We start from the raw sequence: 72,089 nt of genomic DNA, 5'->3' as shown, positions 1-72,089 counted from the left end.
CTTTTGATAGAAAATCCCTATGAAGCCATCTGGCCCTGGCGCACGATCCGAGGGCAGTTCCTTAACAACGTTCCATATCTCGTCCTCAGTAAACATCGCCTCAAGCTTCTGTAGGTCCACTTGATCCATGCCAAGGTAATCTAGATCCAGGGTAAACTCCCAACTCTGTTGCTTGCCCAGTAAGTTCCTATAAACCTTTGTAAAGATTTCCTCCTTGCGACTCTGCTTCGTAATGATCTCATCCCCGTGTTTGATATGCGCAATGTAGTTTTTGGTTCGCCTCCTGTTGGCCACCGCCTGGAACAGCCTTGTGTTAGCATCCCCCTCGCCAATCCATCGAATCCTGGATCGCTGCCTAGATATGGTTCGCTCCAAGGAAGCAAGGCCCAGGACGGCCAACTTCAAAGAACGACGCAGCTAGAGCTCTTCGCAAGATAGGGGCCTATCCTCTTGAGCTTGCTCGAGCCGCAGAATCACCCAATTAGCAATCGCCAGCTTGAGCTTTATGTTGCCAATCTTCCTCTGCCCCCACGCTTGCAATGCCACGACCGTGTTTTTAAACAAGGCGTCCAGTCATTTGAAGGGATCAGTAATGTTGTCATCGCATACCCAAGCTTCCTTTACCGCTGTCAGGACCCCGACTCGATGTTACATCGATCTAGCTTGTAACACCCCATATCACTTTGCGGCCTCACGCACGGCATCCCCACGGGTGTCGCCTTACCTTTGCCCGGGGCCGTTTACGCCTTTTGGCTCACGTATATGATAGTGTCGCTAGCATCCATATGATAAAGAGCCCGGGCTGACATGACTAGTCGTAAACCCAAAGTGGCACAGTGCTTACAGGGACAGGCATCCATGACCCAGCAACGAACGTGTCGGTCATCAGCAAGTGGGTCCGGGCTGTAGCACTGGGCTAGCAGGACTCTGGTAAACCGGGCTGTAGCGGGCTAACAGGACTCCGGTACTCAATGCGTGACATTTCCCCGAAGGGACAGACACAGGAACGAAGAAGGACACATGCCGGCCAGCCTAAGTGTTCCAGAGCAGTAGCAAGCTACCATGGCTCAGTGGTAACACTAGGAGACATTTCCCGGTAAGAGAGGCTACTAAGGATAAACAACTAGGTAGTCAGATCCCACACATACCAAGCATTTCAATCATACACACAATATGCTCGATATGTGCAAACACAACAAGGCATCACAACATGACTCTATGACACAAGTACTTTATTTAAGGCTCAGAGAGCCATACATAACATACACAAAGGTACGGGTCACACGACCCAGCATTCAAGTCATACAGTCATACAAACCAGCAGCGGAAGTAACTTGTCTGAGTACAGACAACTAGTAAAATAAAAGAGGCTTGGAAAGCCTAGCTATACTACGTGGTCCTTCACAAGCTCAGGATCACCACCTGGGCCTTAGCCTACTCATTGATGTCAACGTCTACGTAGAACCCATCAGAAGGGGTTGCAGCGTCTTCTGTAAAAATGTAAATTATAGCAACATGAGTACAAAGGTACTCAGCAAGACTTACATCAGATCCTACATACATGCATATTATCAAGAAGGGTTGGTGGAGTTATTGCAGCAAGCCAGCTTTGACTCTTGGCTAGGCTAACCTACGAGACTCCAACTTGAAATGGTTTTGCGCACACGAGTCCACTACTCTCCACTTCAATACACTACCGAGGATCCACCTCCGTCTTCCTACGGAAGAGCCATCCTCGGCACTCACACTTATCTTGAGGCTTTTAGTAGTTTCCATTTACTTGTCTATGAACTGTATAGGCAACCAAGTAGTCCTTTACCGCGGACGCGGCTATTCGAATAGATCATGATAACCCTGCAGGGGTGTACTTCTTCATACATGTTTCCACCACTTAGCGTCTGCACACGACATGTGCTCGGCAGACTTCAAGCGAAAGCCGACGTGGGTGTAGACCACGACCTACCTAAACACTTAAGCCTCTAGTCCAGGTTTATCGCCTATCCAGGTTCCATCCGCAGGGAGTCCGGCCGAGGTTTCCCATACGGCCCCGAACGATGTGAACAGGGTTCCCGAGATACCTAACGGGTATTCGGTACACCCGGCCACGTACCTACCGCATCACAGCCCACCCCTACGGTCAGCGCTGTCCACGGCCTCCAGTAGGCTACAAACACCAGAAACTACTTGCAACTCCTGGACAGAGAGCTAGGGTGAATAAGAAGTCGAGCGGGGTCATATTTCAGGGCCCAATGCATGGTAGTAGCTGTATCTTAAATCACACATACAGATCTCAGTGCTTAAGGTCGGCTTCAATGAAACAACCCACCATGTACTCCTACATGGCCTCTCATCGATACCTTTACCAAATCGTGTTCACCACACCACTCTCATTACCGACATAATCATTTCACTCTAGCCATCACCCAGATGAACCAGACCTGACACGACTCTAAGCATAGCAGGCATAGCAAGGTAGGAACAACACATACATATGGCTCAATCAACTCCTACACATGCTAGTGGGTTTCATCTAGTTACTGTGGCAATGACAGGTCATGCAGAGGAAATGGGTTCAACTACCGTAGCACACAGCAGTTTGAAACGCGTTGTCTTAATGCAGTAAAAGAGAGCAGGAGCGAGAACATGGGATTGTATCGATATGATCAAATGGTTGGTTGCTTGCCTGATGGTTCGATGCACTGATACGGTTCTTCGTTAGGGTAATCACGGTACTCCTCGGGGGCAGAACCTGCCGCAAAGAACACCGATACACAACCATCACCAAACAATGTGCAACAATATGATGCATGCATGAAACATAGCAATATGAGTGTGTTGGGCTAATGCAACTAAGACCAGAAGGGTTTGAACCAATTTGAATCAAAGATTCAAATTTCAAACTCAAACATGGCCTTTAAAGTGTTTTTCCTTGTTCTGCATTAAACATCAGGTTAACTTGTTTAATCATGCATGAAAATAGTACAGATGGATAGATTGGATTTTTCTGATCATTTTTCATATATAATTTGTCTGATTTGGAGTTACAGAATAAAAGTTATGAATTTTTGAAGTTTAAACTATATTCTGGAATTTCCTATATTAGATTAATTCCAGAAAATCAATTATTGCGTCAGCCTGACGTCAGTGTGACGTCAGCAGGTCAACGGAACACGTCCGGGTCAAACCTGACAGTGGGTCCCGCGTGTCAGTGTGATTAGATTAATTAAAGTTTAATTAAAACTAAACCTGTTTAATTAACAGGGCTGGGCCCCACCTGTCATTGACTCAGGGGAGTCAACCAGGGCCCACCCGTGGTCAAACCCGGGTCGGCTGCACCGGCGTTTAGCCGCCGGCGAGCCCGACGCGGCGGCGGAAGTGGTTTTGGCCGTTTCGGCCACCAAATGGGTCGCGGAGACCACCGGAGTGGAGCTGAGGACGAGCCGCAGCTCTTGGTGGAGTCCGTTGGGGTCGGGGTGGCCGGAGTTGGCGCCGGCGACGACTTTGGCGGCCACCGGGGTTCGGCCGAAGACGAACTTGACGCTAGAGGGGTCGGTGAGGCTCGGGGAGTGGCTAGCTAGGTGCTAAGTGACACGGTGAGCATGATGGACACCGTGGAGTGGCCAGAGGATGACCGGGAGCACGTCGGCGACGAGCTCCACGGCGGTGGGTGCGGTTGAGCTCCGGGAGGTCGCTACACAGCTCGGGAGCAAGAAAGGAGGGGGGGAAGATGGCTAAGCTCACAGTGAGTGCGACGAAGCCCTTGGTGTGGCCGGAGATGGACCGGAGCGACGACGGCGTTGAAGGGGATCTCCGGCGACGGCGGTTCGGGCGAGGTCGTTGCGGTGGACTCGGGCGTTGCGAGCGCTCGGGGCTCGGCTTGCTCGATGGAGTGGACAGCGGCGGAGCTCCTGGACACGATGAGAGGACGCACGGGTGGCGGGGAGCACGGCTACGACGAAGGCACGGCGATGGTGGCGTCGGCCATGGCGGGGGAGCGCGAGGGGGAGGAGCTGGAGAGGAGAGGGGGTGTCTGGGGGGTTCGGGGGAGCGAGGGAGGCCGGTCCACGACGTCACCGGGCGAGGGGAGCGGCGAGGCGGCGAGCAGGTGCGTGGCGCGCGCTGCGGTCGCCGTCGGGCACCTGCCTGCCTGCCTGGCCGGCAAGCAGCTCGCTGGAGCGGCGCTGGGCTGGGCCGGCAGGTGGGCCGGGTGCTGGGCGCCAGGTAAGTTTTTTCCATTTCTTTCTGTTTTCTGTTTTTTTAATACTTCTGCAACTTTGTTGAATTAAATAAAATACTTAGGCTACTCCTAAAATCACCAAACTACTCCTGGTCCATAGTTGGATTATTTCCAACATGAAACATTTTAGTTTGGAGATATTTGAGCATTTAAATATTTTATATAATTTTAAATGCCCAAATTCAAATATTTATGATTTAATTCAAAAACCCTAAGATGGCCTAGGAAAATGTGCACCACTTTTGGCAGAGGTTCTGAACCAAGACAAAAATGATGGGCATTTTAGAAGGGCATTTCAGGTTCATTGAAAAAGTTTTTAGTAAACCCTAGTTGGTTTCAGAGGGGACTGGGGGTTCTGTCATCCCCATTTCAGGTTTCTGGTGAAAGAATAAACATGATGCAACACTCTAATGCATGACTAGCTAGGGTGTGACAACTCACCCCCACTCAAAAGAATCTCGTCCCGAGATTTGGGTTCCTCCGGGAAGAAGGCGGGATACTCGAGTCGAAGACGATCCTCCCTTTCCCAAGTTGCTTCATCCTCAGAATGGTGCGACCATTGAACTTTGAGAAACTTGATATTATGACGTCGAGTGGTACGCTCGGCCTGATCGAGGATACGAATGGGGTACTCTCGATATGTAAGATTATCTTGGAGATCAAGCGTTTCGTAGTCCACTCCACGGATAGGATCCGAGAAGCAACGCCTGAGTTGAGAAACGTGGAAGACATCGTGGACTCTGGAGAGGTGCGGAGGTAGTTCCAACTGGTAGGCAACTTCTCCTCGTTTAGCGAGAATGCGAAAAGGTCCAATGTAACGAGGAGCCAATTTGCCTTTGATACCGAAACGATGGGTTCCCTTCAGAGGGTTAACCCGAAGGTAAGCCTTCTCGTCAACCTCGAAAGTCATAGCCTTATGTTTTCGGTCATATTGACTCTTTTGACGAGATTGGGCTGTTTTCAACTTTTCACGAACGATGCGAACTTGCTCTTCTGCTTCATGAATCATATCCGGGCCAAAGAATTGTCTTTCCCCGGTCTCTGACCAGTTAAGGGGTGTTCGACACCGTCGTCCATAGAGAACTTCAAAAGGGGCTTTACCCAAGCTAGATTGATAGCTGTTGTTGTAAGCGAATTCGGCAAATGGAAGGCACTTCTCCCAATCCATTCCGAATGAGATAACAGAGGCTCGAAGCATGTCTTCTAGGAATCTGGTTGACGCGTTCTACTTGACCACTCGATTGAGGGTGAAAAGCGGTGCTAAAGGAAAGGCGGGTTCCCATAGCGTTTTGGAAACTTTCCCAAAATCGAGAGGTGAAAAGACTTCCTCGATCCGAGTTAATTTCCAAAGGAACACCATGGAGAGACACTATTCGGGAGATGTATAAGTCTGCCAGCTGACTAGCGGTTATACTCTCACGAACAGGTAAGAAATGGGCCACTTTGGAAAGACGATCGACAACGACGAAAGATAGCATTATTCCCTCTCTTGGTCCTGGGAAAACCGGTAATGAAATCCATACCAATTTTATCCCATTTCCATTCAGGAATAGCTAAGGGGTTGAAGGGTGCCAGCAGGCCGTTGATGCTCTGCTTTTACACGACGACAGACGTCGCAATTAGCAATATACTGAGCAATTTCTCTCTTCATCCTAGTCCACCAGAACCTCTGGCGTAGGTCCTGATACATCTTGGTACTACCCGGATGAATGGTGAGAGGAGATTCATGAGCCTCCTTAAGGATCAACTGCCGTAGATGCTGGTTCTTGGGAACCACTAAACGGTTCTCAAAGTACACAACACCATGATCATTTGTGGAGAAACAACTAGCACCTCCGCTAGCAATGTTCTCCTTGATCTTAGCTATTCCCTTATCTCGCTTCTGGGCAGCGATGATTTGATCCGTAAGAGTAGGTTTCGCCACCAAGGTGGAAAGAAATCCTTGAGGAACAATGTGAAGGTTAAGCTTCCGAAATTCCTCATGGAGAAGCGGTTGACTTTGTTGTAACATCAGGTTGTTACAATAAGATTTACGACTTAGCGCATCAGCCATGACGTTGGCTTTCCCTGGGGTGTAAGTTATTCCTAAGTCGAAATCTGTGATCAACTCGACCCAACGTCTTTGCCTGAGATTCAAATCCGGTTGGGTGAAGATGTACTTCAGACTTTGGTGATCAGTGAATATTTCGCAACGATTACCGAGGAGGTAATGTCGCCAGGTTTTAAGTGCATAGACTACAGCTGCAAGCTCTAGATCATGAGTAGGATAATTCTCCTCATGTGGGTGCAATTGCCGTGAGGCGTAAGCAATTACATGTCGATCTTGCATGAGAATACAGCCTAGTCCTTGTCGCGAGGCGTCGCAGTAGATAACAAAGTCCTTAGAGAAGTCTGGCGGTACCAGAACGGGAGCAGAAGTCAGGCGTCTTTTCAGTTCCTGAAAGCTGTGCTCACATTGTGGAGTCCATTCGAACTTTTTATCTTTCTTGAGGAGTTCGGTTAGAGGTTTAGCAACTTTGGAGAAGTTTTCGACAAAGCGACGGCAATAGCTCGCTAAGCCAAGAAAACTCCGAACTTGCTTGACCGATTCAGGTGGAGTCCAATTAAGGACGGCTTGAACTCGCTCAGGGTTAACAGCAATACCTTTACCAGATATTACATGACCCAGATAGGTCACTTCTGACAACCAAAATTCACATTTGGAAAACTTGGCATAAAGGCGGTGCTCTCGAAGTTTCTTCAACACTAGCCTTAGATGTTCGGCATGTTCTTCCTCGTTCTTGGAGTAGATGAGTATATCATCTAGGTAAACCACGACGAATTTATCCAAATACTCCATGAAGATTGAGTTCATTAACCGAGAAAAGGTGGCTGGAGCGTTGGTTAAACCGAAGGACATGACGGTGTACTCGTATTGGCCATAACGAGTAACAAAGGCCGTTTTAGGAATGTCCCCGTTTCTGATTTTGATTTGATGGTAGCCCAACCTCAAATCCATCTTGGAGAAGACTGAGGATCCAGCGAGCTGATCATACAGGTCGTTGATCCTGGGAGCGGATATTTGTTCTTGATTGTGACCAAATTGACAGGTCGATAATCTACAACCATCCGGTCCGTACCATCCTTCTTCTTGACGAAGAGGACGGGGCAAGCCCACGGAGATGAACTAGGTCGGATGAAACCCTTTTTCAAGGACTCATCGAGTTGTTTCTTAAGCTCGGCTAGTTCTAGTGGTGCCATCTTATAGGGTCTTCTAGCAATCGGAACGGTTCCTGGAATGAGGTCTATTACGAACTCAACATCCCTGTCAGGTGGAACACCTGGCAATTCCTCTGGGAAGACATCCGGGAAGTCACGGACTACCGGAACGTCCTCAAGGTCTGGCAAAGGGCTGGCGTTAAGAGAATATAATTGTCGCTCGGCTAATCGGGTCAAGACATTGACTATCTTCCCCGAAGGATGAGTGAGTTGAACAGTCCTAGAGAAGCAATCAATTTTGGCATGATGAGCTGACATCCAGTCCATACCCAAAATGATATTAATATCTGAAAATTTGAGAGCTATCAAAGATGCAAGGAAAACAAGTCTGTCGACTTGGATTTCATTTCCATAACTTACCCTGGAGGTCTGCCATCTAGAACCGGGAGTAGAAATTTCCATAGTGGATGGCATGTTACAGAATGCGGTGTTATGCAAACGAGCATAGTTCTCGGATATAAATGAATGAGAGGCTCCTGTATCGAAAAGAACAGATGCCGGGTGGCAATTAACAAGGAGCGTACCGAGAACGACGTTGGGATCCTCTTGAGCTTCTTCGGCAGAGATACAGTTGACATGGCCACGTGTAGCGGTGGCCGGCTTGGCGTGGAACACTTTCCCTGTCGGCTTGCCACGGCCAACAGCTTTAGCAGATTGGTTGGGGTTGGTCTGGGGACACTCACGCATATAGTGGCCAGATTCCCCACACTTGAAACAAGTCACGGAACTGGTACGTGGAGGAGCATTGTTGGTTGGACCCCCATAGGGCTTGGCTGGTGCAGACTGTTGAACAGGGCGAGGCGCCTGGAAAGATGGCCTCGGTGTGAACCTGGGTGGCAGGGCGGTGTTGGGCACCCACACGCGGCGCTTCTGAGGACCAGCACCGGATGAGGAACCCATGTCACGGCCATGCTTGCGTGTTGCATCATAATCAGTCTGACCAGTTTCAGCACTGATGGCCTTGTTAACAAGTTTCTGAAAAGATGTGCACTCATGCAGACGGAGGTCGCGGCGAAGCTCAGGACTAAGCCCCTTACGGAACCTTGCTTGCTTCTTGGCATCAGTAGAAACTTCCTCAGTTGCATATCGTGCGAGGTTACCGAACTCCCTGCTGTAAGCATCCACAGAGAGTCGGCCCTGAGTGAAACTGCAAAATTCCTCACGTTTACGGTCCATGAGACCCTCCGGAATGTGATGTTCACGGAAAGCCTCGCTGAATTCAGCCCAAGTAGTGACATGGCCCGCTGGGCGCATAGCTCCATAATTCTCCCACCATAGACTGGCGGGGCCTTCAAGATGATATGCAGCAAAGGTGACCTTGTCAGCCTCCGCTACCAGCGCGGAACGCAGTTTGTGAGAAATACTGCGAAGCCAGTCATCAGCGTCGAGAGGCTCGACGGAGTGGTGGAACGTGGGTGGATGTAACTTGATGAAATCACTGAGTGACACCACGTTAGTCCTCTGATGGTGTGCCGTGTTCTGTTCAATACGCTCCAACAAACGGTTGGTCTCCCGCTTGTTTCTTTCGGCTTCCATCATAACCTCGGCTAGGGAAGGAGGATGAGGCAGATTTGCATTCCTGACTTCACTGCCTTCGGCCTGCTCTTGAGGAGCAGGGTTAGTGCGCGTGTTGACCATCCTAGGTAAACAAGACAATGATTTAGTCAGGATGATAAAATTCCGACATAGGATACAGAATGTAAGGAATAACTCGGAATGCAAGATGATCATCCGTATGACATGGTAGATACAGAAACTGCTTCTTTATTCCATCGTCATACACACCATACAGGGTTTAGTACAAGACCAAACAAGGTACTATTACGGTGAAAAGAGGATTACATCTCATCGGAGGCATTCCAAGCTCCTATACATTATTTTTCTACACCTCCGGAAGGCGATACAAACTAGGTCATATCCCACGAGTCACGCAGGACGATAGACGACACAGCTAACACGAACTAGTGATACTACCACTAACTCAGACCGATCCGTAGTAGTCCTCGTAGAAGTCACCTCCATAGCCTGGAAGCTCAACATGATCATCCGGAAACAGACGATCTCGCGGAGCTTGTGGACCATAGGGACTAGGATGAGGTCTTGGACCAACAGACGGTGGCCTGCGGGGACCGCGAGGTGGGGTGATGCCTCCTACATCACGCCAACCCATCACGTCTGGCAGAGCAGATCTCACAGGATAGAGATCGCGCATATCCGAATATCCAGCTTGCACCGCCGGTGCAAACCGAGTCAATGTGGCCCAATGGTCAGCACGGGTATTGAAGAGCTCTAACCTCAAGGCCCGATTTTCACGGTCCTTATCCTCGAGCATCTCAGCAGTAGTGCGAGTCCGTGAATCCTCCTGAGTGGGGTCAGCATAGATAGCCTGGAGATACCCTTGTGCTCCCGGAAGTGATCCTGGCATATACCGGAAATCAGAGTCCCGAAATAGGCCAGACCTGACTCGCATGATGGTCATCATAGAGTAGGCGGCGTCCTGCACAGCCATCTCAATAGTAACCCCGAGTCCATAGGAGCAGTGAAGGGGCTCGGTGGACCCAGGATAAGATGGAAATATCCTGACAGTGCAGAGATACTGGCTTTGATTAAAGTCTCGGAATTGCTCTTCGACCGTGTACTCAGGATACCAACGGTATCCAGCCTCAGTCATTACCCTGACCAACATGGCGGTATGGCCGGGTACATCTAGGCATCGAGTCAGGCGAACCACTTGATTGAGGTCGCGAGTGGCCATCTGAAAACACAATCATAATGCAAAGGCATTAGAATTTCTAGCAAAATTTCGGCAGCATAACAGCTGTAAATGCTCAAGAAGGATTTTGAGACATTTGACAAAGGATTTCATACACACTCAACATCATCATATCAAAGTTCTGAGTCCATCCTAACAACATAATGTGGTAGTAGAACTGAACTAGGCTTGTATCCATCAAACCTATAAGGTACTACTGATTAGTAACACGTGATCCTGATAGAGAGAATAGATCCTAATTCCTTAACCCCCGGTGGAAGAATAGACTGACTCAGATCAGAATGTCATAAGATAAAGGAGTAAAAAGAGCCTTACGTTCCAACCCACAAACAATTCCCCTACATATAACTAAAGAATTTCTAGACTCAACATCGACCAGTTTGGCTTGGAGAACCTACAGGCAGTCCGGCTCTGATGCCAACGCTGTCAGGACCCCGACTCGATGTCACATCGATCTAGCTTGTAACACCTCATATCACTTTGCGGCCTCACGCACGGTATCCCCACGGGTGTCGCCTTACCTTTGCCCGGGACCGTTTGCGCCTTTTGGCTCACGTATATGATAGTGTCGCTAGCATCCATATGATAAAGAGCCCGGGCTGACATGACTAGTCGTAAACCCAAAGTGGCACAGGCTTACAGGGACAGGCATCCATGACCCAGCAACGAACGTGTCGGTCATCAGCAAGTGGGTCCGGGCTGTAGCACTGGGCTAGCAGGACTCCGGTAAACCGGGCTGTAGCGGGCTAACAGGACTCCGGTACTCAATGCGTGACATTTCCCCGAAGGGACAGACACAGGAACGAAGAAGGACACATGCCGGCCAGCCTAAGTGTTCCAGAGCAGTAGCAAGCTACCATGGCTCAGTGGTAACACTAGGAGACATTTCCCGGTAAGAGAGGCTACTAAGGATAAACAACTAGATAGTCAGATCCCACACATACCAAGCATTTCAATCATACACACAATATGCTCGATATGTGCAAATACAACAAGGCATCACAACATGACTCTATGACACAAGTACTTTATTTAAGGCTCAGAGAGCCATACATAACATACACAAAGGTACGGGTCACACGACCCAGCATTCAAGTCATACAGTCATACAAACCAGCAGCGGAAGTAACTTGTCTGAGTACAGACAACTAGTAAAATAAAAGAGGCTTGGAAAGCCTAGCTATACTACGTGGTCCTTCACAAGCTCAGGATCACCACCTGGGCCTTAGCCTACTCATTGATGTCAACGTCTACGTAGAACCCATCAGAAGGGGTTGCAGCGTCTTCTGTAAAAATGTAAATTATAGCAACATGAGTACAAAGGTACTCAGCAAGACTTACATCAGATCCTACATACATGCATATTATCAAGAAGGGTTGGTGGAGTTATTGCAGCAAGCCAGCTTTGACTCTTGGCTAGGCTAACCTACGAGACTCCAACTTGAAATGGTTTTGCGCACACGAGTCCACTACTCACCACTTCAATACACTACCGAGGATCCACCTCCGTCTTCCTACGGAAGAGCCATCCTCGGCACTCACACTTATCTTGAGGCTTTTAGTAGTTTCCATTTACTTGTCTATGAACTGTATAGGCAACCAAGTAGTCCTTTACCGCGGACGCGGCTATTCGAATAGATCATGATAACCCTGCAGGGGTGTACTTCTTCATACATGTTTCCACCACTTAGCGTCTGCACACGACATGTGCTCGGCAGACTTCAAGCGAAAGCCGACGTGGGTGTAGACCACGACCTACCTAAACACTTAAGCCTCTAGTCCAGGTTTATCGCCTATCCAGGTTCCATCCGCAGGGAGTCCGGCCGAGGTTTCCCATACGGCCCCGAACGATGTGAACAGGGTTCCCGAGATACCTAACGGGTATTCGGTACACCCGGCCACGTACCTACCGCATCACAGCCCACCCCTACGGTCAGCGCTGTCCACGGCCTCCAGTAGGCTACAAACACCAGAAACTACTTGCAACTCCTGGACAGAGAGCTAGGGTGAATAAGAAGTCGAGCGGGGTCATATTTCAGGGCCCAATGCATGGTAGTAGCTGTATCTTAAATCACACATACAGATCTCAGTGCTTAAGGTCGGCTTCAATGAAACAACCCACCATGTACTCCTACATGGCCTCTCATCGATACCTTTACCAAATCGTGTTCACCACACCACTCTCATTACCGACATAATCATTTCACTCTAGCCATCACCCAGATGAACCAGACCTGACACGACTCTAAGCATAGCAGGCATAGCAAGGTAGGAACAACACATACATATGGCTCAATCAACTCCTACACATGCTAGTGGGTTTCATCTAGTTACTGTGGCAATGACAGGTCATGCAGAGGAAATGGGTTCAACTACCGTAGCACACAGCAGTTTGAAACGCGTTGTCTTAATGCAGTAAAAGAGAGCAGGAGCGAGAACATGGGATTGTATCGATATGATCAAATGGTTGGTTGCTTGCCTGATGGTTCGATGCACTGATACGGTTCTTCGTTAGGGTAATCACGGTACTCCTCGGGGGCAGAACCTGCCGCAAAGAACACCGATACACAACCATCACCAAACAATGTGCAACAATATGATGCATGCATGAAACATAGCAATATGAGTGTGTTGGGCTAATGCAACTAAGACCAGAAGGGTTTGAACCAATTTGAATCAAAGATTCAAATTTCAAACTCAAACATGGCCTTTAAAGTGTTTTTCCTTGTTCTGCATTAAACATCAGGTTAACTTGTTTAATCATGCATGAAAATAGTACAGATGGATAGATTGGATTTTTCTGATCATTTTTCATATATAATTTGTCTGATTTGGAGTTACAGAATAAAAGTTATGAATTTTTGAAGTTTAAACTATATTCTGGAATTTCCTATATTAGATTAATTCCAGAAAATCAATTATTGCGTCAGCCTGACGTCAGTGTGACGTCAGCAGGTCAACGGAACACGTCCGGGTCAAACCTGACAGTGGGTCCCGCGTGTCAGTGTGATTAGATTAATTAAAGTTTAATTAAAACTAAACCTGTTTAATTAACAGGGCTGGGCCCCACCTGTCATTGACTCAGGGGAGTCAACCAGGGCCCACCCGTGGTCAAACCCGGGTCGGCTGCACCGGCGTTTAGCCGCCGGCGAGCCCGACGCGGCGGCGGAAGTGGTTTTGGCCGTTTCGGCCACCAAATGGGTCGCGGAGACCACCGGAGTGGAGCTGAGGACGAGCCGCAGCTCTTGGTGGAGTCCGTTGGGGTCGGGGTGGCCGGAGTTGGCGCCGGCGACGACTTTGGCGGCCACCGGGGTTCGGCCGAAGACGAACTTGACGCTAGAGGGGTCGGTGAGGCTCGGGGAGTGGCTAGCTAGGTGCTAAGTGACACGGTGAGCATGATGGACACCGTGGAGTGGTCGGAGGGTGACCGGGAGCACGTCGGCGACGAGCTCCACGGCGGTGGGTGCGGTTGAGCTCCGGGAGGTCGCTACACAGCTCGGGAGCAAGAAAAGGAGGGGGGGAAGATGGCTAAGCTCACAGTGAGTGCGACGAAGCCCTTGGTGTGGCCGGAGATGGACCGGAGCGACGACGGCGTTGAAGGGGATCTCCGGCGACGGCGGTTCGGGCGAGGTCGTTGCGGTGGACTCGGGCGTTGCGAGCGCTCGGGGCTCGGCTTGCTCGATGGAGTGGACAGCGGCGGAGCTCCTGGACACGATGAGAGGACGCACGGGTGGCGGGGAGCACGGCTACGACGAAGGCACGGCGATGGTGGCGTCGGCCATGGCGGGGGAGCGCGAGGGGGAGGAGCTGGAGAGGAGAGGGGGTGTCTGGGGGGTTCGGGGGAGCGAGGGAGGCCGATCCACGACGTCACCGGGCGAGGGGAGCGGCGAGGCGGCGAGCAGGTGCGTGGCGCGCGCTGTGGTCGCCGTCGGGCACCTGCCTGCCTGCCTGGCCGGCAAGCAGCTCGCTGGAGCGGCGCTGGGCTGGGCCGGCAGGTGGGCCGGGTGCTGGGCGCCAGGTAAGTTTTTTCCATTTCTTTCTGTTTTCTGTTTTTTTAATACTTCTGCAACTTTTTTGAATTAAATAAAATACTTAGGCTACTCCTAAAATCACCAAACTACTCCTGGTCCATAGTTGGATTATTTCCAACATGAAACATTTTAGTTTGGAGATATTTGAGCATTTAAATATTTTATATAATTTTAGATGCCCAAATTCAAATATTTATGATTTAATTCAAAAGCCCTAAGATGGCCTAGGAAAATGTGCACCACTTTTGGCAGAGGTTCTGAACCAAGACAAAAATGATGGGCATTTTAGAAGGGCATTTCAGGTTCATTGAAAAAGTTTTTAGTAAACCCTAGTTGGTTTCAGAGGGGACTGGGGGTTCTGTCATCCCCATTTCAGGTTTCTGGTGAAAGAATAAACATGATGCAACACTCTAATGCATGACTAGCTAGGGTGTGACAACCGCATCCTCAAAACCCTCCAGTTTGGTCCAGAACAGCTCAATTCTAAATCTTCGCTTGGGGCTGCAGATAGCATTAGCTGAAAGCATCAATGGAGCATGATCAGATATGTTGGTCCCTACGCCTTGCAGGAAGCAATCTGGGTTCGCTAGATCCTAGTCAACCGATACAAGAACATGGTCAATCTTGGTAAGGGTCGGGCAATCTCTATCATTCATCCAAGTGAAATGTCTCCCATGCATATATGGCTCCTTCAATTCCATATCATCCACAAACGATCTGAAGCTATTGAGCATCCTCCGGTTAATTTTGGTATTGTTCTTCTCCAACGCCGTAAGGATCATGTTGAAGTCTCCCAGCAACATCCAAGGTCCATTACACCCTTCCCAGCGGTCACGCGAATCATGCAAGAAGCCAATTTCTGCTCATCTTCTTGAGGACCATAAACAACAGTTATCCACCATTTGAAACCATCCTTGTTGTGAACAAGGCCAGTTAGAGAATGAGCATCTGTGAGGATGTTATCCACCTCGAGCACCGTGGAGTCCCATGCCAACACAATACCTCCACACGTGTTAATCACCAGGAGGTAAGCAAAACCATCAAAAGATGGTCCAATACATTGCATGATCATATATTGGTCTATTACATCCAATTTAGTCTCCTGCAAACACACCATGTTACACTTCACCGATGATATAAACTCTCTAACCGCCTTCCTCTTCGCCGGGTTGTTAAGGCCTCGCAGGTTCCAGCATGTAATGGAAGGGTTGATATCCATAATACAAGCTTGAAGCATCTTACTCCGAGATGCACGTGCGCATCATGCAGCCATGATCACCGTAGAGCTACAATCGAGCTCCAAACTCTATGGTGGTGACTTGCCAAAGATGGCAGCAATCACCCTTAAGTGCTACTCATGGAGCAGAGAGTCGAACAACTCCTTGAGCTCCTGCACCACCCTCTCATCTGAAAGTGCAACTATCCCTGGGTGGTTTTGGTAATGATTAACAACATATAGCTCATTGAACCAATGCCATTACAAGATAAATATTTCAGGAAAGTTCAATGATTGGCATGGCATGGATAAGTAATGTGAACCCCTCAAAATGCTAAGGACAAAATATTGGCTCAAGCTTCAAAGTCCAAGACTCTACATTTTCCATTTTAGTGATCCAAGATCACATTGAGTCTATAGGAAAGCCAATAGTATTAAAAGGGGATGAGGTGTTGCTTAATGGCTTGCTTGCTCAAAATGCTTAGTGATATCCTCCAAAAGCCCTTAACCACTTTCTCATATCCACATATGTCCCAAACCAAAAGTCAAACTCGGCCCCACCGATTTGATTCATCTGGCGCCACCGAGTTCATTTGACATAGCCACTGCTAGAAACCCTAGTCTTTTCGATATCACCGATAGGGATCTTGGTCTCACCGAGATGGGGTTGAAAACTCTCTGTTTCCCTTCGTAACATTTCGGTCTAACTGAGATGAGCGATCGGTCCCACCGAGTCTGCAATGCAAACTCTCTGTTTCCTTTTCGTAACGCTTCGGTCCTACCGAGACGAGCGAATCGATCCCACCGCGTTTGCCTGACCAACTCTTTGTTTGCTTATTACCAAAGGCGGTCCAACCGAGTTTGTGTAATCGGTCCAACCGAGATTACGTTATGCCCAAACCCTAATGATATCGGTCCCACCGAGATGACATGTCAGTCCCACCGAAATTGCCTAACGGTCACATATGTACTAAATCGGTCCGACCGAGTTTTCTGATTTGGTCCCACCGAGTTTGGTATAATGCGTGTAACGGTTAGATTTTGTGTGGAGGCTATATATACCCCTCCACCATCTCCTCATTCATGAGGGAAGCCATCAGATTGTGCCTACACTTCCATTACCCATTTTCTGAGAGAGAGCCACCTACTCATGTGTCGAGACCAAGATATTCCAATCCAACCATATGAATCTTGATCTCTATCCTTTCCCAAGTTGCTTTCCACTCAAATCATCTTTCCACCAAATCCAATCCTATGAGAGTGAGTTGAGTGTTGGGAGACTATCATTTGAAGCACAAGAGCAAGGAGTTCATCATCAACACACCATCTATTACCTTTTGGAGAGTGGTGTCTCCTAGATTGGTTAGGTGTCACTTGGGAGCCTCCGGCAAGATCGTGGAGTGAACCAAGGAGTTTCTAAGGGCAAGGACATCACCTACTTCGTGAAGATCTACCCTAGTGAGGCAAGTCCTTCGTGGGCGATGGCCATGGTGGGATAGACAAGGTTGCTTCTTCGTGGACCCTTCGTGGGTGGAACCCTCCGTGGACTCGCGCAGCCGTTACCCTTCATGGGTTCAAGTCTCCATCAACGTGGATGTACGATAGCACCACCTATCAGAACCATGACAAAAACATTCGTGTCTCCTATTGCGTTTGCACTCTCCAAACCCTTCCCTTTACATTCTTGCAAGTTGCATGCTTTACTTTACGCTCCTCATATACTCTTTGCGTGTTTGCTTGAATTGTGTTAAGATTGCTTGACTTGTGCTAAGTTGTTAAAATCTGCCAAGAACTTAAATTGGGAAAAGGTTAAGTTTTTATTTGGTCAAGTAGTCTAATCACCCCCCCTCTAGACATACTTTTGATCCTACAATTGGTATCAGAGCTTTGGTCTCCATTTACCTTGATTTCCATAGCTTTTGGTGATCATAGCCTTGGTTTGACAACCTAGGAGAGTATGGCGTCTAGCAAAGGAAGTTACCACCGTAGAGGTCCTTACTTTGATGGTACTAATTTTGCTAGTTGGAAGAATAAGATGAAAATGCATATTCTTGGACATAATCCCGCCGTTTGGGCTATTGTGTGTATTGGCTTGCCAGGTGAATTCTTCGATGGGAGAGAACTGAACCATGAAGCTACCGCAGAAGAGATGAAGATGCTGCAATACAACGCTCAAGCTTGTGATATCCTCTTCAATGGATTGTGCCCCGAAGAATTCAACAAAACCAGCCTCCTTGAGATGCAAAGGAAATTTGGGATACTTTGATTGACATGCACGAAGGTACCGACTCCGTCAAGGAATCCAAATTGGATGTGCTTCAAATTCAACTTGACATGTTCAAAATGAAGGATGGTGAAGGTGTCGCTGAAATGTACTCTAGCCTTGCTCTCATTACAAATGAGATTGCTGGCTTAGGAAGTGAAGAGATGACCGACAAATTCATCATCAAGAAGATCCTAAGAGCCTTGGATGGAAAATATGATACCGTGTGCACATTGATCCAAATGATGCCCAATTACAAAGATCTCAAGCCAACGGAAGTCATTGGAAGAATTGTTGCTCATGAGATGTCACTCAAGGATAAGGAAGAGCTTCACAACAAGTCAAGTGGTGCTTACAAAGCCTCATGTGATGCTCCTACATCATCAAGTGAGAAACAAACCTTCAATGAGGAATCGAGCTTAATGGTGAAAAACTTCAACAAGTTCTACAAGAGTAGAAACAAGGAGAGGAGTTCCAAGTCAAGGTCCTACAATGACAAAAGATCTTCGAGTCGAGAACGTAATTGCTACAATTGTGGAAGACTCAGACACTGTTCCAATGAGTGTACGACTCCTTACAAAAGGAGAGAAGATTCACCCAAAAGAAGAAGTAGAAGAGAAGAATCACCACCAATAGAGAGGAGGAGTAGAGATGATCATTATGAACGAAGAACCTCCAAGAGAAGCAAGGATTCAGAAAGGAAGGACAAATCATCAAAGAGCTACACAAAGCAAAGACATCAAGCTCATGTTGGTGAATGGGTATCCGGCTCCGACTCCGACAATCACTCCGAGAGAAGCTATCACTCCGACTCTGAATATACTCAAGATGAAGATGTTGCCGGCCTAGCACTTGTGTCAACCAACTCCTACAACATATTTGACTCACCAAATGAAGGAATTGGAAGATGCTTCATGGCTAAAGGCCCAAAGGTATCACACCCTGAGTATGTTGATTTCAATAGTGATGAAGATGACTTGTTAGGTGATGATGATTTACTTGTTGACAACTCTAGTGATGAATACTATGATGGAACATCAATTAATCATTGCTAATCAATATAAAATGAATGACAATGATAAGGAGAAGATTGAGCGCCTAACTAAAGAACTAAATACTCTTAAGTTAGCTCATGAAACTATCTTGGAAGATCATCGAGAACTTTTAAAGACTCATGAGAAGTTACGCTTTGAAAAGCTCAACCTTGAGCAAGAGCATGAGTTTTTAAAGGCAGTTAATGATGATCTTCACAAAAAAAAGTTCTTCTTACATTGCCAAGCGTTTAATTTTATCTACTTACATGCCACAAGTCAAGTCTAGTAACAAGAGTAAGAAACATTCTTCTAGTAGTAGCAATAATCATGCTAAATCCAATGTTGTTGCTTCTAGTAGTTCTCTTGATTCCACTAATGATTCTCTTAGACAAGTTACACTTGAGCAAGAAAATAGCTTATTGAAGGGAATTATAGAGAAGGGTGTCTACAAGAGCCTTTCCGGTAGTAAGCAATTTGAGGAAATTGTACGCAAGCAAGGAAGGCACCGGAAGAATCAAGGTGTTGGTTTTGAACGAAAGTTCAATGCCAATGGAGTTGAGTGGGAAGGAGATCAATACCCCAAGACAAAGTTTGTTCCCCAACAAGAGAAGCATGATCCTACTTCTTTCCAAGGGACACAAGCTCAAGATGATCTTCCACCACAAGACCACAAGCAAAAAGGCAAGGACAAGCTTCAAGAGGAGATTGATGCGTTTAAAGAAGCTCCCAAGGCCTTGGTCAAGTGGGTTCCCAAGACTACATCAAGCTCTACTTCATCAAGTTCCACTATTACCCCAAGGATTCCCATCAAGATGATGTGGATCCCAAAGAAGAAGGACTAGAGAGTTCTTGAGGGTGACTCCGCCAATATACTTCACTCATACCATTTTGGCAAAGGACAAGTGCAATCAACTTCCACATCTTGAACTAGTTCAAGGAGTCACAAACCCTCTTGTTGGTAAGACGAGGGACAAGGTAACCTAGTGCTTTCATGGACATCATCTTGTGTGTGCATCACTCTATGTCTATGGATATTATTGCTTGTTCCTTGTGGGACTAACCCGTGTAGGTATTGAAAGTGCAACTCACTCCAATGGATTGCTCCAAATGATCAACAACGTTGAGCATCCACATCCTCAACACCTACATGAAGTCATCATCGACAAAACCCAAGGTTAGTTCATCCCTCTTAGGGGGGATCTCACATCTAGGGGGAGATTTACTCTAAAGAATTGAGCTAAAGCAACTCTAATGGTGTGAACACAACAATGCTTTATGTAAAAGTGGTAACCCCACTTGTGCTTAAACAATGAGTATGACCTATGATCAAATGTTCTCATTTGACTCCTAAGTCAATATACTCATATATAGATGACCTAGTCATCGCCAATTGTTTGATAGATGCTAGAATTGGTTGTGCATGCTTTGCCACATATTTCATTTGCCATTTTATTGTATGATCATGTTGGTTGCATACTTTACTCATTCAAGGACATACACTTGTTGTTTTGATTGTTTGGATCTTTTTCTTTTGCCAAGTGGATGGACAAGAATGCCTAAGAACCTTCTCTAGCTATCTATGCTTTTCTCGTCTCAAACTCTATTCATGCTGCATCACAAAGTTTGATCAAGTCAGATTCGAAACCACTCTGTGTGAGGAGCGCTCGGAGTCCCCGATTCGTCATAGACTTAAACTTCCAAAACCTCTTTATGAATCTCGGTCTGACCGATACTCCATTTTCGGTCTACCGAGTTCATTAAGTTGATCTAGGTTTTTGATCTCGGTGCAACCGATTTGAACTTTTCGGTCCACACCGAGTTGCAATAACTGTACACAGTTTGCATCTCGGTGCCACCGAGTTGTTCCACTCGGTCACACCGATAGGGTCGGCTATATATAGTGACGGGCAGAATTTTGGAAATTTCTCCGAAACCTCCTCGCCCGCGCGATAGCCTGCTCTGCCCCGAGGTCTCCAGATCGTCTCCTCGCCGCCAGCAGCCTCCAGTCGCTGGTCTTCGCCGCTGTCAATGGATTTCTGCCCGCCGTTGCCGCCGTAGGCAAGTCCACGCCGAACTAGGGTATGGACTGATCATTGTGCTACTTTTTCACTCCGATTCCTAGCACAAGGACAATGCCATGCATCTTGCCACGAATGAGATTAATCTATCCAGCTAAATCTTCCTAAGGTCTAGATTGATTTGAAAATTTTAGGGTTAGCCCTCTGCAGAACTCATCTTGGACCGACCGAAATGTAGAAATCGGTCTCATCGATTCAGCTTAGGCCATTGCACATGCGCTTTTCGGTCTGACAGAAACGTGCAAATCGGTGTGACCGAGTTCAGGATTATCTGAAACCCTAGCAATCTCGGTGCCACCAAACTGTGACTCGACCCAACCGAGTTCACTAGTTTAGGTTCCAAGTGTTGCTTCGGTATCACCGAGTTTGTCAATTCGGTAGCTCCGAGATCACTTCTGTAGAGAACTAAAACTAAGCTTTTTGACTCAATTTGTTTTGCAAAACCTTTGTACTTTGTGATGCTCATCTACTCTACCTCATCTACAACCTATTCACAGGGTCTGCTGACAGTTTGCCTGCAAGATGTTTGACCAGAGTGACAGCCAGAACAGGTCTGAACAGCAAGGACAGTTGAGTGAGGGCACTAGTCCCTCCAGCAGCTATGATGAGGGCAGCAGGAGCACACCTAGTAACTTGCCCAAGGGAGCTACTAGAACAAGGAAGAAGAGAACATCTGATTCAGAGGATGAAGACTATGTTGCAAATGAGGATGAGGCCACTTCCAAGACGAAGGTAGTGAAGAAATAATTTGGCACTGCTGCATCAACTAGGCCAGGCATGAACAGAAAGGCACCAGCTAGGAGAGTGCCTACATCCAAGCCAAGGAAAGTTGCCACAGGTGAAACTATGAAGTTCACCATTGAATCTGAAGAAGAGGCAGCTGGTGAGGACAAGAAGAAGAAGAGGGCAAGAACAACAATAGCCAAAGTTCTTGGAAAATCTTCAATGGTAAGATCTGATGAAGAAGAGGAAGAGGAAGAGGATGCTGCTCCAGCACCTAAGGCACAGAAGCTCATGGGAGATGCTATAAAGTCAGGGGCTGCTGCTAAGCCCAAAACTACTCCCAAAGCTGCTGCTCTAGTTCCCAAGACTGCACCCAAGAGGAGTACCAGGAACATACCTGCTGAGGAGAAGAACAAGGCCCTAGTGCCTGAGACTGAAGAAGAGGGAGCTGAAGCCCAAGTGCTAAGGAAGCTAAAGCCAAAGATCCCAGATCATAATGATGCACATCCTGTTGTAGAAGACATGAGGATCAGGAAGGATACAGGACTGAGACAGTGGAGAAAGGCTGACCCATATGCTGTCAGGAGGAGAACTGCTATGGATTACAGGTTTCACACAAAGGAACAACAAGATTTCTATGAGACAATCCTGCTTGACAAGAAGCCCATAGTGTGTGACATGAGATGGGTGGACTGGACCTACATTAGAGAGAATGAAGATCACTTCCCACGTGTTTATGATAGCTTCAAGGCATGTGAGGTTGACAAGTTTGTTGGCCAAAAGCTCACTAAGTGGAATAATGAGCCGATCATGCAATTCTATTCTACTGCTCATTTCTATCCAGATGGCAGAATTGTATGGATGTCAGAGGGTACAAGGTACACTTCTACAGTTGATGAGTGGGCTAGATTGATCAATGCCCCAGAAGCTCATGAAGATGACTTGGGTGTCTATGCCAAGAAGAAGAAGGATCACAACTCAATGGCTAGCATGTACAAGGAGATTCCTAATGCATACTTGGAGACTCACAAGTTTGGCTCAGTGAAGCACTTACTGGCAGGCCTACCTACTATCAATACCATTCTGAGGCACACTATGTTGCCAAAATCTGGAGATCACATCATGATTAGAGGACACTCCATCAACTTGTTGGATATATTTGATGTTCCTCAAAAGTTCAAAGTGATGAGTTTGATTGTGGAAACAATCAAGAGGACAGTTGCAGATCAGAAGAGATCTTGTGGGTATGCTCCACAAATTCAGGTGCTCGGGCACATGCACATATCTGTTGGACAAGGAGCATTTACCCCTCAAGGCCAGACTTTGAAGACAACATTGTTGTCATGACTGAGGAAAATCCATCATTAGTGCAAGCACATGAGAAGAGAGAGAAGGCAAGGGCAGAGAAAGCTGCAAAGATGCCAACAGCTAAAGAGGCATCTCAAGTTTTCTTGAAGAGCAAGCAAGATCAGCTTGGATATCTAATCCAATCCACCTTGGGGATTGAGAAGCGCTTTGCCACCCTGACTCAAAACCAGGAGAGCTTGGAGAGGATTATTGAGCAGAAGTTCTATGATCTTGATGTCAAGGTAACTGAGATTCAGTCAGTGGTTGAGCAACTTCAGGAGGAAGTGTCGGAGAAGAAAGGTAAGTCTACTACAGATGCTTTTACTAGAGTGCCCAGAAGTCAGAGGTCTGATGCAGTGCTTGTTCCAGACACAAGAGCTACTCCATCAGCACCAGCAGCCACATGTTCAGTGCCACCAGCTCCAACAGCCACTCCACCAGCTCCAACCACATCTATAGACGCTTTCGTCCTTGGAGTCATCTCTACACCACCTCATGGAGACCAATCCTGAGAGACGCATAGCACTATGCATATTTTTAACTTTTTGGTACTTGTTGCCAAAGGGGGAGAAATATGTATAAATCATAGTCTGAGAGAGAGAGAGAGAGAGAGAGAGAGTTGTTTTGTCTCTCTTTTCATTTTACTTGCTTGGACTTTATTGTGTGTTTGCTTGTTACATTATGTCTTTTGTGAGATACTTGGATGATCATGTGTTTGATCATATGCTACTTTAATGTGTGCTTGAATGATATTATCCTTCATATCCATTTATGATCATTCACTTTGCTTGGTGATGAGTGCATGTGTTCAATTATTATCATTTTGAGCGCTCCACCAAGATGTATGTGACATGGAAGAGTGACCCATGATCCTAACACATTGTGCATTTGCAGTCCAAAGCAAATTTTAAATAATGCACAAATTTAGGGGGAGCTCTTGTTTGTCACATACTTCTCAAAGCGACAATGTATTTCAATCTTATTATCATTTGTCGAAGCTTTGATCTATATGTTGTCATCAATTACCAAAAAGGGGGAGATTGAAAGTGCAACTATCCCTGGGTGGTTTTGGTAATGATTAACAACATATAGCTCATTGAACTAATGCCATTACAAGATAAATATTTTAGGAAAGTTCAATGATTGGCATGGCATGGATAAGGAATGTGGACCCCTTAAAATGCTAAGGACAAAAGATTGGCTCAAGCTTCAAAGTCCAAGACTCTACATTTTCCATTTTAGTGATCCAAGATCACATTGAGTCTATAGGAAAGCCAATACTATTAAAAGGGGATGAGGTGTTGCTTAATGGCTTGCTTGCTCAAAATGCTTAGTGATATGCTCCAAAAGCCCTCAACCACTTTCTCATATCCACATATGTCCAAAACCAAAAGTCAAACTCGGCCCCACCAATTTGATTCATCTGGCGCCACCGAGCTCATTTCACATAGCCACTGCCAGAAACCCTAGTCTTTTCGGTCTCACCTATAGGGATCTCAGTCTCACCGAGATGGGGTTGCAAACTCTCAGTTTCCCTTCATAATGTTTTGTTGGAAATATGCCCTAGAGGCAATAATAAAAGTATTATTATATTTCATTGTTCATGATAATTGTCTTTTATTCATGCTATAACTGTATTATCCGGAAATCGTAATACACGTGTGAATACTTAGACCACACTATGTCCCTGGTAAGCCTCTAGTTGACCAGCTCGTTGTGATCAACAGATAGTCATGGTTTCCTGACTATGGACATTGGATGTCGTTGATAACGGGATCACATCATTAGGAGAATGATGTGATGGACAAGACCCAATCCTAAGCATAGCATAAAAGATCGTGTAGTTCGTTTTGCTAGAGCTTTGCAAGTGTCAAGTATCTCTTCCTTCGACCATGAGATCGTGTAACTCCCGGATACCGTAAGAGTGCCTTGGGTGTATCAAACGTCACAACGTAACTGGGTGACTATAAAGGTGCATTACAGGTATCTCCGAAAGTAGCTGTTGGGTTGACACGGATCGAGACTGGGATTTGTCACTCCGTATGACGGAGAGGTATCTCTGGGCCCACTCGGTAATGCATCATCATATTGAGCTCAATGTGACCAAGGTGTTGGACACGGGATCATGCATTACGGTACGAGTAAAGTGACTTGCCGGTAACGAGACTGAACAAGGTATTGGGATACCGACGATCGAGTCTCGGGCAAGTAACGTACCGACTGACAAAGGGAATTGAATACAGGGTTTGATCGAATCCTCGACATCGTGGTTCATCCGATGACAACATCGAGGAGCATGTGGGAGCCATCATGGGTATCCAGATCCCGCTGTTGGTTATTGACCTGAGAGCGTCTCGGTCATGTCTTCATGTCTCCCGAACCCGTAGGGTCTACACACTTAAGGTTCGGTGACGCTAGGGTTATGAAGATATGGATATGCAGAAACCCGAATGTTGTTCGGAGTCCCGGATGAGATCCCGGACGTCACGAGGAGTTCCGGAATGGTCCGGAGGTAAAGAATTATATATAGGAAGTGCTATTTCGGGCATCGGGACAAGTTTCGGGGTTATCGGTATTGTACCGGGACCACCGGAAGGGTCCCGGGGGTCCACCGGGTGGGGCCACCTGTCCCGGGGGGCCACATGGGCTGTAGGGGGTGCGCCTTGGCCATCATGGGCCAAGGGCACCAGCCCCTATAGGCCCATGCGCCTAGGGTTTCCCCCTAGGAGGAGTCCTAGTGGTGGAAGGCACCCCTAGGTGCCTTGGGGGGAGGGAAACCTCCCCTAGGCCGCCGCCCCCCCTAGTAGATCTCATCTACTAGGGCCGGCGCCCCCCCTGGCACCCCTATATATAGTGGGGGAGAGGAGGGACTTCATACACCAGCCCCTGGCGCCTCCTCCTCCCCCCGTTTCGTCTCTCCCTCGTAGTCTCGGCGAAGCCCTGCTGCTGTGATGCCCTGCATCCACCACCACGCCGTCGTGCTGCTGGATCTTCATCAACCTCTCCTTCCCCCTTGCTGGATCAAGAAGGAGGAGACGTCTCCCGTCCCGTACGTGTGTTGAACGTGGAGGTGCCGTCCGTTCGGCGCTGGTCATCGGTGATTTGGATCACGTCGAGTACGACTACATCATCACCTTGCAAGCTTCCGCACGCGATCTACAAGTGGTATGTAGATGCAAACTCTCTCCCTAGACTCGTTGCTTAGATAAACTCATAGATGGATCTTGGTGAAACCGTAGGAAAAATTTTAATTTTCTGCAACGTTCCCCAACAGTGGCATCATGAGCTAGGTCTATGCGTAGTTCTCTTTGCACGAGTAGAACACAACTTTGTTGTGGGCGTGGATTTTGTCATCTTACTTGCCTCTACTAGTCTTTTCTTGCTCAACGGTATTGTGGGATGAAGCGGCCCGGACCAACCTTACACGTACACTTACGTGAGACCGGTTCCACCGACTGACATGCACAAGTTGCATAAGGTGGCTGGCGGGTGTCTGTCTCTCCCACCTTAGTTGGAGCGGAATCGATGAACAGGGCCCTTATGAAGGGTAAATAGAAGTTGACAAAATCACGTTGTGGTGATTCGTAGGTAAGAAAACGTTCTTGCTAGAACCCAATTGCAGCCACGTAAAAGATGCAACAACAATTAGAGGACGTCTAACTTGTTTTTGCAGCGATTGATCATGTGATGTGATATGGCTAGAAGTTGTGATGAATGATGAATTGTGATGTATGAGATCATGTTCTTTGTAATAGGATTCACGACTTGCATGTCGATGAGTATGACAACCGGCAGGAGCCATAGGAGTTGTCATTATTTTTTGTATGACATGCGTGTCATTGAATAACGTCATGTAAACTACTTTACTTTATTGCTAAACGTTAGTCATAGAAGTAGAAGTAGTCGTTGGTGTGACAACTTCATGAAGACACGATGATGGAGATCATGATGATGGAGATCATGGTGTCAAGCCGGTGACAAGATGATCATGGAGCCCCGAAGATGAAGATCAATGGAGCTATATGATATTGGCCATATCATGTCACAACTATATAATTGCATGTGATGTTTATTATGTATTATGCATCTTGTTTACTTAGGACGACGGTAGTAAATAAGATGATCCCTTATAAAATTTCAAGAAGTGTTCTCCCCTAACTGTGCACCGTTGCCACAGTTCGTCGTTTCTAAGCACCATGTGATGATCGGGTGTGATGGATTCTTACGTTCACATACAACGGGTGTAAGACAGTTTTACACAGCGAAAACACTTAGGGTTAACTTGACGAGCCTAGCATGTGCAGACATGGCCTCGGAACACGGAGACCGAAAGGTCGAACACGAGTCGTATGGAAGATACGATCAACATGAAAATGTTCACCGACGATGACTAGTCCGTCTCACGTGATGATCGGACACGGGCTAGTCGACTCGGATCGTGTAACACTTAGATGACTAAAGGGATGTCTAATCTAAGTGGGAGTTCATAATTTGATTAGAACTTTATTATCATGAACTTAGTCTAAAACCTTTGCAAATATGTCTTGTAGATCAATGGCCAACGCTAATGTCAACATGAACTTCAACGCGTTCCTAGAGAAAACCAAGCTGAAAGATGATGGCAGCAACTATACGGACTGGGTCCGGAACCTGAGGATCATCCTCATAGCTGCCAGGAAACAATATGTCCTAGAAGGACCGCTAGGTGACGCTCCCGTCCCAGAGAACCAAGACATTATGAATGCTTGGCAGTCTCGCGCTGATGATTACTCCCTCGTTCAGTGCGGCATGCTTTACAGCTTAGAACCGGGGCTCCAAAAGCGTTTTGAGCATCACGGAGCATATGAGATGTTCGAAGAGCTGAAACTAGTTTTTCAAGCTCATGCCCGGGTCGAGAGATATGATGTCTCCGACAAGTTCTACAGTTGTAAGATGGAGGAGAACAGTTCTGTCAGTGAGCACATCCTGAAGATGTCTGGGTTGCACAACCGTATGACCCAGCTGAACATTAACCTCCCAGATGAGGCGGTCATTGACAGAATCCTCCAGTCGCTCCCACCAAGCTACAAGAGCTTTGTGATGAACTACAACATGCAGGGAATGGAAAAGACCATTCCTGAAGTGTTCTCGATGCTGAAGTCAGCAGAGGCTGAAATCAAGAAAGAACATCAAGTGTTGATGGTCAATAAGACCACTAAGTTCAAGAAGGGCAAGGGTAAGAAGAACTTCAAGAAGGGCGGCAAAGATGTTGCCGCGCCTGGTAAGCCAGTTACCGGGAAGAAGTCAAAGAATGGACCCAAGCCTGAGACTGAGTGCTTTTATTGCAAGGGGAAGGGTCACTGGAAGCGGAACTGCCCCAAATACTTAGCGGATAAGAAGGCCGGCAACACCAAAGGTATATTTGATATACATGTGATTGATGTGTACCTTACCAGTAATCGTAGTAACTCCTGGGTATTTGATACCGGTGCCGTTGCTCATATTTGTAACTCACAGCAGGAGCTGCGGAATAAACGGAGACTGGCAAAGGACGAGGTGACGATGCGCGTCGGGAATGGTTCCAGAGTCGATGTGATCGCCGTCGGCACGCTGCCTCTACATTTACCTACGGGATTAGTTTTGAACCTTAATAATTGTTATTTAGTGCCAAGTTTGAGCATGAACATTGTATCAGGATCTCGTTTAATACGAGATGGCTACTCATTTAAGTCTGAGAATAATGGTTGTTCGATTTATATGAGAGATATGTTTTATGGTCATGCTCCGATGGTCAATGGTTTATTCTTAATGAATCTCGAGCGTAATATTACACATGTTCATAGTGTAGATGCCAAAAGATTTAAAGTTGATAACGATAGTCCCACATACTTGTGGCACTGCCGCCTTGGTCACATTGGTGTCAAGCGCATGAAGAAGCTCCATGCCGATGGACTTTTAGAGTCTCTTGATTATGAATCGTTTGACACGTGCGAACCATGCCTCTTGGGCAAAATGACCAAGACTCCGTTCTCCGGAACAATGGAGCGAGCAACCAACTTGTTGGAAATCATACATACCGATGTGTGCGGTCCAATGAGCGTTGAGGCTCGCGGAGGATATCGTTATGTTCTCACTCTCACAGATGACTTGAGTAGATATGGGTATGTCTACTTAATGAAACACAAGTCTGAGACCTTTGAAAAGTTCAAGGAATTTCAGAATGAGGTGGAGAATCAACGTGACCGAAAGATAAAATTCTTACGATCAGATCGTGGAGGAGAATACTTAAGTCACGAATTTGGTACACACTTAAAGAAATGTGGAATCGTTTCACAGCTCACGCCGCCTGGAACACCTCAGCGAAACGGTGTGTCCGAACGTCGTAATCGCACTCTATTGGATATGGTGCGGTCTATGATGTCTCTTACCGATTTACCGCTATCATTTTGGGGATACGCTCTAGAGACAGCTACATTCACTTTAAATAGGGCACCGTCTAAATCCGTTGAGACGACACCATATGAATTATGGTTTGGAAAGAAACCTAAGCTGTCGTTTCTAAAAGTTTGGGGATGCGAAGCTTATGTCAAGAAACTTCAACCTGAAAAGCTCGAACCAAGTCGGAAAAATGCGTATTCATAGGATACCCTAAGGAAACTGTAGGGTACACCTTCTACTTAAGATCCGAAGGCAAGATCTTTGTTGCCAAGAACGGATGCTTTCTGGAAAAAGAGTTTCTCTCGAAAGAAGTAAGTGGGAGGAAAGTAGAACTCGATGAAGTACTACCTCTTGAGCGGGATAGTGACGCAGCACAGGGAACCGTTCCTGTGATGCCCACACCAACTGAAGAGGAAAACCATGATAATGATCAAGGTACTTCGGATCAAGTTACTGCTGAACTTCGTAGGTCCACAAGGACACGTTCCGCACCAGAGTGGTACGGCAACCCTGTCCTGGAAATCATGTTGTTAGACAACAATGAACCTTCGAACTATGAAGAAGCAATGGCGGGCCCAGATTCCAACAAATGGCTTGAAGCCATGAAATCCGAGATAGAATCCATGTATGAAAACAAAGTATGGACTTTGACAGACTTGCCCGATGATCGGCGAGCGATAGAAAACAAATGGATCTTTAAGAAGAAGACGGACGCGGATGGTAATGTTACCATCTATAAAGCTCGACTTGTCGCTAAGGGTTATCGACAGGTTCAAGGGATTGACTACGACGAGACATTCTCTCCCGTAGCGAAGCTAAAGTCCGTCCGAATCATGTTAGCAATTGCCGCATACTATGATTATGAGATATGGCAGATGGACGTCAAAACAGCATTCCTTAACGGGCATCTTAAGGAAGAACTGTATATGATGCAGCCGGAAGGTTTTGTCGATCCTCGGAATGCTAACAAAGTATGCAAGCTCCAGCGATCCATTTATGGACGGGTGCAAGCATCTCGGAGTTGGAACATTCGCTTTGATGAGATGATCAAAGCGTTTGGGTTTATGCAGACTTATGGAGAAGCCTGCGTTTACAAGAAAGTGAGTGGGAGCTCTGTAGCATTTCTCATATTATATGTAGATGACATACTCCTGATGGGAAATAATATAGAATTTCTGGACAGCATTAAGGCCTACTTGAATAAGTGTTTTTCAATGAAGGACCTTGGAGAAGCTGCTTATATATTAGGCATCAAGATCTATAGAGATAGATCGAGACGCCTCATAGGTCTTTCACAAAGCACATACCTTGATAAGATTTTGAAGAGATTCAGAATGGATCAGTCCAAGAAGGGGTTCTTGCCTATGTTACAAGGTATGAGACTGAGCTCAGCTCAGTCACCGACCACGGCAAAAGATAAAGAAGAGATGAGTGTCATCCCCTATGCTTCAGCCATAGGATCTATTATGTATGCCATGATGTGTACCAGACCCGATGTAAACCTTGCCGTAAGTTTGGTAGCAAGATACCAAAGTAATCCCGGCAAGGAACACTGGACAGCGGTCAAGAATATCCTGAAGTACCTGAAAAGGACAAAGGACATGTTTCTCGTTTATGGAGGAGACGAAGAGCTCGTCGTAAAGGGTTACGTCGACGCTAGCTTCGACTCAGATCTGGATGACTCTAAGTCACAAACCGGATACGTGTATATGTTGAATGGTGGAGCAGTAAGCTGGTGCAGCTGCAAGCAGAGCGTCGTGGCGGGATCTACGTGTGAAGCGGAGTACATGGCAGCCTCGGAGGCAGCACATGAAGTGATTTGGGTGAAGGAGTTCATCACCGACCTAGGAGTCATACCCAATGCGTCGGGGCCGATCAAACTCTTCTGTGACAACACTGGAGCTATTGCCCTCGCAAAGGAGCCCAGGTTTCACAAGAAGACCAGGCACATCAAGCGTCGTTTCAACTCCATCCGTGAAAATGTTCAAGATGGAGACATAGAGATTTGCAAAGTGCACACGGATCTGAATGTCGCAGATCCGCTGACTAAACCTCTCTCGCGTGCAAAACATAATCAACACCAGAACTCTATGGGTGTTCGATTCATCACAATGTAACTAGATTAGTGACTCTAGTGCAAGTGGGAGACTGTTGGAAATATGCCCTAGAGGCAATAATAAAAGTATTATTATATTTCATTGTTCATGATAATTGTCTTTTATTCATGCTATAACTGTATTATCCGGAAATCGTAATACACGTGTGAATACTTAGACCACACTATGTCCCTGGTAAGCCTCTAGTTGACCAGCTCGTTGTGATCAACAGATAGTCATGGTTTCCTGACTATGGACATTGGATGTCGTTGATAACGGGATCACATCATTAGGAGAATGATGTGATGGACAATACCCAATCCTAAGCATAGCATAAAAGATCGTGTAGTTCGTTTTGCTAGAGCTTTGCAAGTGTCAAGTATCTCTTCCTTCGACCATGAGATCGTGTAACTCCCGGATACCGTAAGAGTGCCTTGGGTGTATCAAACGTCACAACGTAACTGGGTGACTATAAAGGTGCATTACAGGTATCTCCGAAAGTAGCTGTTGGGTTGACACGGATCGAGACTGGGATTTGTCACTCCGTATGACGGAGAGGTATCTCTGGGCCCACTCGGTAATGCATCATCATATTGAGCTCAATGTGACCAAGGTGTTGGACACGGGATCATGCATTACGGTACGAGTAAAGTGACTTGCCGGTAACGAGACTGAACAAGGTATTGGGATACCGACGATCGAGTCTCGGGCAAGTAACGTACCGACTGACAAAGGGAATTGAATACAGGGTTTGATCGAATCCTCGACATCGTGGTTCATCCGATGACAACATCGAGGAGCATGTGGGAGCCATCATGGGTATCCAGATCCCGCTGTTGGTTATTGACCTGAGAGCGTCTCGGTCATGTCTGCATGTCTCCCGAACCCGTAGGGTCTACACACTTAAGGTTCGGTGACGCTAGGGTTATGAAGATATGGATATGCAGAAACCCGAATGTTGTTCGGAGTCCCGGATGAGATCCCGGACGTCACGAGGAGTTCCGGAATGGTCCGGAGGTAAAGAATTATATATAGGAAGTGCTATTTCGGGCATCGGGACAAGTTTCGGGGTTATCGGTATTGTACCGGGACCACCGGAAGGGTCCCGGGGGTCCACCGGGTGGGGCCACCTGTCCCGGGGGGCCACATGGGCTGTAGGGGGTGCGCCTTGGCCATCATGGGCCAAGGGCACCAGCCCCTATAGGCCCATGCGCCTAGGGTTTCCCCCTAGGAGGAGTCCTAGTGGTGGAAGGCACCCCTAGGTGCCTTGGGGGGGGGGAGGGAAACCTCCCCTAGGCCGCCGCCCCCCCTAGTAGATCTCATCTACTAGGGCCGGCGCCCCCCTGGCACCCCTATATATAGTGGGGGAGAGGAGGGACTTCATACACCAGCCCCTGGCGCCTCCTCCTCCCCCCGTTACGTCTCTCCCTCGTAGTCTCGGCGAAGCCCTGCTGCTGTGACGCCCTGCATCCACCACCACGCCGTCGTGCTGCTGGATCTTCATCAACCTCTCCTTCCCCCTTGCTGGATCAAGAAGGAGGAGACGTCTCCCGTCCCGTACGTGTGTTGAACGTGGAGGTGCCGTCCGTTCGGCGCTGGTCATCGGTGATTTGGATCACGTCGAGTACGACTACATCATCACCTTGCAAGCTTCCGCACGCGATCTACAAGTGGTATGTAGATGCAAACTCTCTCCCTAGACTCGTTGCTTAGATGAACTCATAGATGGATCTTGGTGAAACCGTAGGAAAAATTTTAATTTTCTGCAACGTTCCCCAACATGTTTCAGTCTAACCGAGATGAGCAATCGGTCCCACCGAGTCTGCAATGCAAACTCTCTGTTTCCTTTTTGTAACACTTCGGTCCCACCAAGACGAGCGAATCGGTCCCACCGAATTTGCCTGACCAACCCACTGTTTGCTTATTACCAAAGTCGGTCCAACCGAGTTTGTGTAATTGGTCCAACCGAGATTATGTTATGCACTAACCATAATGATATCTGTCCCACCGAGATGACATGTCAGTCCCACCGAAATTGCCTAACGATCACATATGTACTAAATCGGTCCGACCGAGTTTTCTGATTCGGTCCCACCGAGTTTGCTATAATGTGTATAATGGTTAGATTTTGTGTGGAAACTATGTATACCCCTCCACCCTCTCCTCATTCGTGAGGGAAGCCATCAGATCGTGCCTACACTCCCATTACCCATTTCCTGAGAGAGATCCACCTACTCATGTGTTGAGACCAAGATATTCCAATCCAACCATATGAATCTTGATCTCTAGCCCTTCCCAAGTTGCTTTCCACTCAAATCATCTTTCCACCAAATCCAATCCTATGAGAGTGAGTTGAGTGTTGGGGAGACTATCATTTGAAGCACAAGAGCAAGGAGTTCATCATCAACACACCATCTATTACCTTTTGGAGAGTGGTGTCTCCTAGATTGGTTAGTTGTCACTTGGGAGCCTCCGACAAGATTGTGGAGTGAACCAAGGAGTTTGTAAGGGCAAGGAGATCGCCTACTTCGTGGAGATATACCCTACTAAGGCAAGTCCTTCGTGGGCGATGGCCAGGGTGGGATAGACAAGGTTGCTTCTTCGTGGACCCTTCGTGGGTGGAGCCCTCCGTGGACTCGTGCAGCCGTTACCCTTCATGGGTTGAAGTCTCGATCAACGTGGATGTACGATAGCACCACCTATCGGAACCACGACAAAAACATCCGTGTCTCCTATTGCGTTTGCACTCTCCAAACCCTTCCCTTTACATACTTGCAAGTTGCATGCTTTACTTTCCGCTACTCATATACTCTTTGCATGCTTGCTTGAATTGTGTTAAGATTGCTTGACTTGTGCTAAGTTGTTAAAATCTGCCAAGAACTAAATTTTGGAAAAGGTTAAGTTCTTATTTGGTCAAGTAGTCTAATCACACTCCTCTAGACATACTTTCGATCCTACATCATCCGGTTCCAAGTCATCCGGGGCAAGGCCAAGTACCCGAAGAAGGACATTCTCCGCTGGTGTCGCCTTCGATGTTGTCGTTGTTCTCGTCCTCTTGGTAGCTCGAGTGGTACGTCGAGGTGTGCACGGGACAGCCTCAGTGCTCAGGGAGGTTGCTTGAACTTACTTGATGGGGGGGGCTAGCCTTCTAATTATATTTGAGTAAAAGGCCTTCATGCGCGCATATGTGATCTCCTCTTGTGGGGTCATGCCCGAGCCTCTCTCCACGAGCAAATTATGCTAATCGCCCATCCCATCTCCCTCCAGATTTTTGCTAAACTCCAAATCAGTGGGAGATGTGACAGGTACGTGCATGCATGCATTCGTCCCATCTGCCAAGTGCAGCTCTGGCGAAACCATCCCCTGCATGATAGTCTCCGGGATCGGCGCAACAACTACTTCCTGCGGTGGGGTCTCCAAGGTAGGTGCAACAATGACAGCAGGTGGGGCACGCCCAATCGAGCTGGCGCGATTGTCTGTCTTATCTGCATGCTGGAAGCACTCCCCCATAGTCACGTGCAGGTCGGCTTGTTGGTCCGCACATGGTGGGGCCTCCAGCTGCAGCGGCACATCCATTGGTGCAGGGGCGGCACCGCCTGCCCAATTCCCTGTCCGCTGCAAAGGACCCACCTCGACCAGAGTGAGCGGCCCCACAGTAGCAGCTTCACCCATTGGCTCCGGCCCCATAGCCGCAGCCTCACCCATAGGATCTGATGCTGCCAGCTGGGTCTCCCTAGCCGTCTCCTGCGACTCGATGTTTTGCACGGTGCGATCCGTATCTCCAATCATTTTCCCTGCGCCTTCTGATTGGTCAGGACGCCTCACGACGCTCTTGATCCTTCGGTTTGAATTATTGAGAGGAGCAGTCTCCGGTCCCGAGATGCGGTCAAAAGTCGACGGCTTGACAGAGACCCTATCCTGGATCGTCACCCTGTGACGCACGCCACCAGCCTCAGCCAACGGCTCCATCGGCGGCAACCTCCATTCCTGTGTCGCCGGCGACGAGGCCCTATCCGCTTCCAAACCTGAACTCCGGCGACTTCCGCCTGCCTGATCGTGGCCATGAATTGCTCGGTTGTCACGCACTCCCCTCTGCTAATGGCACCGTCGTGTAACTGGCCCTCCGCCACCGGAGCTGTTGCTGGAATCCGGAATCCCGCTCTGACCGCTGCTTGGTGAATCATCTCCACGCCATGGTGGCTCAACCACCGTTGAGTAGTCCCTCACCGCATCAATGTGAATCAGAACCCTATAATGCAACATTGTTGACTCCATGAGCGGTGACACCTGCCCCGGCTCCAGAACAGCAAGCCACCGGAGGGAGGGGATGGACTCCGGGTCAGAAGTCCAGGCAGACAGCTCGAACGAGGCGAGATCCGAGCGAGAGCTAGTATCCGGCGCGACCTCATCCACCATGGCCGCCGTGCCTAGCAGCTGCTCCGCCACCTCCCGCTCCCAAGCATGCGGCGGGATGCCCTCCATCTCGATCAACACCTTGTAGCCCAACATGGCATGCACAGCTTGCGCTTGACGGTTCCATGGCCGGAAGTAGAGCCTGACACCGCGATGCTCAAGGAAGGGGAGAGCGCTGACTCTGTTCCGGTGCTCCCCGCACCCAAAGACCACCAAGAAATCCTCTGGCTAAAACCTGATCACCGACACCCAGTCCCGATCCACATCCACCTGGGCCCTGAGCGCCTCCAAGACGAACTCCAGCGGGATGTCCCTCCTCGCACCACCAACATAGGCCACCATAGAGAACTACAGACGACGCTCCAGATTCTCCATGGATCGCGAGCGGCGCACCACGCAGATGTCCGCCGACTCCGACTTCGGCACTGGTGGTGGCTGAAGGCGTGGGGCGAACAGGGCAGGCCACACCAGCGTAGGGGGAGGCCACCTTGGGGCGGTGGTGGGGGTGGTGGAGCTTGTCTGACGTGATCCTGGCCGTGGGCAGGAGTAGGCGGAGACGACCGGGCAGAGGTAGGAGCTCTCTGCTCCAGCTCGCGTCACGCTGCTATGGCCGCTGCCTCGCACCGAAGATCCTCCGCAGATGAAGGGCTGCGCGGCCGCTTGCAGTCGCGGGAGCTGTGCCCTAGAAGCCCGCACCTGATGCAGACGATGTCGTTTGTGCAGTCCTTGCGAATCTGTCCCTCCAATAGGCATCTGAAGCACTTGTTCTCCATCTCCGGCGAGACCTCCCGGCGCGGCGGCGAAGGCTGACGCAGAGGCGTCGGGGTACGGCGCGGCCGCGCGGGATCCTCCTCCAGACCGATGCGCCGCCGCAAAAGGGTCTTCTTTTAGGGAGCCTGCTGCATCCAGGGGGCCTCCCTGCGATGCGACTCCCCCACGTCCGTTGCGCCGTCGGTCGCCACCGCGACCTCAAGGTCGACCTAGTCGCCCGACGCCTCCGAGCCCGAGGAGATCCTGAGCCCCGACTCCACGAGTCGATCACCAGCCCCGCGGGACGACGCGGTCACCGAGCGAGGGCTTTCCGCCATGACGATGCACCACCGAGCCGGAAGGGCAAGACCACCGCAGAGAGGGAGATAGCGGGGGAAAGGGCCCCCCGGAGCCGGAGTGGCAGGCGACGGGAAGGGGTGTCCGCCGAGGCCGGAGTGGCAGACGGCGGGATGGGGTGGACGCCGGCACCGGAGTGGTGCACGGCGGGCTCAAAGGGGAGGAGGGGAGGCGGGCTCAGTACGTGAAAAGTGTTATACTAAGTATTTTTATCAATATCAGTTTAATGGCTAATATACTAAGAGCATGTCTAGTAGAACCCTCAAACCCTCAAACCCTTAAAGCAGTTTTAAGGGTTGAGAAGTGCCAATTGTTGGCACTTTTAAGGGTTGAAAACAGGGGCAAAGACTAGAACCCTCAAACCCAACCCTTAAACTGCTTTAAGGGTTGGGTTTGAGGGTTCTAGTCTTTGCCTCAACCCCAACCTTTAAATCTATCATTTGACATCTCACAATTTATGACTACAAGAACACAATAAACCTCTAAACAAACTACCAAATGACAATCATTGATGCATGGTTTAATAGTTCACATCACAAAATCATCATCTTCTCCCTCTCATCGGCACCATCACCAAATAGTTGCACCTCGGCGCCATCTCCTAGACCACATGCGGGCTCCATCAAGCATCTCCATAGGCGCCGGTGGACTCGTCCACACTGCCATCGCCACAACTACTCATCGGAGTGTCACCTCGAAAAGTAGAGGACGCACCATGGAACATCCTCTTCCTCTCCGCGATGTCCTCCTTGTAGTCCTTCCACCATTGCAATTGGTCTTCATCCATGTCCTTCTTGGACATCATCATGTGCTCCTTCTCTTCCACCAGGAGTTCTTTCCATACCTTTGCCTCTTTAAGCTTAATCATCCTCTCCTCCAAGTCGGCCTTGCGCTTTGCTTCTTCACTCTTTGCTTCAACTTGTGCAAGCTTGACCTCTTTCTTCTTCTCGGTGATAAGAAGCTTCGTCTCCAATGTCTTCGTTGTCAATTCCTCTCTTGCCTTCATCATGTGCTCCATCTTCTCCCTTAGGCTTGACGCCTCTCCTTCCATCTTCATCCTTAGCTTGCCCTTCTTGGTTCCCTCGGGATTGCCCAAGTCCCTCTCCTCCCCATCTTCACTATCATCCATCCTAAGCATTGCCAACTTCTTGGGTGCGGTCTCTTGATCCCTCAACTTCCACTTGTCAAAGGTTTGAAGAATTGCCCAAACATGCTTAAATGGGAATGGCTTGCCCTTGGAGCGGCCATATCCTTGTACCTCATGCCAGCAATTGTCTCCTATCAACCACACATAATCACATAAGAACCCACCAATAGCATAGTACACACACATAATCAAAATAGTGAAGAGATATGTACTCACATAGTCACTCTCCACGGTTCCACTAGGTGGTGCATCCCTCACTTGGTCCATGGCCGCACTCCAACGAGCACAAGCGGGCTTCATCAACTCCCACCGGCCTTGAAGCGACCGGTAAGTGCGAGAGATGAACCCACTATTCTTCAGCTTGATCCTACAATAGTTGTCCTCGATCCTTTGCCAATACCGTTTACCGGTTTGATCGGTGCCGGTGCTTGCATCCATCCCCACAGCTACCCAAGCAAGAACCAAGAGGATATCTTCCGCCTCGGTGTAGTTTGTCGACCGCGCGTGTGGGCGGGAAGCGGCGGTGAATGCCTCCTCCCCTATCTCGGCCACCTCATCCTCGTCATCCCCTTCATCCTCCTCATCTTCCTCCAAGTCGTCACCAACCCTAAAGGGTTCTAGAGGCGGAGCCCCGAGGTCCACCTCCGCGTCTTGGAGGAGGTCCATGAACGAGGATGGGGTTGCCATTTCCTCGAACACCTCGTGCGCGGCGGGAGGAGGTTCGGCGACGGCGGCGGGCGGAGCTGCGGGTGGGGCCGCGGGCTTCTTCATGGCCGGGGACGAGCCGGCGACCTTGGAGGAAGCCCCTCGCGGCCCACGGGAGGCCGCCTTCGGCCGACTCTTCTTGGGGGCGGGCGGTGGCGGCGGGGCGGGCGCCGGGGCGGGGACGGGGGCCGGGGCGGGAGCCGGGGAGGCGGGAGGAGGCGGTGCGAGGCCCGCCCGCCGCCGCTTGGCCCCGATGTGGGTCGCCGCCACCACGTCGGCCACGGTCGGGTGCCGGGCGGGTGCGGGGGCGGGGCCCGAGTCGGGCGAGACGGGCGCGGCGGCGGGCGGGGGCGCGGCGGCGGCGGAGGCCTCCATGGCCGACGCGGGAGGAGGCGGCGGGAGGAGCCGGGGAGGCGGGGATGAAATTTTCCTCCCGCGCGAGAGGAAAGAGGAGTGCGGGTTGGGGGAAGTTTTTCCTCCCAACTCTCATTTCTACAGGTTGGGAAACAGTTTGAGGGTTGGACTTTTAAATTTTTTTACGGGTTTGAGGATTTAGAGGTTCTAGTCTATGGTTTTTTTCGACGAAAACTGTAAAAAACAGTTATTTTTAGGGGTTTGAGGGTTTGAGGGCTCTACTAGCTGTATGTGTGTGAGAGAAAAGGAACGAAGGAAGACGTTCTGTTGGAACATACGGGCACGAAGCTACAGGGTGATTGCGGAGAAGGAAGAGATCTTTGTCCGGAGGCGCCGCCAGACCTCATCCTTGCCTTAGTTTTAGACGCCGGCGCCGTAGAGCCCGTTCCCCCTCACGCGGCCAGCGACCATGTCGAGTGGCCTGAACATGTCCCTAGATGACCTCATCAAGCAATCCAAGTCCAGGCCCAAAGCCAACCCCGCCTTCTCTTCCGGGCCCACCCGCCGGGCGGCGCCGTCCGCCCGGACCATGCCCTACCCGCCGTCTGCTCCCAAGGTACGCCATCGCGTTCGCACTCCCTACCGGGCTTCAGTCCCTTCTTCCCTGCGCAAGAAACCTAATTCCAACAGCTGATGCCCGCCCATCCAGGCCGCCACCGCCGACTCTCTGTACGGTGTCTACTCCGAGCACGTTGCCGCCATGGCAACCTCCCCGCCACCGCCGGCGGTGGCCGGGCCACAGGCACTCGAGACGGGCACGAAGCTGCACATCTCCAACCTCGACTCCAGCGTCACCGTCGAGGACGTCCAGGTGCTCGCTGTTCTTCTGTTGCTATTGCTCTTAAGATTCATGCCAATACCTTATTCTTGTTGGTTGACTGTAATGTCTTGGCTATATTTTTATTCTGGGGGAAAGCCATCATGGCAGTATATTCATTAGTCAAAAATAGTTGCCTCCAACAGGAGGATCGTGTTGCCACAAGCTAACAAGATATCCAACTGCATGATTAGCTAGTATATGCGTTGCCCTATTGGCTTCTGTTGGACAATTATCAAACTTAACTCTAGCTGCTGTTTGGCCTATTGAATTGCCGTCTGATCGCATGGTCTCCACAACCTCCAGGCAGTCGGACTGAACAACAATACGATTACATCCCATATCTCCTGCCAATAGCAAACCGTCCTGGAGAGCATGAGCCCTCAGCCATAGGTGCAGCTTCTTGCTGCAATATCACTGTATAAGGTAACATGACCGTTGAGCACCACAAAGTCTTCTGGCAGCTCCTCCCTGCTGTGCCGAGTGATGCCACTCAGTTTCTTCCTTGATCTAGCATAGTTGAGGCACAGGGCCAGAATAGCTTGCGCGGACCGTGCGGGCACCTGTACTGATTCAATCATGGGCCACTTGCCTTCTCTCCCACCATACGTACCAAGTTGTGATAGCTAGTAGCTTGCCCGTCTGATCTTCCGAATAAGCAAGGGCCGAGTCTGCCCTTTCATTTATCAAACTGTGAAAAACAAATATCTAATTCCTTTAATTGAAGATCTCCTGGAGCTATTTTCCAAAATTGATCCTAGGAGTGGGTATCACCAAATAAGGATGAAATATGAGTATATTTCAAAACTATATTTTCAACTTACATGGGCCATTATGAATATATAGTAATGTCTTTTGGCCTTACTAATGCACCAGCAACCTTTCAATCCTTGATCAATTTTTTGCTGGCATCTTATCTTAGGAAATTTCTAGTGGTTTCCTTTGATGATATACACATCTACAGCTCCTCAACGGCTGAGCACTTAAAACATTTAGCTGCTATGTTTTCCATTCTCAGAAGCAAAAAACTATTTGCTAAATTCAGTAAGTGTTCATTTGGACAAACTCAGGTGGAATACCCCTGTCATGTGGTTACTGCTGAAGGGGTGTCAACTGATCTGTTGAAATTCAGGCTATGCAGAACTGGCCTGCTCCCACTAATGTCACTGAGTTGAGGAGCTTTCTAGCGCTGACTGGGTATTAAAGGACATTCATTCAGTCTGATCCTGGGTCATGTGATTGCCGCTGAAGGGGTGCCAACTGATCCAGTTAAAATTCAGGCTGTGCAAAACTGGCCTGCTCGCACTAATGTCACTGAGTTAAGGAGTTTCTGTAGCATCCCTGTCTCGACACTATGCAGATCTAGCATCTTCCACTAGCCTCCGTATAATATCGATCCTAAGGTGCCCACTTCAGTCCTTCACACAACGCACGCGTTGGAAACATGCACGCCGTGTGGCAGGATGGTCGGTGTCACAACACAAATAACGAAATAATCCACAACAACATATACATATACAGCAACTTCGAAGAGTCAAATTTAATGAATGAATACAACAACGACCTTTCGTTCAAGATACAACTCATACAACGGAAGCGAGTAGACCTTAGACATGTAAGAATACTAGTTATCTTAAGAAGGCTTAAACTAAAGCAAAGGCATCCATATCGCTGCCCAGGCCGCTGTATTTGGGATAACCAACTAACGTCGTCCATCATCAAACCTGCTTCCTGAATCGTTGCCGGCTGGATCGGCAGCAATCCAGGTAAAAGAGTATGGGATAACCAGCTAACTCATCCATCATCAAACCTGCTTCCTGAATCGCTGTCGGCTGGATTGGCGGCAATCCATGTAAAAGAGTAAATTAAGCAAGGTGAGTACTCAGCTGTACTCGCAAGACTTACCTGAGACCTACACTATTTATGCATCAGGTATCAAAGGGGGTAAGGTGTTTAGCGGCAGCAAGCACCAGCACCTATATAGACACGCTACACCTTGCGTCTATCAGGTACAAGGAATGGGAGCGTATAAGAACCAACTACGCTAATCGTGGTGCAACGCAACCCCACAGGCTGCACCCATAGTGAGCTTCTATCCTATCGCCACACATCACAGAGCCTTGCATTCCCCTTTGGATCACCCACGAAGAAAATCCCCAAGGCACTTATGTTGTAGGGTGGAACCCTAAGATGAATACTTACCTGAGACCTACACTATTTATGCATCAGGTATCAAAGGGGGTAAGGTGTTTAGCGGCAGCAAGCACCAGCACCTATAGAGACACGCTACATCTCGCGTCTATCAAGTACAAGGAATGGGAGCGTATAAGAACCAACTACGCTAATCGGGGTGCAATGCAACCCCACAGGCTGCACCCATGCTGAGCTTCTATCCTATCGCTACACATCACAGAGCCTTGCATTCCCCTTTGGATCACCCACGAAGAAAATCCCCAAGGCACTTACGTTGTAGGGTGGAACCCTAAGATGAATCTTTCACGAATTGGAGGGGAAATCCCCAAGCACAAGATGAACACAAAGGGGAAAACACAAGAGGAACACTCAAGAACAAGCCCAAATCACACATCCACTAGACTCACATCCACACAAGATCCACAAAGGTACAAGAACAACAAAAGGAAAGATACATGATAGAGTTCATCTCAAATCTAAAGGAGGTGAGGTCTTGTTGATCTAGGTAGATCCTTCCCACAAGGAGGTTTCGAATCCCTAGGGATCTTCCCCAATGGAGGTCTTGAACCCCAATGGAGCCTTCTCTCTCAAGAGGAATCCCACAAGGGGAGGTACATGAGCTAAGCTCTAATGTCTAGATCTATTCTTAGCTAAGTCTAAATGGAGGAGATGAAGGAGTATATATAGTGCTAAGGGATGAAGGGTAAGCAGGGGCGAAATGGGGATTACATGGGCAAAGCCCGCAGCAACACTCAGGGGGCCCCGTGTGCACGGGGTAAGTGGAGCCCGTGCGCACGGGGTATCCAGAGACCTGACGCATGAGCCCGTGCGCACGGGGTCCGTGAGGCCCGTGGACACGGGGGTCCCGTGGGCACGGTACACGCCCGTGCGCACGGGGTCGGAGGGGCCTGTGTGCATGGGGTCGCCTGGGAGCTGCTGCCTTCTTCTTAGCGCTTCCTTCTTCACTTCCAGGCTTCCCTCTTGGATGGTGTAGATGTTCTCTTCTTCTTGGACTCCTCGATGAATGTGTAGCTCCGCTCACACCTATGTATGCACACGAGAGAGGGGTTAAGTAGTATACCATCCTCGAAAGGTACAAGTGGACACATGTAAAGGAGATGATTCACCTTTGTATGTATGAAGTAGATGTCGCACATGTCATTTGCCAAATGGACTCTTGACATGGTGATGTCCATAGGATGCTCCGCATCATCCCCTCCCCCTTGGGAAAGATCCGACCTCAGATCGAAATCCAAATCACCATGGGACCGAAGATGTTGTGCTTTGCCTATCCATCACAAGAATCGAGTAGAGGTGAGTAGGAAATGAGATAAACAATATCAAGATACCGTTTCCCAAAGTTGAGGATGTATCCCGTGTCACTCAATGTTATATGTTGAGAGAATAGTGAAATTGGTACCTGACTTGTTCACTCACACCTACAAATTAAATCTTATCGAGTGGCTTGGTTAGGACAAGTGGCACAAAATTCAAGCAAATGTTAGTCCAAGATATTGAAAATGTTGAGGAAGATTCACAAAATTATATGTAAAGCAAATAGATCAAAGCTATGGTGACACACGGAAACACACACATGGATAGATAAATGGGGTCGTGCAACCAAGGAACGAGCTCAAAATGTGGAAGCCACAGAAAATGCTCTTGTTGCACAACTCTAGAGAGACGCTAGCTCGATTGCTCAAATGGGCAAGATACGCTTTGTGCACTAACCTATGAGAGTAAAAGTGCCGTCTTCAGTCCCAAGTATGCTATGTATGTATGCTCCAAGTGTGTGTACTATGCAAAATGGCTCAATGCTATTTCTATTGCTTACAAGCTCTTTTGTATCTTTGCTTAAAAGCTTTTGCCCTTTTTTTTTGATATGCTTGATGCTCAAGCAAGTATGATATGAGACAAGTATGTAAGATATGCACGGGAGAGACTTATGGCACAATGATGATAGCAAGATGATTGCACGCTAAAACTAGCTATGCAGCGTAAGCATATCACTAAGGTGCACAAATAGCGTGGCCCGACAATTCTCAACTCGCTAGTCTCGATAGGTAAGGTACGCAATAGGCTCGGGGCTATCAATGCAAAGGCAAGGAATATGTACAATGGTATCGTCGAAGTTACCGTCTTGGTGATGATGAGTGGCGGTGATGTCAAAGTCAAACCGTTCCTAAGTAGCCGAAACATCTTAGGAAACGGTGAAAAACCGCGAACTCAAAATCTCAAATATCAAATGTCAAATGGTGGTGTCGGACATGCGGTGGTGGTGTCGGAGATGGCAATAAGGAAGTGGTGGTGGTGGTTGATGAAGAAGCAACCATCCCTAAGTAGCCGAAACACCTTAGGAGACTCAAGTCACAACTCAAACAATCACAAATGCTATATGAAGCGAAATGTGTTAGGTTGCGGAAAGCTATGGTGGTTTTGCGGATGGTATGGTGGAGGGCCTAGGCAAAGATGTCCAAATGTCAAAATTTTGATGGAGTCAAATGATGTGGGAACCTATCTAGGTGGGTGGGTGATGTCAATAGCTACTCAACGAGCTAAAGAATGTCAAAAACAGACTCCAGATGCAAAAGTTAGAGCCGAAACGGTGAAGTGCTCGCGGCGGCTGTAGGGGGGCCGTGCGCACGGGGTCTAGGGCCCGTGGACACGGGGTCCCATGCGCACGGTACACGTACCGAGAACACGGGGTCACCAGAGACTTCGCGGGGGCCCGTGGGCACGGGGGGGCGGAAATTTCGCGATTTACGGGCAAACTTGAAGGAGTTCGTGGTGGGGATTGTGTGTGTGTGTGTGGGGGGGGGGGGGAAGCTAGATCCACTTGCCAAACATCAAAATCGTGGATCAAACACAACAAAGCTCACAAGAACCAACAAGTTGCAAGAATTTTTTTGGGGCTATTTTTGTGGGAATTTTCGAAATTGGGCAAGAACAAGCAAAATTAGGCTAGAGAACAAGGAGGGGGTACTCCAATTTCGTGAGAAACCTCGGCTCATGATACCATAATGTTGTAGGGTGGAACCCTAAGATGGATTTTCACGAATTGTAGGGGAAATCCCCAAGCACAAGATGAACACAAAGGGAAAAACACAAAAGGAACACTCAAGAACAAGCCCAAATCACACATCCACTAGACTCACATCTACACAAGATCCACAAAGGTACAAGAACAACAAAAGAAAGATACATGATAGAGTTCATCTCAAATCTAAAGGAGATGATGTCTTAATGATCTAGATAGATCCTTCCCACAAGGAGGTCTTGAATCCCTAGGGATCTTCCCCAATGGAGCCTTCTCTCTCAAGAGGAATCCCACAAGGGGAGGTACATGAGCTAAGCTCCAATGTCTAGATCTATTCTTAGCTAAGTCTAAATGGAGAAGATGAAGGAGTATATATAGTCCTAGGGGATGAAGGGGTAAGCAGGGGCGAAATGGGGATTACATGGGCAAAGCCTGCAGCAACACTCAGGGGGCCCTGTGTGCACGGGGTAAGTGGAGCCCGTGCGCACGGGGTATCCAGAGACCTGACGTTGAGCCCGTGCGCATGGGGTCCGTGAGGCTCGTGGACACGGGGGTCCCGTGGGCACGGTACATGCCCGTGCCCACGGGGTCTTCAGGACCGCCAACCTGGGAGATCCGTGGGCATGGGGTCGGAGGGGCCCGTGCGCACGGGGTCGCCTGGGAGCTGCTGCCTTCTTGGCGCTTCCTTCTCCGCTTTTAGGCTTCCCTCTAGGATGGTGTAGATGTTCTCTTCTTCTTGGACTCCTCCTCGATGAATGTGTAGCTCCGCTCACACCTATGTATGCACACGAGAGAGGGGTCAAGTAGTATACCATCCTCGAAAGGTACAAGTGGACACGTGTGAAGGAGATGATTCACCTTTGTATGTATGAAGTAGATGTTGCCCGTGTCACTTGCCAAATGGACTCTTGACATGGTGATGTCCATAGGATGCTCCGCATCAACTTACTTGGCATCTTTTATTAATTATTTGAAGTTGTGCAACTCTATTAACTAACAATATTAAGGGTGGGCAAGTTTTAGAGATTACAAGTTGAAGTTGTGCTATGATCAAATCGACCGACTCAAGTTGTCCATAACCGTGGACACGGCTATCCAAATAGATTTATCCCTGCAGGGTTGCACCAATTTACCCACACACATGCCCGTCAAAACCACCTGCTGGTCCATTATAGGTATGAACCTGAAGATTTGAAACATGCACGTTGTTGCCCTAGGTATATCCAAGACTAGAAAGCCACCCGGCGAATCAATCAAGTGTCCTACCGGCTCTCCGAGTCAGGGCTCAATCGTGAGTGGGAAGCGGTCAGGATTGAATGTTGCCTCGAACTGAGGTCAGCCGTCTGCCTGTCCACAATTTGTGAACCACCAGGGGTTGTAGCCCCTAATTGTGGTCAACCACCTAGTGGATCCGAATGGAAGAAACAAAAGTAAAACCAGCGTGCGGCTCCTGGAAAAGTCTACAGTTTCGAGTACCCGTGGGGGGTGGGTGGGGGGGCATACACCACTCCCACACGTGGTTAGAGCGCTCATTCTTGAACGTAAGTGCCCAAGATCCTGGGTCCTAGGTCGGCTCAAGTGGAACAAAACACCATGCCCTCAACATGGTCTCCCAACATTACCTTCTTAACTCACTATCCCATATTGCACACATGGCATTATGATCTGGCTTGGCGTATCTGCTCACCAAAACGCAGGGCAACGACGTACACTGGGTCGAAGCAGCCTTGCAGCAGCAGGAGAGTCATGTCCCACGCTGCAGAATCCATCACCGAGGCACTGTTTCCATCGGGGAGACGGGGTGCTTTGAATTTGGTCGGCAACGACGGTCGCCGTTGGCGGCCCTGACCTATGTGGTTCTGGCATCAGCGATGGGGGCGCCTTGCGTCGTGTGTACCGTCTGAACGGGAGAGGTGGGCAGGATGAGTGGGGAGAGGCAGGAGCAAGATTAGTGGCTTAACCGTGCAAGATTAGGGGTTGATCGGTGGGATTGGTGGCTTGCTGGCGCTCAACATTGGGAGATTATGGACCGCTAAATCGCATGATTAAATGGTTGAGATAGTTTGGATCTGCCCCCTTTGGTTCTTTTATAGGGGTAGTGGATAAGGACATGATATTGGTGGTGGTTGATAGATTTACTAAATATTCTCACTTTATTCCATGAAACATCCTACTACGTGAAAAGTGTGGCTAAAGCTTTCTCTCACAACATATTTACATTACTTGTCTTGCGGACTGTGATTGTGACTGACAAGCATGATATTCATTAGTCATCTTTGGTAGCAACTGTTGAAATTTTCGAGTGTAAAGCTCCACCTCGACACATCCTATGACTCGTAACCTGATGGTCAAACCGAAAGAGTGAATCCGTGCTTGGAAATCTATTTAAGATACATGAGCTTTCAACAACCAAAGAAATGGATGAGCTGTGGCTCACTTTGGCAGAGTGGTGGTACATCACCTGTCACGCCCAATATGCGATCCTATCCGAGAGGAACTCGAAGGCCCCACCAAGGATAGAGCCGCATATTGAAGACGCTTTGCAAGGTGGATATCATTACATCGATAATGGACGGGGATACATACGAAAGGCATACAATGCCACATGAAAACATCAAACAACATACATAAGAGTGACATCCGACTAAAGATGAAACAAATAGAAACTCAAACTGACATCCACCCTGCTAACCCAGGCTGCCGACCAGGAACCTATCCCCTGATCAAAGAAGCAGAAGAACTCTAAAACAAGTAAACATCGCTCTCACGTCATGAGCATCGCATTACCTATACGTGCAACTGTTGTTGTAGTAATCTATGAGCCACGAGGACTCAGCAATCCCATTACCATGGGTATGTGGTGGGGTTGCAGCAACACTAAGCATTGTATGGTGGCTAACTTACGAGTACAAGAATAAGATGAGAAACTACGCAAACGGTCGCAAACTAGTAATGACCAAGAAGTGATCCTGAACTACTTACGTTCAAACATAACCCCACAGTGTTCTCTTCTCGACTCACCCGAAAAGAGAAGGTCACGGTTGCGCACGCGGTTGGTGTATTTTAGTTCGGATCTGGTGTCAAGTTCTGTACAACTGGATATTAAAAATTCCCATCTGCCACATAACCGCGGGCACGGCTTTCGAAAGATTAAACCCTGCAGGGGTGTCCCAACTTAGTCCATCACAAACTCTCACGATCAACGGAGGAAAATCCTCCTCCGAGAACAACCCGATCAAGCTCGGAATCCTGGTTCACAAGACATTTCGACAATGGTAAAACAAGTCCAACAAGACCACCCGGTGCGTCGATACCCCGATACGAGCTGCGCGTATCTCATTCTCAGGACAACACCGTCTATGTGAAGTGGATGGTAGCCAAAATACCATCGAGTTGCCCCAAGGCGGCACCGCCGACTGCTAGGTAGGTGGACCAACACTCATGAGGAGCACTGACCCGGGGGGGTTGATTAAGAGACCTCGGGGGCCGGCAGGTCCCTATGCAAGTTTTAGTTGTTATTAGGCAAATGGTAAAACCAATGTTGGGCCTTGCTGGAAGAGTTTTATTCAAAGCGAACTGTTAAGGGGAGCCCATAAACCCCAACCGTGTTAGGAACGCAAAATCAAGGAACATAACACCGGTATGACGGAAACTAGGGCGGCAAGAGTGGAACAAAACACCAGGCAAAAGGCCGAGCCTTCCACCCTTTACCAAGTATATAGATGCATTAATTAAATAAAAGATATTGTGATATCCCAAGATATCCATGTTTCAACATGGAATAACCTGCACTGCACCTGCAACTAGCAACGCTATAAGAAGGGCTGAGCAAAGCGGTAACATAGCCAAACAACGGTTTGCTAGGATGATGGAAAATGTTAGAGGCTGTCATGGCAATTTGGGAGGCTTGATAAACAAGTGGTAGGTAGGGCGACATAGCGATAGCATCGAGACAACTAGCATAGCAAAGATAGTAGTGAGATCCAAGGTGACGGTCAGCTTGCCTGAAATCCCGCTAGGAAGAAGAACAAGTCCATGAAGAAGACGAACAGGTGTAGACGAACCAAGTGTAGTTGAACGAATCCTCATGATCGTAACAAAACAAGAATTATCAAGAAGAAGCACAACCAGAAAGGAGCAAACAACATGGTAAACACACAACACATAACATGGCATGATGCTCATTCAAGTATGATGCATGACAAGGCTACATGATGCTACTCATGGCAAAAGATGATGCATACAAGAACCCCACATCAAAGCAAGTTTAAATGAGGCCGGAATCAACATACACCAATTCCGGAAATTCCCCATGTGCAAATTTCGAAATTGGTCCATATCTGATAACACATTATGTTGAAGTTGTTAAACAACAAGTTAATATGCATCATGATGGTCTACACGTTTTTCTAATCAAGTTACATATAAGGTTCATTTAATTCGGAGCTACGACCTAGAAGATATGAGCAAAACAAGTTAAACATGGCATTGATGCAAAATGCGTTTAAACATCAAGCACACATGCTCAAATCAAGGATGCAACATGACATGATGAAACTACATGCCAAACCAAGCAACTTTCATATAGAGCATGCTCAAAACGGAGCAACGGTTCAACATATACACTTAAAATAAGATATAACAACAATCTGCCTAAAACAGTAACTAGGCACGTTGCAAGCATCAAAACAACATGCTACAGGAATTATATGGCCACAAACTTGATATGCACTCAAAGTACAGATAACATGCTTCAAATCTCATTAAGGTCCAGGTTCATAGGCATCAAGATTAAACCAATATGATCAATGCAAAAAGTAAAGTTCTGTTACAGATTAGTACTTGCAGAAAAACTGGGCATATGCATGAGCAGAGTTAATATGATGGCATGTTGGAGGCATGAAACAAGGATGCCACAATGCATGAAGATAGCATCAAAAGGTATAGCATGCTAGTACATCTCATGGAGCTCAAATAATGCAACATGGCATACACATAGGAGCAACAAGTTCATGGCATTCATCAAGACAAGATGCAAACATGAAATAGCAGATTCTAGACTTAGTGAAAATCTGGGAATGCAAAACAGTAACATTATGATGCTGACTTTGGAGGCACATAACAACAAGCACATCAATTTTAATATTTATGCAAAGGACATGAGCATGTAGCAGACATGGCATACTCCAACTTACTACATGGGCACAACTCCATATGATGCATATATTATTTACTATGATTTTTGCAAAATGAAACATGCTGTTAACAGGTTGACAGATTTAGCATGATGACCACCTGAAAGCAAATTTGAGTGAGGCTACAACAAGTTTACATGGCAACCAAGGGCATGACATTGAAGTACATGTCAAGCACTGCAAAACATGATTACTGAGCTACTGCTGAAAACCACTAGAACAAGTTTAAAACATCATGGCAAGATTGCAAATGATAACAGTTTTTCAGACTTAGTGGAATTTACTGGACATGGCAGAAACAAAATTAAGTAGGCATGTTTGCAAGCTTGTTTAACTCAACACACAACATATCATGGCATGCAAATATAACCAACAGTAAGATGGCATGTTTGTGCATCTGCTCATGTCAGGAATATGGTCATAGGATGCATAGAACACTAACTATGCACTCGGCAAAAATGAACTTGCTGCTAACAGGCTGACGGGTATATTTTAAAACAATTTGAGAGCATGAAAAGAACAAGCTACAGTAGGCTGTAATTGCAAACAAGGGCATGGATGGATAGAGCATAACATGGACTTCAAAACATGATTACTGAACATCTTCAGATTATGCATGGATTTGTTGGTAGCAACAAGTAAACATGGCATCACAATATAACAGATTCAGACTTAACCAGAATTAACGAAGTCTCTGAAAACAGTAAACAACGAGTAGGTCACTTGGCAAGCTTGTGCTAGTCACAACAATGCATATCATGATAAGTGGGTTACACCATGGCAATGATGACATAATTATGCTTCTAAACATTTAGGCATGTTACTCAAAAGAAAATCACCCAAAATGCTATGAAAAAGACAAAATGGCAAGTTATAACAGTTTTCTGCACTTAATATCACTTAGCACTTTTGAAGCGATGATTATGGAATCAAGATGATACCTAACATGAATGCAAATGCAACTATCATGTAGAGCACGAAGAGCACAACATTTTCATATGCAGATCATCACCAACGGACAAACATGCACAAAGTTACAACCATTCAAACATGCTAATATGATGTTCACAAACAGGGACCTACGCGAATTTGCTGGACTGAAAACTGAGCGTCGGATAACTAAACAACGCACAGGGCGGGGGATAGCTGCTGGGTGCTCACCTAGTGCCCATGGGCCGGCTCGGGGACGGGTTGGAGAAAGCCGGCGCCTGGTTCGGGGTGGTTCTGACGGGTCGGTCTGGTTCAGAGGAACCGACCGGTTCAGGCGGCCTTCTCCGGTTCAGGGGCGCGGGAGGCCGGGCCCACGCGTCGGTGGCAAGGCGTGGCCGCCGCCGATGGGACGACAGCGGCAGGGCGGATCGGGGTGATTCCGGCGGCGAGCAGACCCGGGCGGTCCCGATCTGGATCTCGCCGGAGAACGGCTCGAGGGTGAGGCCGGGACAGGTGGGGCGACGGCGCGGGACGATGGTGGCAGCTTCGAGCGGCGGCGGAGCTTCCGGCTTGGGGCGACGACGACCTCCGGTGGCTGCTGGCGGTGGGGAGGAGCTGGAACGGGGCCCTGCGGGAGAGATCCGGCAAGGGCGGTCGGCGGAGGAGGTCCGACGGCGGCCTGGTGGTCGCCGGAGGGCCGTGGCGGCGAAGGCAGAGGTGGGGGGCGAGCGGCTTGGGAGGCGCGGGGCGAGCGGGGTGTGCGAGGGCGGGCCGCGGGCGGGCGGGGCGGGCCGCGGGCGGGCGGGGCGGGCCGCGGCGGAGGGAGGCCGGCTGGAGGTGGCGCGGGGAGACCGCGTGGCGGCTTCCGGTTGGTCCGGCGGCGCGGCCAATGGCAGCGCGACAAGTGGCGAGGAGGGAGCGGGGCGGCGTGGATTTCAAGGTGGAGGTGGCTGGGAGGTACGGGGAAGAGGTAGGGGATAGGGTTCACCAAATTTGGAGAGGGGGAAGGTGTTTAAATAGGCAGGGGGGCTAGGTTTAGGGGTTTTTTTTGGGGGGGGGGGTTTCGGACCATACGATCGCGATCGTGCGGCTCCGGACATAGGGGGACTAGGTGAGGGGCTAGTGGGCTGTGTTAGAGAGAGATGGGCTGAGAAGAGAGGAGAGAGAGATGCCCGGCGGCAGTTTCCGGAGACCGAAAACGTCCGACGTTTGACCGGCTATATTGCGGCTATATGTTTAACGGTTGGGCTATCAAACGGACTCCGAATGCAACGAAATTTGACAGGCGGTCTACCTAGACTATAATAAGACCGCACGCCAAGTTTCATCCCATTCCGAGAACATTTTTGTGCCACTTATAAAATAATATTTCGGAGGTGCCGCGGGCGCGGGCGAGTGTGTCTCGGCTCAGAACGGACAATGGATAGAACTGGGAGACCCGAACGAATGCAAGTTTTGAAAACATGCAGATGAAATGCACATGATGACATGGCAAAGTGCAACACGCAAGCGAATGACATGGCAACGATGGCGAATAACTGGAAGACATGTGGCGCATCGGTCTCGGGGCGTTACAACACCACCTTCCATACTTCTCTGAAATCACACCATCCCAAGCTCTTTATGGATTGTCTCCTCCTATGGTTGCTGAATCTGCTCTTCTTGATTCTATATGTGAAGTGACACATTGCTTCAGAGCAGACAAGCAGCCTAAGAAATCATAAAGGGCAACTTACTAAAGGCACAACAAAGAATGAAGTGTTATGCTGATAGAAAAAGTTAAGACAAATCTTTTCAAACTTGTGATGTGGCATATCTCAAGCCGCAGCCCTATAGACACACATCACTGAGTTTACATAAGCATGTGAAATTACACTCAAGTTTTATGGGCCTTTCAGAGTAATTGAACAAATTGGGAATACCACATACAAACTGCTCCTACCAGAAGGGTGTCAGCTGCACCCCACATTCCATGTCAGCCAGCTCAAGACACACCTTGGACCTCAGGTCATTCCCTCTCCTCATGTCCCATTAGTGAATGTTGATGGCGTAATACAGATGGAGCCTGAAGCTGTGCTAGAGAGGAAGCTCATTCGCAGGCCACAGGTTGCAATCAGCATCCCAGTTGTTCGCTGGCTGATCAAATGGGCCAATCTACCGGTGGAAGCAGCAACATGGGAAGATTCGGCGTTTGTCCAGAAGGTTTTTCCATCTTTCCAGCCTTGAGGACAAGTACTGTCTCAGCTGGGGGCAATTGTCAGGCCCTGTTCTGAAGTTAACTGAAGATATCCACTTCTATTCGAATTGTCAGGCCCTGTTCTGAAGTTAACTAAAGATATCCACTTCTATTGTTCCCTTGCTTGGTAGCTTGTTTTTCACGTTGATCTTTGATCCATCGGCTGATGGCGCACGACACTGCTTCGCCAATGGGCTGCTTCCTTAACCGTTGATCGACCATCCGAAGCACCAAGCCCTTGGTATCACTGTTGATCGTCCGACAATGGCCCACTTGCTTTAATTCCTGTTGCTCTACTTTTCACTTGCTCCCGCACTGTAGTGGCTATAAAGCCCTCTCCTCGTTCATTTTCGGTTATGCTTTTGTAATTGGGTTAAACCCTAGCCGCCTGTGGCGTGCTGTACCTACCTTCTTCCTTTCCATGTAATAGAAACCCAGATCTAAGCGGCTTAATCCTGCTTGTTCTCTGAATTTCATACAAATTTTCAGTGTTGGAATAGTTCAGGTCTTGACCATCTGTTAATAATTTTAGTGTGAAGTGTTCCTTGAGAGACCATCTCTTAATCTCCATGATTATTGGTCCACAGATTTCATAATTCCATGTGACAGATTGAGCTCATGTACTCCCTCCAAACGAGTTCTGATCACCACGGAAGAATATGATCTTGCTTTCCAGTCTTTGATAAATAATATATTTAAAATAGATTATTACTATTCTGCAACCGGTTGCATAATACTTATTCTACAGCTAGTTTTGCACTGCCTTCCAATAACAATGTGTCCTGCCTTGACTCGATCTTTTGTACTGCCTCTACAGTCAGGTTATGGAAGTTGTAGAATAGTAAAACTGTATATTTGAATATATAGAGTGGGTTACACAAAGATTGTACAAACAGATTGATCACAAATGTACAATTATATTTTTGCGAGTTTTACCATGGCATGGCATGTTTATATTGTGATAAAAACTATGGGCCCAACTGCAACATGGATGTTATAAAAGTTGAGTCACTCTGAACCACTTAATGAAATCGTTGCACTTTGAACCATGCATACTTGTACCATTATGTAGCATTGAACCATGTTCGGTGTGACCACATAGGCCTGATTAGTTGTCAGTGCGATAATGTCCATTCTAAACATGGTCATTGTGAATTTGTGATATATTTATACAAATATCATACTTCCAATTTATTTATTATTTATTTTGTTCTTCAAAGTAACCCAAGTCCCATAATACATGGCCCAAAGTGAAATTACTCATCATGAGAAGTAAAGAAGTATTATGAATTTGTGACCAAAGCGAACAACACGTAACTCTACATTTGTTTTAAGCACATAATTTAATTGTTATGTGATTGTAGCCGATGGGCTTTGTTTTTTCTTTATCTTGTCAGGAACTCTTTTCAGAGATTGGTGAGCTCAAACGTTATTCTGTTAACTACGATAAGGATGGGAAGTCTCAGGTAGATTGTTGAGCAATGTCTTCTCCAAGTATCATATATCATCTGTAGTTTCTACACCACAGATCTTTCTTGACTCTTTTCTTGTTAGGGAAGTGCGGAAGTTGTCTTTGCAAGAAAAGTAGATGCTTTGGATGCTATTGAGAGATATAATGGTGTTCTGCTTGATGGGAAGCCAATGAAGATAGAGCTCATTGGAAATAAGACCGAGCCACACCCAACAGAACCTTTGATGTACAACGGCACTTCTTCTAACTACAATGCAATGCCAAACAGGTTAGTCTTTTTAATTAGATTTCTTATGTATGGTTTAATCATTGTCGAAGAAAGGGATATCCTTTTCGCTTCACTGATATAAGGACATTCTCTTGCACTACACCTGTTGATGTTTTTGTAATCCTTTGAAGCAATCTGTCATTTTTAATGCATCAAATTGGTTAAGTTGTGTCCTGAGCCTAACATCTGGCCAAATGGAAGAGTAGCAGAGTTTGGAAATGTAGAAATTTAGATTCCAGTACACTTGTTTATGTTTGTCAATGTTTTAAATTGTTTCGTTGGTAACACTTCTGATCATTATTCTCCGTGATCGTGTAGCCACAGTGAGTGGGTGCCCCTACTGCTGCTGCGTGATAGCATTCAGAGTTAGGTTGTTCAGTCTAAATTATCTAATAATGTGGTGATGATCGCAATCTGTAATATAGGGCTTTTGTTTGTGAAGCAGCACAGGGTTGTGGAGGAGCAACTCCACCTTGCTGCTACAAAGTGTACAACACAAGAGTTGAAGGAACTACTTCAACGTGCTGCACTAGATATCGCTCTAGAGGCGAATGTAGGCCAATATGGCAGCTGGAGTTCAATTCGGAACTCCTAGAGCACAAGATCTACTCCAAGATCTTAGATAAAAATACCAAGTTCTATTATAGGTAGTGGGGTACATAGTCTGGTTACAAAGTAGAGGTGAGGACCCCTATTTATAGGGCTTTGGGAAGCCTTTACATACTTCTACTTATAGCTGGAACACTCTAGAAAAACATTATTTAAGATTCACCATTCTATTCATAGCTACTGTAGGTAGGGTAGAAAAGAAAAGAAATACTACACTAGAGTGGAAGCATCTAGAAGTAGCCAAACAAATCTGACATACGATATTTTTTTCTTTTTCCTCATCTAGCTGCCAAAAGATGCGAAGCGAAAGATTGTGTTATAGTTCAGCATGTTCTGACAATGAGGCACATTTTCCACTTGGTAGACGTTTCCAGCTTAAAACTGTTCATGTTTGTGCATGCAGCAACTCTGCCACCCTTCGGTGGAGGACTTATCGCTAACATAAAATGAGAATCTGAGAATGTTGCGGTATATCTTAGGTGCACTCCAGAGATACGAAATGGTAAAATAAAGAACATAAGTTTGCTGCCACTCTTTGATGGAGGACTTACCGATAACATAAAATGAGAAATTGAGGATGTGAGGTATATCTTAGGTGCACCGCGGAGATACAAAAAGGTAAAATAAAGGACATAAGTTTGCTGCTTTGAATATGAATGATTAGATGCTGCTGGAAGTGAGGCATGCGCTTGAGTGGTTCAGGCCAGGAGTGGATTTGGGTGTTCGATGCTTGGGCGGTGGGCCCGGGAGATGGTGCGGTGCTTCCGCAGCAGTGGGATCGAATGTCGGGACAATGGAGATAGTGACAGTACGAAGACGATCAATGGCTTGATGCTGATTGAGTGGTGGTCTGTGTCGACTTGGCTGGTGTGACTCCTGGAGTTGATTTGGCGTGTCTGTCGGGATGGCCATTGGGGGCCGCTGGCAATTGTCTGGTGTGGCTTGGGTTACGAGGCAGTCAGGTCATGCGGCTATGCGGTTGCGTGGCCTACTTGCAGGTGGAGTATGGCGGGGCAGTGGCCTAGGGATGTCAACCGGGTCCCGTTTAAAGTCCACTTATGATATGATAGTTCAAAAAGGTTTAAAGTTTGTTTGAGGAAAATGAACTATCAAGCTAGCAAAAACTAACTAAACGGGATTGCGGACGCCATTTATTTGCCACTTACATCCCTACAGTGGCCCCAGAGGACTGTGAAGGGGAGCTGTGTAAAGAGTGGAGGCTAGACGTATGCCAGGGCAGCGGCCCTGTGTAGCGCCCCGGGACCCGCAATATGCAGATCTAGTGCATCCGCCAACATCTGTATAATATCGATCCTAAGACACCACCTTCAAACAGCATAATATCGATCCTAAGACACCACCTTCAAACAGCAACGTGCACGCCATGTGGGTGGAAAGCAAGTATGACAACATAATTCCAATACAGATCCGCAAGAACATGCATATACAACTCCGGAGAGTCAAATTAATAAATGAATACCATGCAAGGGTCATACGACCAGGATATAACTCATATAACAGAAGCAAATATACCTTTGACAGCTAAATCATACAAATGCCTTGAGAAGGCTTTAGAGAAGAGCAAATGGCGTCCATATCCTTGACCTGGCCAGACCCGCCTAGGGATAACCAGCTAATGATTATATAACTTTCTGGTGGGTCACTCCCTTACTAGTCTCTTCTTGATCATGGGATGAAGCACACATTTTTTGCCCTTCCGTTTGAAACTATAATGTCGAATTGCCAAGGGCGGCCCAATGGAAGATGGCAAACGGTCATTGGGACCACGTCACGTTCCAAGGTATCTTAATATGCTCCAACCTTGAGGGAGATTTCAACCGTGTGTTTCGCTTTGATAGTGTCGGAGTCACTAAGCCATTGGACCTTGTATGGATGAGGATGGCACTTCTTTGTAAGATGCAACTTGGAGCATAATTATTCACTTGCACAAATTGTGCCAACTACCACCATCAATGATGTCCTTGATGGATCTTCCTTGGATTCCTTATTTGATGTGGAAGATATGGCATCTCTGATCATCGTCATTTTGTTGTTGAAGTGTCGGGATCTTGGAGACAACTCTTGTGGGAGTTGAGTCGTTGTCATAAAAGACTTGATCATCTTTAGCTTAATTGACTTGTCGGTGTGGAGCAACATGATCCAAAGGTTCCAATTCTCCTTCACTATAAGATTTGTACTCTCCATCGACATTGAGGATCATAGTGCCTCTTGTAGGGCACTCATAGGTCTTGTGACCACTCCTTTGCATGTAAAGCATTGGATTTGGCTTGTCTTGCCGGTGGAGTCCCTTGGAATATTGCATTTGGGGGAGCACTTGGCTTGATAGTACTTGGAGGAGAGCGACTTGATGTAGTTGCCAACGGCCTTGAGCTTGATGGACCACCAGTAGTGGGTGTAGCTCGAATATAAGATTCCGCACTTGTAGAAGCTTGAGAGTTGGTGATGAAGTTTCTTGATGGGTAGGGGGAGCACCTGGAGTACTTGATGTCATCTTGAACTTGATGTTTCACCTTGCTTTCTTGATGAACCAACTTGTGTAAGGTGTTGTATGGTTGGAAATCCGCTATCTTGTTGTATGGTTGGATATCACAAATGAGGATAGAGAGGCAAAAGAAAAATACGCACGTGCAAAGATATTGAGGCTTGTGCAACCAAGAAAATGAGCAATACAAAATTGTCCCAAAGAAGACTAAGCTCATGGTGCACAAACTTGAGGAGAGACGCTAGCTTGATTGCACGTAGAGGGCAATAGTTCGACCACTTGACTACTCTGCTACTGCCAAAACTTGATGTTTTCCTACGAGTATCCTTGGCACTTGTATTTCTATTGCTCTTTGCACCTTTTGCTAACAAGCTTCTTCTTTCTCTTTTTTGTGATACTTTTCTTCCTTTTGCCTTTATTCTTTGAGCCAAGATCAACACTACAAGAACATTGCCATCAAGATAATGCGAGGATAGAAAACACACCTCACAAGATACCAAATGATCAATGAGATAAAAAAGTTGTGTAAGGCACGTGAGCGATACCTGACAATACTCGATAAGCTAGTCTCGGTAGGTTCAAGGTAATTGCAAAAAATGGAATGGCTCACAAGGGTAGTGGCAAGGAAGGCAAAGTTGTGTGATGAAATGATATACCTCGTCGACACCTCTACTGTTATAAACTTGGAGGGGACCGACCTTGCTTCCTTTAAAGGTGTCAACAGGATGGATCGATCGCCGTCATAGGCGAGCTTGGTGGTAGATGGGGCGGTGTAGGGGTACTTGTGCTTGTCGAAGAAGCCCTTGGTCTGAAGCCGTCGAAGATGCCTTCCACTCGTTGTAGCCGTCACCGTGCGCTCCTGGGTGAAGCCGGACATGAAGTCGGAATGTTTCGACAAGTCGGATAATCTGACTTTGTCCAGGAAGCTACTGCTCAGATCGAGGAAGAACTCGAAATTGGAGGGAGAAAAGGAAAATTTTGGGGGAGAATTGGCTAGGGAAACACAAATCAAAGGTAGATTGACTCGCACAACACGGATCCATGGATCAAGTCCAACCAAAACATCACCGGAAACAACAAATTGCTCGAAATTGGGTGAGGATATTTTTATGGGGATTTTTGTAATTGGGAAGAATAAACCAAATTAGGCTATAAATATGAGGGGGTGGGGTTCCAATTCGTGGCAACATTGCTCATGATACCAAACGATATGGGGCAAGTGTGGTTCGGTCTTCACGAATTGAAGGTGGATTGAGAGGGTGCAAGTGCAAATAAGGGAAAAACAAGAGGAAAACACTCAATAGGACAAGATCCACTCCAATTAGCCTAAAATCCTAGGTCAATACAAGAGGCGCATCTTAGATCCACAAAAAGCATTGGAAAGTAAAGGAAACAAGGGTAGTTCTTCCCCAATCTCTAGGAGGTATGGAGAGCTTGAGAGATATTTCCCCCCAAATCTCTATGAGAGATGGAGGCCTTGGAATCCAAGGGATTCTTCCCCAGTGATGAGGACTTGAACCTCTTAAGAGGAGATGGATTGAGCAAGTCTCAAGTTTTTAGTTTATGCTTTGCTAACCCTAGAATGGAGGAGTACTGTTTATATAGTCTAACCAAAGAGGGAAAGGTACACAGGTACGTGGCCCCTTTCACTGAGCGCAGACATGTCGGATAGTCCGACACATGATCCAGCGAGGCTTGTAAGTCGGACATAATGTCAGATTATTTGACATGTCGGATGTTATGTCAGATAAATTATGTTGGACCATCTGACTTCATCCAGAGAGCTCGGTTAAGTCGGCATTGGGTTGGACCCCAAGTCAGATAGTTCGACTTTTCTGTTGTTGGCTGGTTGGCCCCCTAGGTAGGTACTCTGCTCTTCGAGTCCCGTCTTCTTTGTAGCCTGGCCTTCTTTCCTTGCCTTTCCATGCTCGATTTCATCACACCTAACTACACATAGCGTTCCTCCTTGAGGTAGAAGTCATGTCTCACATGCAAGTATAGGAAGCTCATATAGGAAGGATGTCACCTCGGGTGCTGCACGTGCCCTTGTCAATGGTCCACTTGAAGCTTGTGGCGTTTGATGGGTTCATGGTGATGCCCATAAGATGCTTTGCATCAGGTCCATCAGGTTCCTTGTTCTTTGCGTGGAGCCTGGCGCTGCTGGGGCCACGCCCATGCAGGCCACAGAGGCGATGGGTTAGTGCAATAACGAGTGTGCTCTTGATTCCCTCATAACTAGAATATGCATGAGTGTGCATATCATCTATTAAAGAAGGAAAGGGATGAAAGAAACCCTCCAGAAGTAGTGTTACATACAATTACATGCAAACACTACCCGGCCACAACCGGCCTAGCTGTCCTACTCATCTCTCATGCTAATCCACCTAGCTATCTCCACTACGAAATGGTCGAGGTCGTCCTTGATTAAACCCGCTCGCTTATGGTTTTGATGACCCGATGTAAGGAGGGTGTTGCTCCGTCGAACATGATTGCCTTCCGGTGCTTCCATAGTGTCCACATACCCAGCATGGTGATCGTTCTGTTGTCCTTGTCCGAATGCCGATTGCTTGTCCTGTTGGTGCACCAATCTGTTAGGACGTCCAGCTGGTTGGGCGCGTACGTGGGCGACTCCATCACCGTGCCTATTACCGTCCACATTTGTCTCGAGAAGACACACTGTAGGAGTAAGTGGTTGATCGTCTCATCATGTTGATGGCAGAATGGACACTTGTCTTGGTGGGGAAGTCCCCTTCGCGCTAGGCGATCGGACGTCCAACATCTATTCTTGATGGCTAGCCAGGAGAAGAATTTGCATCGGAGGGGGGCTCACGATTTCCATGTAAAGTTTGCTGTCGGTAATACTTCCTTCCCCCAGAACTTGGCGGCATATGTTGATCTTGTTGAGAAACATCCGTCCTTTTCCCACGCCCATATTACTGTGTCCGGGATCATGTCGTCTAGCTGGACTGTGGCCGTGCGGTCCCATATATTGAAGAACTCAAGCAGCCGCACCTCCGTCAGCTCCAAGCCAAAGTCACGCGCCCAGGAACCATGTGCTAGCGCGCCCTGTATAGTTCTCATCTTCCTGATTCTGTTCGGCACGTCCCCGTATATCCCCGGTGCCAGCTCTTGTACGCGGTATCCCTGAAGCCAACGATCCTCCCAGAACAAGGCAGTGCGTCCATTTCCAATAGTGGTTCTGGCTGCCGCTTTGAACAGTTCCATGGATTCTTTGGGTACCTTGATTTGGAACTCACTCCAAGGCCGCAAGGGGTCTATACGTTGCAACCACGGCCATCTTGCCTGCATAGCACAGTTTAACCATCCGAGGTTTGGTAGTCCTAGGCCTCCTGCCCACTTCGGTGTGCATATGGTGTCCCACGCCACTGTGCAGTTTCCATCGTTGGCCTTGTCTTTTCCACACCACAAGAATCCTCTGCATATTTTCGTCATTGCCATAAGCGTTTTTTTCGGGATGTCTAGTGCCATCATCGCGTGGATCGGGACCGCGCAATACCGACTGCACCAACAACAGACGTCCACTTTTGGGTAGGGATGATGCTTGCCATGTGGGCAAGCGTGCGACCAGTTGGTCCACCAGATCATGCAACTGTGCTGATGTTTGTTTCCTGAGGGTTAGTGGTGAGCCGAGGTACTTGCATGGGAAGGATCCAATCTGACATCTCATAGTAGATTGGACTGCCGCTACATCATCACTTGAGCAGCGTATGGGGATTGCCGCACTCTTCAGGAGTTTGACCTTGAGGCCCGATGCTTCACCGAACATCTCCAATATTCTCGAGCAAGTCCTTAATTCCACGTCCTGCGGCTTGATGAAGATCATCACATCGTCTGCAAACATAGATATCCTTTGCCTTATTTTTGTTCTTGCCAGAGGAGAAAGTAGGCCTCGGGTTGTGGCTAGGTCGAACATTTTTTGGAGGGGCTCCATGATCATGATGAAAAGCATTGGAGATACCGGATCTCCCTGGCATAGCCCTTGGCAGTTGTATATACTCCTCCCTGGTATACCATTGACTGCAATCTTAGTGGTTGTAGTTCCTAACAACCCACAAATCCTGACACCCACTTTCGACCGAAGCCGAGCTTTGTCAACGTCTCAATGAGGAAAGGCCATTGTACCAAGTCGAACACTTTGGTGATGTCCAGCTGTAGCATGATAGAAGGTTCTTTAATAGCATGGAGCCTACGCGTCGTGCTTTGGACCTACATGAAGTTGTCATGCAGTAGCCTTCCTTTAACAAAAGCGCTCTGGTGTGTTCCCACAATGGTTGGCAGCTCCTCCACAAGTCTGTCCGCAAGTACCTTGTCAAAGATCTTGATGGCTCCATGTACTAGGCTCACCGGTCGGAAGTCTTTTAGTTCTATGGCGCCTGCCCTCTTGGGTAGTAGAGTGACTATGGCCTTGTTTATTGCACCGAGGCCTCTCATGTCATTACGGTGGAACATGTCCATAGCTCGCATGAAATCGTCTTTGATGATGTGCCAACATGTAGCGTAAAACCGACCGGTGAATCCATCCGGCCCCGGAGCCTTGTCAAGTGGCATCGCTTTTACTACCCTCTCCACTTGCGCCAAAAACGGCCTCTCAAGGTGATCCAGTAGCTTGCTCGGCATTTCCAATTTGTCTAGGTCCAGGGAGTGTGCCCTCACCGGGGCGTGACCGAATAGGTCGTCATAGAAGTTGTCCACTACTTCGGTCAGCTCCTCCTAGCCTGTGATGATCCGGTCGTTATGCTTTAGAGTGAGAATCATGTTCTTTCTAGTCCGATGGCGTGCATGCTGCTGGAAGAATGAGGTATTGGCGTCTCCCTCGCGCAGATATAGCAGTCTGGATCTTCGCCGTGCTATGGAGCGTTCCAGCGAGCACAAGCCAAGTAGTTTGTGTTTCAAGGTTCTCCTTAGGTTGATTTCCCCGGCCGTCAGTTGCCTCGTGTCCATGGCCACGTCCAACCGCATAATGATCTCCAGAGCAATGGAGATTCGTAGTTTGACGTTATCGATCCACCCGTCGCTCCAGCTTTGCAATTTCTTGTCTGTTGCTCTTAGCTTGTTATCCAACACTACATATGGGTTCCCAATGGATGAGATAGAGTTCCACGCTTCTGGGACCGTGTCAAAAAAGCCCTCGGCCTTGGCCCAAAAAGCCTCGAAGCGAAAGCGCTTTCCAAATCTGAAGTCTGTGTCTAGGTCCAGGAGGAGGGGACAGTGGTCCGATATTGCGGATCCCAATGCCGCTAGAAAACTTGAGGGATGATCCTTCTCCCATGAATTGGTGCAAAAGATATGATCAATCTTCTCAAGGGTTGGCCTCCCCCTTTCGTTCGACCACGTGAATTTACGTCCATTAAGGTGAATCTCCTTGAGCTCAAGCTGGTTTAGTTTTGTACGGAATCTGACAAATTTCAATCTTCTTCTTATGTGCTTTGTGGATTTCATATTGTCCTTTGAACTCTTAGCCTTGGCAATGACAGTTTGATTGTCACAGTTCATAAGGACAACCGGGACTGGTTTATCAACCACTGGCAAATCCATCGAAAGCTCTCGAAGCCATTCTGTTTCGACGCATGATGTGTCTAATGTTGTGAGTTCTGCATCCATAGTCGATCTTGTTAAGATCGTCTGCTTGCAAGACTTCTAGGAAACAACACCACCACCAAGTGTGAAGACATATCTACTTGTGGCTTTCATCTCATCAGCATCAGATATCCAATTCGAATCACTATACCCCTCAAGTACCGTCGGGTACCCAGAATAGTGAATTCCATAGTTCCCAGTACCTTGCAAATAGCGCATCACTCGCTCAACAACATGCCAATGCACATCTTTCGGATTGGAAACAAACCGGCTCAGTTTGCACACAGCAAATGAGATGTCAGGACGAGTAGCACAAGCTAGGTACATTAGTGAACCAACCACTTGAGAATGTCTCAATTGATCTACAGCTGTGCCTTCGAACTTTTGAATCCGCACGCTAGGATCATATGGTGTTGCAGAAGGTTTGCAGTCCGAATATCCAAAACGGCTCAAAATCTTCTCAACATAGTGGGATTGCAAAAGTGTAATTCCACCCTCAGTATCTCTTAATAGCTTGATGTTCAAGATAACATCAGCCACGCCTAGGCCTTTCATCTCAAAGTTATGAGATAGAAAAGCCTAATATCAGTATGTCATCGACATACAGACACAATATTACTCCTTCGCCCCCACCATAGTGATAGTATACACATTTGTCAGCTTCATTAACAACAAAGCCAGCAGATGTCAGAGTTGTATTAAACTTCTCATGCCATTGCTTAGGCGCTTGTTTCAGGCCATACAAAGATTTCACTAGCTTGCACACCTTTTTTCTGACCATTTACTACAAAGCCATCTGGCTGTTGCATGTAAATTTCCTCGTCTAGCTCTTCGTTCAGGAAAGCCGTCTTAACGTCCATCTGATGAATGAGAAGACCATGCGAGGCAGCCAAAGCGAGTAACACTCGAATGGTTGTCAGTCTAGCCACAGGTGAGTAAGTATCGAAGAAATCCTCTTCTTTCTGGGTATAACCCTTGGCCACCAGCCTAGCCTTGTACTTTTCAATAGTACCATCGGGCCTAAGCTTCCTTTGAACACCCACTTACATCCCAATGGTTGGCAACTATAAGGACGATCAATGATCTCCCATGTTCCATTAGCCAAGATGGAATCCATCTCGCTACGGAGCGCATCCTTCCAGTAGTCAGCATTCGGAATGGAACTAGGAGTGTCATCATCCACGAGGTACACGAGGAAATCATCACCAAAAGACTTTGCAGTCCCTCCTGCTCTTAACAGGAGCTTCCTCGTCATCCTCCGTGAAACTTTCATCACTCTTTTGTTCATAATATTCCATCGGAATGGCAGGTTCAGGAATCTCATTAGATTCCAGTCTAGAGGTGCTTTACATATCTCTCATGGGAAAAATATCCTCAAAGAATGTAGCATCCTTAGACTATAATTGTACCGACCTTCTGGTCAGGTACCTCAGATTTCACTACTAGAAATCTATAGCCAACGCTATTCTTAGCGTAGCCCAAATTAACGCAGTCCACGGTCTTCGGACCAAGCTTACGCTTTTTAGGGATCGGCACATTGACTTTCGCCAAACAACCCCAAATGCGCAAGTAAGAGAGTAGTTATTTTCTTTTCCCATTGCTCATAGGGAGTAGTCTCATTATCCTTTGCGGGAACTTTATTCAGGACATGACATGTTGTCAATACAGCCTCCCCCCACCATGCCTTGGATAAACCCGTTGTATCTAACATGGCGTTAACCAAATCTGTTAGAGTACGGTTTTTCCGTTCAGTAAGCCCGTTTGACTGGGGTGAATAGGGAGGCGTCCTCTCATGAATAATACCATATTCCGCACAGAATAAATCGAACTCATTAGAGAAGTACTATCCACCACGATTAGACCGTACTCGTTTTATTTTCTTCTCAAGTTGGTTCTCAACTTCAGCCTTATAGATTTTCAAGTAGTGTAGAGCCTCGTCCTTTGTATTTAACAGATACACATAACAGAATCTAGTGGAATCATCAATTAAAGTCATGAAGTATTTCTTTCCACCTTTAGTCAACACGCCATTTATCTCGCACAGATCTGAATGTATGAGCTCTAACGGTGCCAGGTGTCTCTCCTTCGCAGGTTTGTGAGGTTTACGAGGTTGCTTAGCTTGCACACACGCATGGCACTTAAAGCCTTTGACTAAAGTGAACTTCGGGATTAAATCCATGTTAGCTAGCCGCGTCATACAACCGAAATTTATGTAACAAAGACGTGAATGCCAAACCTCAGATTCGTTCACATTAGAATGAATTTGGTTCACGACTTTATTACAGAAATCCTCCAGGGAAAGGCGGAACAAACCACCACAATCATATCCTTTTCCAACAAATAGTCCATACCGAGATACGACAACTTTGTTGAACTCAAATACTAACTTAAACCCTTCTTTACATATAAGGGAGCCACTAACGAGATTCTTCTTGATGGCGGGGACATGCTGCACGTTCTTCAGTTGCACAATCTTTCCCGAAGTAAACTTCAGATCTACCATGCCAACACCATGAACAGAAGCATGCGAGCCATTCCCCATCAGGACGGAACAATCTCGTGCGACCTGGTAAGAAGAAAACAAAGACACATCAACACACACATGAATATTGGCCCCAGTGTCAACCCACCAATCGGTGGACTGACAAACTGAAAGTACGGTAAACAGATTACCATACCCAGATGCCCCGTCATTGTTGCTCAGAGTGACATTGACAGACTTGGAGTCCTGTCCTGGCTTCTTGTACTTGTTTGGGCACTTGTTTGCCCAATGTTCCTCTGAACCACAAGTAAAGCAACCATCTCTCTTTTTGTCTTTCTTCTTACCCTTCTTCTTAAAGGTAGTATTCTGCTGGAGTGAGTTCTTTCCCTTGAACTTGTGGAAGTTCTTCTGCACCACATTGGCGCTAGAAGAACCCTCTGCCCCTTTCACATGTGAGTCCTTTGCTCTCGAGTTCTGCTCAACACTTAGATGACCAATGACATCCTCTATAGAGAATTCATGTCTCAAGTGTTTGACAGAAGTAGCAAAGTTCCTCCATCTAGGAGGAAGTTTTGCAATAATGCAACCCGCGACAAACTTGTCCGGTAACTCACACTCAAGGAGCTCCAGCTCCTTAGTGATGCACTGTCTCTCATGGGCCTGGTCCAATACAGAATGGTTATCAACCATTTTGTAATCATGGAACTGCTCCATAGCATACAGCTCGCTCCCAGCATCAGTTGCGTTGAACTTAGCTTCGAGCGCATCCCACAAGTTTTTGGCAACACGCATATGGAGATATGCGTCCACAAGCTTGTCTCCGATCACAATAAGAACGACTCCCACAAAGATGGTGGTTGCCTCTCTAAACGCATTCTCCTGTTCAGGAGCAATTGTTACCATGGGAGACACACCACCAACACCACCAACCCAGAACACGTTCATTGCTGTGAGCCACAAGGTGGTCCTGGTCTGCCAACGCTTAAAATGCGTCCCAGTAAACTTTTCGGGTTTCAGAGTAGCGGCGAAGCCATGAGTCGAAAAGTGCCTAAAATAAGGTTTTTGGATTGTTGGAAATATTAGCACTTTTCTGACTAATCTAATCCACGAGTAAATAATTAGCATGGCAAATACGTATGTATCTCATACCGGTACCTAAGCATGTGAGCACGTACAATACATAGAAACAAAACATCTATGAACAACATATATACGGCCAGCACATGAACGAGCAGATAGGGGATGAACGAGTCATGCCCTCCTGTTGGCCAGGCCAACGCGGCGGCGGCGGCAGCAACCTCGGCATCAGCCAAGGCCTTCTTCTTGGCGACTTCGTCGTCAGCCATGGAATCGATGTAGAGGAAGTAGTGGAAGCAGAGGCGGACGAAGACGGGGACGGATCGGGAGCAGTCGCGTCGAGACGCTCTCCAAAAACCTTACTGCCGTTCTCCTGGGCAGGATCTCAAATGATAGGGTTCTGGAGGCACTTGCTCTCCCGACTAACCGTGCACGCGGTCGTCGGGATGGGATCGCCGGGAGCAGCACAGGGAGAGGAACAGTAGATGACGACTAGGGTTGTACGAGAGGGAGTGAGTGAACTGAGTTAGGGTTCACTCCACTGGCCAGGGCCTTCTTATATAGGACGTCGAGTAGATGGGCCTGGGTTCAGGCCCACGACCGAGTCCGCGAACAGTCCACGGTCCAACGTCTCGGACAGTGGCACTTCCGTAAGCGACTCGTTAATTAATCCGAGATTAATTAACCATTCCTGACCGGCAAAAATAAGCTTCAGCTCGGCTCATACGCGCAACCCGCGGCGTGATGAGTCATGGCGTGGCGAGGCGGGCGGCGGAGGAGCGCGCGTGTACAGCTCCTATTCCCAAACTCTCAATAGCAAATGGTAGAGCAGCCCCTATAAAGAGGTCTCACTCTTCTTACTGTAGCCCACCATACTTCCCACCACTTGCCGTACACATGCATGGGCCTTAGAGATTAACCAGGGATTGTTGTCTTATATAGGCCTAAGCCCATCCATAATCCATCATCCCCCTGCCCAGTATTCCTTTCTGCCCCACGTTCTTCGCGCCGTGCAACAGAAGGCACCAAGGGGGTGGGGCTGTGCGCGTTCCCGATTGGACTGGCATCATGAAATGACTATTTGTAAGAAAGTTAACCTATATGGTGGGACGAAGGTCTTTTTTATGATTTTGACCTTGGACAGTTGCATCTACTCGATAGTCCAGAGGCTGTTTCACCGCACACAAATGAAGTTTGAACGTGAGTTTTCTGCACCTGAAGAATTCTGATTATGGACTTGAGGGTTGTGGCTCCTCATTTGGATTTGCAAAACTGATTCCAGCCACATGCCTGTAGATACTGATCCACTTGTACATTTTCTAGGGTATTAACTTGCACAGCCTTTCATATTACAAAATGCAATCTATTGTTTGCGGGACACCAGATGTCAACCACATTGTGTAGCCTGCATGTCAACTGGCATAGATTTGGCTCTGCAGGCCTTTTGAGCAGTGAATGTAAAACCAGCTTTATTTTTGGCAGGCCTTTTTACAGCACACGTTCATTAGTTTGGTACTCCTTTTGCAGTCTGCTTCAGAGAGGTGGCCCGAGAGGGCCATTTCATGGTAATGGTCGTTCTGGAGGCAGTGGTCAGGGCGGTGCTGGCAAAAGAGGAATGTTTCAAGGCAACGTTCGTCCTGGAAACACTGTCCAGGACGGTGGTGGGCGGGGACAGGGTAGAGCCAGGGGGCATGATCGCAGCCGAGTTCCGACCTCTGCTGCGGATCTTGATGCTGAACTGGAGCAGTATCATGCAGCAGCAGTGAAGCAAAAATGAGGCTCTGATGTATATTTTATACTCCCTCCTTCCATATATAAGTGACGTAGTTTTAGTCCAAATTTAAACTAAAACCACGTCACTTATTTATGAACTGAGGGAGTATATACATAGACTGTTGCATTATTAGTTTTCTGCTTTTAGTCGTCAGGTACCATGTTGAGAAAAGTTGGAAGGCATTAATTCGACATTTACATCTGCTGCGCTTTTTATATCCCTACTCCGAGTGCTGGATATATTGTATTACCTAATTTTGAAACATGGGTGTTCTCTTGGGGTTTATTTGGATAGTAAGATTACAAAGAACTAGTTCTTGTTAAATTCAATTTCTAACTGAATCTTGGATATGTCATATCATCTTGTTTGGATTGTCTAACTGAATCTTTAGATATAAAATCCTGAGTTTTGCAAAAGGATCCGTCTAAGGCTCATCGAGATTAGACTTTGTTATGTCACGTCTAAGTGATATCATCCCTTTGTGTGGTCGCTTATGCAGCACACCTTTTTTAGCTTGTTTTGTTGTATTTTTTTTAGCAACTGTTTTTGTTTCTTGTAGGTGTGCTGTTTTTGTCCGGATTGATGCAGCATTTTGTTGGGCTGGGCCTTTTTTTTTACTTTGTATTTGGGTATTTTCATTTCTATTGAATTTCTTCTAGCTGATCGGCTTTGCTATTTTGCTTTGTGTTGTTTTTTGACAGGCCTGGCCAAAAGAAAAGGCAGACTATATTTGCACATATCTGGATAAAAAGAATATAAAAATATTGAATGGATAAAATCATCAAAGAGGGCATGCTGGTAAAAACACAACGAAAAATAATAATACTCCCTCTAAAGTCGTACTAAAGTCTGTGACTTACTTTGGGATTGAGGGAACGGAGGGAGTAATAATTTAGGACGTGTTTACAATGAAAATAATAATATTTCTTTTAAAGTTATGCTAAAGTTGAGACACTTTTTTTTGGATGAGGGAACATGTTTGGTTGCTTGCTGAAAGTGCAACTAATCCCGCGGTAATTCATAACAACATATATTTTATTGAGCTAATATCCATTCAAGTTAAAATTTCAAGATGTTCAATGATTGGCATGACAAGGATTAGTGATTGTGGAACCCTCAAAATGCTAAGGACATGGATTGGCAAAAAATGCAAGACTACATTTTTGTCATCCAAGATTACATGACTCCATCGAAAAATCAATATTATTAAAGAGGATGAGGTTCTGATTATGATCTATTTGCTCAAGTGCTTAGTGATATTGCTTCAAAATATTCAACCACTTTCTCTATCCAAATATGTCCAATACCCTACATTCCAGTTCGGCCTCATCGAAATTTCTCCATCCGGACCCATCGAGTTCATCTGGACACTGCCTCTGTCAAAACCCTAACAAATCGGAGTCATCGATATGGTTCTCGGTCCCATCGGTTTGGCCTGCCCAACCTTTTGTAACCAGTTGCAATTATTTCGGTCTTATGAAGTTTTGCGAAGATGACTTGTCAAACCTTCTATAACTTGTTGCAATTATTTCGGTCCCATCGATCGGTCCCACCGAGACGGTGTGCCAACCTTTTCGTTGCCTCATTACTTCATTTTGGTCCTATTGAGTTGATGTAATCGGTGCCACCGAAACGAGGTTTGCCCTAACCATTGCACAATGGTTCATCCGAGTTGTTCCCTATCGGTCCCAACAAGACCTCCAACGTTTATATTTTTTACACAGGTCGATGTCACCGAGATTTCTGGTCGGTGCCATCGAGTTGGGTCAAAAGTTTGTAATGGTTGGATTTCGTGTGGAGGCTATTTATACCCCTCCATCCCTCTTACTCAGTAAGAGAGCCATCAGTATGTGCCTACACTTCCACTACTTATTTTTTGAGAGAAAACCACCTACTCATATGTTGAGATCAAGAGATTCCATTCCTACCATTTGGACCTTGATTTCTAGCCTTTCCTAAGTTGCTTTCCACTCAAATCCTTCTTCCACCATAGCCAAATCTAAGAGAGAGAGAGAGAGAGAGAGAGAGAGAGAGAGAGAGAGAGAGAGAGAGAGTTGAGTGTTGTGGAGAATTTGAAGCACGAGAGCAAGGAGTTCATCATCAACACACTGCCTATTACCTTTTGAGGAATGGTGTCTCCTAGATAGATTAGGTGTCGCTTGGGAGCCTTTGTGACGCCCACATAATTAAGCTACAGTAATTCCCTGCTAATGATGCCACATCACCATGGTTACTGTTGTCAATCTCGCGATGGTTCAAAAACAATTTAACTTCAAATTTAAAATAAGGGCAAACAACAAAAGTTTTCAAACATTAAAACTAAAATGCTCGGGTTGTACCAAATAATGCATAGGTAATTATGATGGAGAAACCACATTGTTATAAAATGTTTAGATGCAATAAATTCATTAGACCATGGGCTAAACAATTGTTTAAATGATTTCAAAATAATAAACAATTACAAACCATTTTATTTAAGTGCTAAATTATTTGTGGCAGTGGCACAATTTGTAACACTAATTTAGGTGCCACTTTTGTATTTTGTTAAAACAAAAATAAAAAAGAAACTAAAGTGAAACATAAAAGAAATAAAAGAAACAAATAAATAAGTAAGCGAAACAACAAAAAGATAAAAAGAAC

At 47.4% G+C, this 72,089-nt stretch overlaps 1 protein-coding gene across 2 annotated transcripts; it reads left to right on the top strand.

The window, feature by feature from the left end:
- Positions 1–39,507: 39,507 nt before the first annotated feature.
- On the top strand, positions 39,508–69,773 carry LOC123044902 (THO complex subunit 4B). 2 transcript variants are annotated; one of them, XM_044467786.1, is made up of 5 exons: positions 39,508–39,815; positions 39,909–40,070; positions 55,065–55,133; positions 55,222–55,406; positions 69,158–69,773. In XM_044467786.1, exons 1-5 carry the CDS (start codon positions 39,669–39,671, stop codon positions 69,450–69,452), a joined length of 858 nt encoding a protein of 285 aa, XP_044323721.1. In that variant the 5' UTR covers positions 39,508–39,668; the 3' UTR covers positions 69,453–69,773. The 2 variants fall into 2 exon arrangements, with proteins under 2 accessions (XP_044323721.1, XP_044323722.1); XM_044467787.1 differs by having other exon boundaries at positions 39,510–39,815; positions 69,203–69,773.
- Positions 69,774–72,089: the final 2,316 nt, after the last annotated feature.

This window comes from Triticum aestivum, chromosome 2B, assembly GCF_018294505.1.
Source record: "Triticum aestivum cultivar Chinese Spring chromosome 2B, IWGSC CS RefSeq v2.1, whole genome shotgun sequence".
NCBI classification, from domain to species: Eukaryota; Viridiplantae; Streptophyta; class Magnoliopsida; order Poales; family Poaceae; genus Triticum; species Triticum aestivum.
This window is presented reverse-complemented; position numbering and strand designations above follow the sequence as displayed.

What these genes read in the sequence shown, in the direction of transcription:
- LOC123044902 (XM_044467786.1), top strand. Translation starts at nt 39,669, where the DNA reads ATGTCGAGTGGCCTGAACATGTCCCTAGATGACCTCATCAAGCAATCC. An exon ending in ACCCGCCGTCTGCTCCCAAG is followed by an intron (nt 39,816 to 39,908) that starts GTACGCCATCGC and finishes CCGCCCATCCAG; the next exon opens with GCCGCCACCGCCGACTCTCT. An exon ending in TCACCGTCGAGGACGTCCAG is followed by an intron (nt 40,071 to 55,064) that starts GTGCTCGCTGTT and finishes TTATCTTGTCAG; the next exon opens with GAACTCTTTTCAGAGATTGG.